Below are 72,089 nucleotides of genomic sequence, written 5' to 3' on the forward strand. Positions count from 1 at the left end.
CCCAAAACTGTCTTCTCCCAGAACAATTCATCTCATCTCTTAATTTACAAAGTCTTACAAACTTTATCCCCTTCCCAAGTTCTTTCCCTCCAGGTGGAATTAGTAGAAGATGCCACACTGACTTTCCAATGTTGTCCACCTTTTAATATCTCAAATCTCCTACTTCAACCTAACATTAATTATTCCTCATCTCACACCTGAAATGATTTTCAAAAGTATTATATTGCCCCAATTTTCTTTTTCTTTCTTTTTTTCTTTTTTTTTTTTAAAGTTTTATTTAAAAATCCTTCAGTGCAATATGAAAAAGCCATACAGCCAGGTGGAGCAACAATGGACAGACAGAAAGGGAAGGAGCCAGAGGACCCAAGGTCCCTTACCTCACCTGTTTTCCAGGGGCTAGAGGTCAGGGTGGGGGGCAGGGAACGGGTGGTGGAGCAGAACCCACCACCAGGACAGGCAGAACAGAACACTTATATAAGATAACATCTGGCTGAACTGTAGAGGGTTTGGGGGCCACAGGAAGCTCCCTTGATTTTTTGTTTTTCAAAAATGTCCTGGTTTGGGGAGAAAGGGTGGCCCCTGTGAATGGGCCAACCAAGTCCTCCTACCCCACACTCCATGGCTGTGGAGAGATGTACTAAGGTAGGGGTGTGAGAAAAGGGGGAAATGGAGGAGGGTACCCCCTCACTGGAATCTATTAGGAAGGTCGAGGGTGTCCCTATGTCCAGTTCCTGGACTGTCAGGGCACTGTGATACGATCTGGACTGACTGGGGTAGGGGCAAGGCTGGCACTCAGCCGAGGAAGCCATCAGGTTCATCCTCCTCAAAATGGCCTTGCTGGAGCACCTTGATGTGGTGCTCGTAGATCTTCAGGGCTGGGCCCAGGCGGATGGACAGGCCAGTCAGCACATCTGTCCATTGCATGAGCAACAAAGACTTGCCATCAATTTCCTGCTCCTGAAAAGCAGTGGCCTGCTCCAGGAAGCCTGCCTCAGTGAAGTACTCCACCACATCCATGACTGTCCACTCCACTGGGTCGGTTGGCTTCTCTTTGCGTCCAGGAGGACAGCCAAAAGGTGTCCCATCAGCCCCAGGTAGGGCTGGTTTTCCTGGGGGCAAAGGCACAGGAGATGGCGAATCTGGAGCAGCTGTAACACGAGCTGACCCCCCTTCTTTATTCATAGCTGTCATCGAGAACACCTGGCGTGTGCAGCTGCCAGGTGCTGGTCCCCGCCCTTCATCCTGGCCCTGGTAGGGTCCACAGGACGACCACTCCTTGACCCTTTCCTTCGCACTCTGAGGGGCCCGCTCTCCATTAATCTGGTGGTGCTGAGCACCTGCGGGGCGGTCACTCTCAGGCACTTCTGAGCCCTCTGATATATTGTCCTCCTCTTCCTCGTCGTCTTCATCATCGTCTTCCTCTTCTTTCTCAAACACCCGCTCTTCTCCACCTCTCTTGCTCCGCGCCGCCCGTGCGCTAGCGGCCGGCGGCGCCCGTCCCGGCCTGTCTCCGCGGGGCAGTGCGAGCGCTCCCAAGCGGGTGCGCTCCAGACGGCTCCGTGCCTCCTCCTCTTCCAGCAGCCCCTGCACGCGGCCGCGAGTAAGGCGGCCGCTGGGGCCGCCGCTGCCCCAGAGGTAGCGCACGACTTCCCGCAGGCTCACGGGCCGCGCCGGGACGCCCGCCCGCGCCGCGTCCCCCTCCGGCGGCGGCTGTGGCGGCGCCGGTGGCGGAGGCTCCCGTGCCCCAATTTTCTAATTCTGCTATCTGGAATGTTATTCAGTTTTGTGCTTTCTCTCTCTCTCTCTCTCTCTCTCTCTCTCTCTCTCTCTCTCTCTCTCTCTCTCTCTCCCTCTCTCGTGTGTGCCTATGTAGACTATGTAGCACCTATTTTGAAACTCACAATGATATTCTTTTCACTCTGTCTGGAGTACTGGTACTAAAAGAATTTTGGAAAAATAGTTTCTTTGGTGTATATCACTTGTCTTATGGTTTTGTTGTGATTACTTTTAAAAACTATTTTTACTCATTATTTCATATGTATGGGTGTTTTTCTAGTTTGCATGTCTTTGTGTCCCATTCATGTACGGTGTCTAAGAGGCCAGCAGATGCTGTAAGAACAGTTACAGAGAGTACTGAGCTTCAACATGTACTGGTAATGGAACCTGGTTACTCTGGAAGAATCTTCAGTCCGCTTAACTACTAAGGTATTTCCCACCTCAAGTTCTCTCTTCTTTTTTGTTTCCTGTCCAAGACAGCCTAAACACAGTCAGACTCCTGATACTGATTTAAAACAGTTTAATTCCCCTCTATGTGATAGAATAAGCCACCAGTAGGGCTGAAGTTCCTAATTGTTCATCAAATACAGTGTTGTCAGCCCCTAAACCACAAAACTACAACTAATAAAACAAACTCATCAGATTGTAATTTGATATTTCAGCGTATTTGTTCACACATACTTAGCAGGTGAGACACTGCAAGGGAAATATTTGGTAAGAGATGGAGGAAAGGCAAAATAGAGGAAAGTGATGTTATGTCTTTTAATTAATAATGTGCAGAGATAAATTTTAAATGAAAGAAGTGGGTCTTGAGAGATGACTCAGCAATTAAGAGCACTGGGTACTGTTACAGAAGACTGAAGTTCCATTCCATACCCCACATGGTAGGTAAGACTTGGCATAACTGTAGTCTCTGGATTATTGTCCCTTCTTCTGACCTCTGTAATTACTGTGCACATACACATGCAAACAATATATATATAACTATAATTTATAGTTTAGAAAAAGTAAAGAGTCAAATTCTCTAGAGTAATGCCACAACCCTGAGACAAGAAGCAGGCAGGGTTAGTTAAATAAACTAATTCTGGTCTTCCGTGGACGCAGCTATGGCCTTCTTCTGAGCCAGCCTGCACAGAGACTAAAGCAGCTGGTGCTCAGGTTAAAGACGATCACTAGAGCTGTTCCTCTAATAACAGATTACTGATAGGTGACTCTTCCTTGATGTTATCTGTGTTTGTGTTCTCTGTCCTTTGGATATGGGGAATTGTGTCATTGCCACATTTAACTTTTATATCTAACATCACAATTATGTTATCAAACATAACCAAAAGGCTCCAAGCATTCTGCTTCACAGTCTCTTATTTGATTCCCAACTAAGAAGTTTTAGTGTAAGATAAACTTGCCAGGGAATTTCTTTTCATTTTATAAAACTTTACATAGGTTCCTGCATGAATTTTAGATAAGAATGCCCCTAAATATCTCTCTTTTTACACTGTGATCATGTTGATCATGTTTAGAAGTGGATTTGTTGACGGACTATGCTTAGGAATTAGGCAGAATTCCACAGGAACATGTCCAGATTCTATAAGTAAACTCTCCTCCATGCTTTCCTTCTTTAGGAACAGCTTTGCTTTGGAAGTAATACCCATGTTCTCCTTGTCACCTGAGGTAAGTAAGCTGTCTCATTTCTTCAGTTTTGGCTGAAGTGTGTTCTAGGTACTCAATCTGTCTACCTATGAAGTTAATTAAAACTCAAAACATGGGTACACCTTTAGGGGTTTTTCTTATTTAAGGTTTCAAAATGGGAAGACTCACCTATAATTTGGATCTTTTTTTTTTTTACTCTTTCACAATGGAAATTTTATTGGTTGAGGAGTAAAGTACACAGACATTTCAATTCTTAAAACATGTACCCAAACTCTGAGGAGTCATACATTGTGTTCACGTACCCAAAAGAGCCATGTGTTGTTTCTCTTTGAACTTATTCCAAGTGATGTTCCATCCCCAAACTCGGCAAGTCTTCCCCAAGACCTCACATAACAATCAAATGCTCACAATCCTCAACTCCACTAACTCACCATTTTATGCCACGCACAGGCACACTCTAAAGTTCAATGTTTCCCAGCACATTGTTACACTTGTTAGGAAAACAGACTGCCATGGGCAGACAGTCCTGACAGGGCAAGGACATAGGAGTCGGTTTTTAGCCAACAGTTCTACAAAACACGACACCGGATATAACAGAAAATATTTCAGACACAAACGCACAACCGAGACTCCAAATTACCACTTAGTATATGCTTTGTGTTGTAGGATATAAAACTAGGCCCCTCTATGGAATGTTATGGTGACCCCTGAGACAGTCACAGCCTCTCTTGATTCATTATCCTATTTTCTGGTTGTACCAAAAAATAAACAACCAGCAAGTGATTTAACCTCTTAAAAAAATCATTTACACTTAAAAAATGGGATGAGGCAGGATTTCTCCCCACCTTTTAAAAATGTTTCTAGAGCTACTAAAATACTCGCATTTACAAAATAGTTGATAAAAATATTCATCTGGATTGATTGTACAAGAAGGGAGGCGGGGACACTGACAGACATGATGGATGGTTAGTCGGACTTGGCTTCTTTCTCTTCTTCAGAGGCTGGACTCTGGTTTTGGTCTCTCCGTTCTCTGCGGGCAGATCCGTGGTTTGCTGGTCGGCCACTTCAGCTCGTTTGCCCTTTGCTCCCCGCTTCCCTTTTGCTTGCCCTTTTTTTTTTTTTTTTTTTTTTTTTTTTTTTTTTTTTTTTTTTTTTTTTTTTATCCGATGATTTACCTTTCCCGCGGCCTTTTTTGGCTTCACGTCCACCTTGGCTGGGGTGGGCTTGGCCAACAGCCTCGTGGAGCAGCGCTTGGGCTCCACCTTCGCCGCTCCAACTGGGCTAACCTCCCTCTTGGGCATCATGGCTGCAGTGCGTGAGAGGCCGAACCTATCACGGAGCCACCGCCCTATAATTTGGATCTTTTGAGGTGAAAAGATCCAACTTTCCCAATTGGTGGTGGTGAGGATCTTTAATCCCAGCACTCGGGAAACTGAAGCAGTTGGATTTTCTGAATTTTTGAACAGCCTGGTTTAGAGAATGTGATCCAGGGCAACACAGATAAACAATGTCTAAAAAAAAAAAAAAAACAAATCAAGAAAATCGATCAAGCAAAAATATCCATTTATAATCTGGATCCCCTCCCCCCTTTCTGGTGCAGTTTACTTAATAGGAATATTGAAGAAAAAAGCACTGTCTCTATTTGTCTGCCATAACTCACTCTCTCTCTCTCTCTCTCTCTCTCTCTCTCTCTCTCTTTCTCTCTTTACCTGCTGGTTCCATATCTGGACAGGAAGTTTATTCCTTTAATAGATTTAGAGCCTTCATCGTTGGAATTCTCATGTATACTGCAAATCTGCTGAGTCATCTAGTTCATGGATTTTCATTCAGCTTTTTATTAGTAGGTAGCCATTGTTGGAATAGCTGGACCACAACCCGTGAGACATTCTGATAAATCCACCTTCTACATATATGAAGAGTTTCATTCTACCAGTCCTGTTCAAGTAAAGAACCCTGAATAATGCAAGGATTTTTTTCACCTGCTCACTGAGGAAGATGTGCTGACTCATGATACTGCCCATAAAGGCGTTCTTCTAGCCCTGGTCTCTCCAGGTGTTCAACTGCCATGAGACAACACTTATTATTATTATTCTTTTCTCAAGATTTGGACCTCAAAATCAGGAATTAAAATCCTGGATGTATCAACTAGTTTTCTTTCAGGAGAAAAATATAGTATGTTGTTGTTGATGTAGTTCCTGAATTGCTCTCATGGTTGTCAGAAGTATCTGTGACAACCAGATAAAAATTATCCTTAGTTCTGATGTCAGCCTGAAGCCACGGAACGAACTTCAACTTTTGTATTCTAAATGTGTAATTTTGTAATATTCAGGGCATCCTTCCATCTGTTGAACAGGAGAATCACTCCACTCCATAGTGTGTAATGGGCTGTGCAAGCCGGGCACATTGTGTCCAAGAGGAAGAAGGCCATGTGCCTATGGGCTGCAGGAAGATACCTCGGCCATCTACTGGAGACAAAGCTAATGATTTTGACATTCATATCTCTGCAGATCCATAAATTCTGGTTTTAGCATGGAGGCCAGAACCAAGGACTGCTGCGCTGTGCCTTTAAGAACACAGTGACGCTGAGATATTTGTTCTTGTCACTCAAGTCTCACTATCCAATCACAGCCTCCAAACTGACCTGTCAGTCAAAAGTCAGGTGGGACTTCCTGGCGCCCTTTTACAGGCTTGATTTTAAAGCGGACCACGCCTCAGTGGATTGCGCACTGTTTTGTGAGTGAGCCGGGAACTGTGAGGAGAGCATGGGTGAACATGGAAGCCAGGACATGGTAAGCAAGGGGCTGCTGTCCCGACATGGAGAGGAGAGGAAGGTGAGCTATGTGGGACAGTGTTGCTGATCTCTCACTGAGCCTGGGTGGGAGCTTAAGGCCACAGTCAGGGTTCTCTTAGGTCCCATGCAACTCTTCAGCCACAGTTTCCGGTCTCTGAAAAATTCCTCTGTGTGCTGCATCTGTAAAAAGCATTTCGAGGAGGGAGTTGTGTGTAGAAACTTCTTTGTAGTCAATATCAACGTGATTTTGATGCATATGGTAGCCAAGCAGTCAAACTTCTAGAGTTTTTTTACCTTCTCCCAGAAGTTCGGCATTTTGTGTTTAACATTTAGGAGTAAGAGCCATTTGGAGTTAATTTTGTGGAGTTTGTAAATGGCATTCTTGAGTTCGTTCCCACTCCACTACTAAGCTGTGATGCAGAAGAGTAGAATTGTTGATATAAAGGCTTCACCAATGCTTAGGAGATATTTACCTGAGGAAGCCTGCCTTTAAATTACCCAAAGATAAGTCGTATGCTAACTAGGCCTGTTAGAGATTAGGATGCCTGGAGACCTATTTATTCTCTAGGATTGCCCAAACATTTGGCTCTAATCCAGGATACAGTAGACACTCTGATTTACAAACAGCCACGTGGCCTATTCCCTTATCAAAGAACAGGCCTCTCACAAGCTGCTCAAGGGGCCATTACAGGGTCACAGGGAACTCGAGGGCCTGGTCTGCCATAAATACCCAGTTTTCTTCTATGGAAAATTAATGTTCTGCCAGATACACATGATGAGAGGAGGTTTCAGCTGTTTGAAAAGGAAAACACTGTTGTGCAGAGGACTGGGCTGATCAAGCAACACTTTTTATTTCAGTTCTCCCTCATGGAGATGGAACATAGCTCCTTCTCAAACCCTGGAACTTTTTGGTAGAGCCAGGAACAGCCTAGTGTATAGGTATTAGTAGTTTTTCCTAAGTTCCTGAGCTATGCAAAATAAGATAGAGCTCCTATATTGGAAGCAGGAATGTGCTTGGGAGAGGTGGTAATGGTCTGGAGCCTGTGTCTGGGTGGACAGTGTCTTCAAGTCCTAAGAACACTACTCTTTCCACCACGTGGAGCTACAGTTATCAGTCCCAAGAACACTGTGGGCTTAATCCATAATATTCTTGACATATTCTGTGATCCCCTTGTGCTGTAGTATTTGAATAACTGTCTCCTGAGTTTGTCCCATTGTATGGTAATAATTTCTGCTGACTTTGATTTTCCTCTGGAAGTAGTATACAAGAAGCTATTGCTTGCTTGGAATAAGACATATATGCAATACTCCTGCCTCAGCGTTTATCTTTTCTTTGTTTTACTTTTTTTTTTTTTTTTAATCTTTCTCATCTTCTGGCGCTCCACCTCAAAACCTATTACTAAAGTATGACCTGCTATTTCAGGTCTCTGGTATACTTATGTAAAATTATGGTAATATCTTTGCTTTGTAAGTCTCCCATTTGCCTAACTGGCTAGACTTAAATTTCCTGTTACTGTTTAAATTCTTCTGAGTGTAAGCAAGAGTCTGAACCTAAGAGAAAGTTAAGAATGGCGGCACATGTGGAATGCAGTGTTTGTTCTCGTCTCTCTCCTCTTTGAGCATTTACCAGAGAGGGGTGCATGCTATCATTACAAAGCTTTTTCTTTATTAATCTCTCAAGTGAATGGAATGATTTCTCCCTGGAAAGACTATTCTAGAACAGCTGCACTTCTAGCCTTTTAAAAAAATATTTCTGAGACAAGCTCTCCTATATTGACATAGGTGACCTTTATCCCAGTGTGTTGCTTTCTGGTCAATGACCTTGTTATCTTTTTGATTACACCTCCAAAATTCTTATTTTTTTAAATATTTATTTATTTATTATGTATACAATATTTTGTCTGTGTGTATGCCTGCAGGCCAGAAGAGGGCACCAGACCCCATTGCAGATGGTTGTGAGCCACCATGTGGTTGCTGGGAATTGAACTCAGGACCTTTGGAAGAGCAGGCAATGCTCTTAACCTCTGAGCCATCTCTCTAGCCCCAGCCATCTCTTCAGCCCCTACCTCCAAAATTCTTAAATTACTGTATATCCTCAGACTTTTAAAATTACCCACTTGAGTCATGTAATTGACTATCCATTACAGTCACAGGAGAAGGATTTGCATGTGGAACATGGTTTCTGCCTTCAGACCAGAGTAGAAAGAATAGTTTACTGAGAGCGCTGCAGGGAAAATGGTAGGAAATCAGCTGCCGGAGTCACAAGTACAAGAAAGGACTTGATTTTGGCAGTGTGGTAGTTTGAACGTAACTGGCCCCTATAATCTCACAAGGAGTGGTACTATTAGGAAGTATGGGTATATTTTTTAATGGGTATGGTCTTGTTGAAACCAGTGTGTCAATGTGGATGGGCTTGGAGACTTCCTGTGTTCTGGATACTGCCAAGCAACTTCCTGTGGTCTGCATTCCAAGTTGTAACCAGCACATCATCATGCCCCCACCATGATGATAATTCACTGAACTCTGAACTGGAAATGAGCAAACTTCATTAAGTATTTTCTTTATACAGGTTATGGTGGTCATGTTGTCTCTTCACATCAATAAAAATCATAATTAATACATTTTTAGTAATTTTTTAACGTGCCAGGATGTATTAATTTTGTCATGTGAATGAAGATAGACATGATTTGTGATTTTATAATTTGGGAAGGTTAGCTTGAGCCAGTGAATATTGAGTTTCCAGTTAGGTAACTGTCCTGTTACCTTGATATATTCTTGATAATATTCTTGACATATTCTGTGATCCCCTTGTGCTGTAGTATTTGAATAACTGTCTCCTGAGTTTGTCCCATTGTATGGTAATAATTTCTGCTGACTTTGATTTTCCTCTGGAAGTAGTATACAAGAAGCTATTGCTTGCTTGGAATAAGACATATATGCAATACTCCTGCCTCAGCGTTTATCTTTTCTTTGTTTTACTTTTTTTTTTTTTTTTTAATCTTTCTCATCTTCTGGCGCTCCACCTCAAAACCTATTACTAAAGTATGACCTGCTATTTCAGGTCTCTGGTATACTTATGTAAAATTATGGTAATATCTTTGCTTTGTAAGTCTCCCATTTGCCTAACTGGCTAGACTTAAATTTCCTGTTACTGTTTAAATTCTTCTGAGTGTAAGCAAGAGTCTGAACCTAAGAGAAAGTTAAGAATGGCGGCACATGTGGAATGCAGTGTTTGTTCTCGTCTCTCTCCTCTTTGAGCATTTACCAGAGAGGGGTGCATGCTATCATTACAAAGCTTTTTCTTTATTAATCTCTCAAGTGAATGGAATGATTTCTCCCTGGAAAGACTATTCTAGAACAGCTGCACTTCTAGCCTTTTAAAAAAATATTTCTGAGACAAGCTCTCCTATATTGACATAGGTGACCTTTATCCCAGTGTGTTGCTTTCTGGTCAATGACCTTGTTATCTTTTTGATTACACCTCCAAAATTCTTATTTTTTTAAATATTTATTTATTTATTATGTATACAATATTTTGTCTGTGTGTATGCCTGCAGGCCAGAAGAGGGCACCAGACCCCATTGCAGATGGTTGTGAGCCACCATGTGGTTGCTGGGAATTGAACTCAGGACCTTTGGAAGAGCAGGCAATGCTCTTAACCTCTGAGCCATCTCTCTAGCCCCAGCCATCTCTTCAGCCCCTACCTCCAAAATTCTTAAATTACTGTATATCCTCAGACTTTTAAAATTACCCACTTGAGTCATGTAATTGACTATCCATTACAGTCACAGGAGAAGGATTTGCATGTGGAACATGGTTTCTGCCTTCAGACCAGAGTAGAAAGAATAGTTTACTGAGAGCGCTGCAGGGAAAATGGTAGGAAATCAGCTGCCGGAGTCACAAGTACAAGAAAGGACTTGATTTTGGCAGTGTGGTAGTTTGAACGTAACTGGCCCCTATAATCTCACAAGGAGTGGTACTATTAGGAAGTATGGGTATATTTTTTAATGGGTATGGTCTTGTTGAAACCAGTGTGTCAATGTGGATGGGCTTGGAGACTTCCTGTGTTCTGGATACTGCCAAGCAACTTCCTGTGGTCTGCATTCCAAGTTGTAACCAGCACATCATCATGCCCCCACCATGATGATAATTCACTGAACTCTGAACTGGAAATGAGCAAACTTCATTAAGTATTTTCTTTATACAGGTTATGGTGGTCATGTTGTCTCTTCACATCAATAAAAATCATAATTAATACATTTTTAGTAATTTTTTAACGTGCCAGGATGTATTAATTTTGTCATGTGAATGAAGATAGACATGATTTGTGATTTTATAATTTGGGAAGGTTAGCTTGAGCCAGTGAATATTGAGTTTCCAGTTAGGTAACTGTCCTGTTACCTTGATATATTCTTGATAATATTCTTGACATATTCTGTGATCCCCTTGTGCTGTAGTATTTGAATAACTGTCTCCTGAGTTTGTCCCATTGTATGGTAATAATTTCTGCTGACTTTGATTTTCCTCTGGAAGTAGTATACAAGAAGCTATTGCTTGCTTGGAATAAGACATATATGCAATACTCCTGCCTCAGCGTTTATCTTTTCTTTGTTTTACTTTTTTTTTTTTTTTTTAATCTTTCTCATCTTCTGGTGCTCCACCTCAAAACCTATTACTAAAGTATGACCTGCTATTTCAGGTCTCTGGTATACTTATGTAAAATTATGGTAATATCTTTGCTTTGTAAGTCTCCCATTTGCCTAACTGGCTAGACTTAAATTTCCTGTTACTGTTTAAATTCTTCTGAGTGTAAGCAAGAGTCTGAACCTAAGAGAAAGTTAAGAATGGCGGCACATGTGGAATGCAGTGTTTGTTCTCGTCTCTCTCCTCTTTGAGCATTTACCAGAGAGGGGTGCATGCTATCATTACAAAGCTTTTTCTTTATTAATCTCTCAAGTGAATGGAATGATTTCTCCCTGGAAAGACTATTCTAGAACAGCTGCACTTCTAGCCTTTTAAAAAAATATTTCTGAGACAAGCTCTCCTATATTGACATAGGTGACCTTTATCCCAGTGTGTTGCTTTCTGGTCAATGACCTTGTTATCTTTTTGATTACACCTCCAAAATTCTTATTTTTTTAAATATTTATTTATTTATTATGTATACAATATTTTGTCTGTGTGTATGCCTGCAGGCCAGAAGAGGGCACCAGACCCCATTGCAGATGGTTGTGAGCCACCATGTGGTTGCTGGGAATTGAACTCAGGACCTTTGGAAGAGCAGGCAATGCTCTTAACCTCTGAGCCATCTCTCTAGCCCCAGCCATCTCTTCAGCCCCTACCTCCAAAATTCTTAAATTACTGTATATCCTCAGACTTTTAAAATTACCCACTTGAGTCATGTAATTGACTATCCATTACAGTCACAGGAGAAGGATTTGCATGTGGAACATGGTTTCTGCCTTCAGACCAGAGTAGAAAGAATAGTTTACTGAGAGCGCTGCAGGGAAAATGGTAGGAAATCAGCTGCCGGAGTCACAAGTACAAGAAAGGACTTGATTTTGGCAGTGTGGTAGTTTGAACGTAACTGGCCCCTATAATCTCACAAGGAGTGGTACTATTAGGAAGTATGGGTATATTTTTTAATGGGTATGGTCTTGTTGAAACCAGTGTGTCAATGTGGATGGGCTTGGAGACTTCCTGTGTTCTGGATACTGCCAAGCAACTTCCTGTGGTCTGCATTCCAAGTTGTAACCAGCACATCATCATGCCCCCACCATGATGATAATTCACTGAACTCTGAACTGGAAATGAGCAAACTTCATTAAGTATTTTCTTTATACAGGTTATGGTGGTCATGTTGTCTCTTCACATCAATAAAAATCATAATTAATACATTTTTAGTAATTTTTTAACGTGCCAGGATGTATTAATTTTGTCATGTGAATGAAGATAGACATGATTTGTGATTTTATAATTTGGGAAGGTTAGCTTGAGCCAGTGAATATTGAGTTTCCAGTTAGGTAACTGTCCTGTTACCTTGATATATTCTTGATAATATTCTTGACATATTCTGTGATCCCCTTGTGCTGTAGTATTTGAATAACTGTCTCCTGAGTTTGTCCCATTGTATGGTAATAATTTCTGCTGACTTTGATTTTCCTCTGGAAGTAGTATACAAGAAGCTATTGCTTGCTTGGAATAAGACATATATGCAATACTCCTGCCTCAGCGTTTATCTTTTCTTTGTTTTACTTTTTTTTTTTTTTTTAATCTTTCTCATCTTCTGGCGCTCCACCTCAAAACCTATTACTAAAGTATGACCTGCTATTTCAGGTCTCTGGTATACTTATGTAAAATTATGGTAATATCTTTGCTTTGTAAGTCTCCCATTTGCCTAACTGGCTAGACTTAAATTTCCTGTTACTGTTTAAATTCTTCTGAGTGTAAGCAAGAGTCTGAACCTAAGAGAAAGTTAAGAATGGCGGCACATGTGGAATGCAGTGTTTGTTCTCGTCTCTCTCCTCTTTGAGCATTTACCAGAGAGGGGTGCATGCTATCATTACAAAGCTTTTTCTTTATTAATCTCTCAAGTGAATGGAATGATTTCTCCCTGGAAAGACTATTCTAGAACAGCTGCACTTCTAGCCTTTTAAAAAAATATTTCTGAGACAAGCTCTCCTATATTGACATAGGTGACCTTTATCCCAGTGTGTTGCTTTCTGGTCAATGACCTTGTTATCTTTTTGATTACACCTCCAAAATTCTTATTTTTTTAAATATTTATTTATTTATTATGTATACAATATTTTGTCTGTGTGTATGCCTGCAGGCCAGAAGAGGGCACCAGACCCCATTGCAGATGGTTGTGAGCCACCATGTGGTTGCTGGGAATTGAACTCAGGACCTTTGGAAGAGCAGGCAATGCTCTTAACCTCTGAGCCATCTCTCTAGCCCCAGCCATCTCTTCAGCCCCTACCTCCAAAATTCTTAAATTACTGTATATCCTCAGACTTTTAAAATTACCCACTTGAGTCATGTAATTGACTATCCATTACAGTCACAGGAGAAGGATTTGCATGTGGAACATGGTTTCTGCCTTCAGACCAGAGTAGAAAGAATAGTTTACTGAGAGCGCTGCAGGGAAAATGGTAGGAAATCAGCTGCCGGAGTCACAAGTACAAGAAAGGACTTGATTTTGGCAGTGTGGTAGTTTGAACGTAACTGGCCCCTATAATCTCACAAGGAGTGGTACTATTAGGAAGTATGGGTATATTTTTTAATGGGTATGGTCTTGTTGAAACCAGTGTGTCAATGTGGATGGGCTTGGAGACTTCCTGTGTTCTGGATACTGCCAAGCAACTTCCTGTGGTCTGCATTCCAAGTTGTAACCAGCACATCATCATGCCCCCACCATGATGATAATTCACTGAACTCTGAACTGGAAATGAGCAAACTTCATTAAGTATTTTCTTTATACAGGTTATGGTGGTCATGTTGTCTCTTCACATCAATAAAAATCATAATTAATACATTTTTAGTAATTTTTTAACGTGCCAGGATGTATTAATTTTGTCATGTGAATGAAGATAGACATGATTTGTGATTTTATAATTTGGGAAGGTTAGCTTGAGCCAGTGAATATTGAGTTTCCAGTTAGGTAACTGTCCTGTGCAGATGTGTTCAATCCTGCTTGACTCCATAAAGTCAGCTGTGAGGATTGAGAAACAGTCATTGACTGTAACTCTGTATGTCGGGTTACAGAGCTCAGCAGTCTGTATGTGCATTTGAGTTATTCCAATTAATCTATTATTAGTGACATTTAGTCTGCAATGAAATGTCCTAATATTTTTCACAGTCAATATACCTGAGGTATTTCTTATTGTTTTTAAAATAAATTGTTTTTTTTTAAAAAGCACATAATTTGTATCTTTTTTCAAATTTCATTTCTTTAAATGCATTCCTGCATTATTTTCTGTTTAGTTCTGTTCCCCACTCTTACTTCGTTATTACAGATTTAATTTTTTATTTTTTCAAGCATTGTTGATTTATCTATTTCTCTTTAGAGCAAGGCATTTTTTCATTCAGGCTTGCCCCCACATGATGTAGTTGGAAATTTGAAATTGGACGCTAAAAAGAAATCCTACACTAGCTCAGAATTGAGGATAATACAGGGTTATTTATTTAGATCACAGTCCTCTGCTCGAACAGGGAACAGCAAACAAATCCTGCAGCCAGATGGAAGAGTGAGTGCATGCTTTACATCAGCATTTATAGTATAAGAGGCCATGAACAATTGAGTGGGTAACATAAAGGCTACTGACTGTAGGATTTCCTACAGTATTTCCTCCTTTTATTTAAGTGAATTCTAAGCCTAATACCAAATTATATACAATAAGAACAAATATCAGGTATAAAAATTAGAATTACAACAAGCATAAACAATATCAAGCAAGAAATGTGATAAAAAAAATGTTTCAAAAATTGTCCTATCCTAAGGAGTTTCAATCTTGTGTTATAAATAAATTGGAGAGGAATGTAACTGTAGCTATCTAGTCTTCAACCCCATTTAAGACCTGAGAAGGGAAATAATATTTCTTGAATAAGCAGGAAGTGCAATCAAGCAACTTCCAAAAGGTACAACAAATGACAGAGACAACTGGCTACCTGGGCAATCACCCAAAGTCTTATTTGCAACATTGGAGCACGCAACTTTGGCTAAGGCCTAGAGTAACTGACAGACTATTTTCAGAGGCAGGAAATTTTTCAAAACCATGTTATCCTGTCTTTGCAAGAGTTGACAGTCGTTTTTCTTGTGTCCTGCTTGTCCTGTCCGGACATCACGCATTTTGTGAGTGGTCGATGCCTGGGCAGTTCCTTGCCCAAAGGTCAGTTTCGCCAAGAAGATAACAAGCTCCAAGTGGAGTGTCTTCCATGTTCAACATTCTCTCGGGCATAGATTTGAGCAATCATGTCTCACGTTAACAAAGCTAAAAGTTATTTAAATGTTCTACAGCTCTTTGAAGTGGGTGGAGACTACCTATCTATGCAGAATAGTTTCTATGTATGTAAACAACCTGATTAGTCTAACAATAAGTATGACAAATATGGATGACTATTGACCTTTAATTCTTTTTTTTTTTTTTTTAGTTTTATTTTGGGTTCTTTTTTTTTTTTTTTTTTTCCATGAAAGGGTTTCTCCATGGCTTTGGAGCCTGTCCTGCAACCAGCTCTTGTAGACCAGGCTGGCCTGGAACTTACAGAGATCCTGGCCTTTAATTCTTTTTTTTGTTGTTTTTTTGTTTTTTCGAGACAGGGTTTCTTTGTGGCTTTGGAGCCAGTCCTGGAACTAGCTCTGTAGATCAGGCTGGTCTCGAACTCACAGAGATCCACCTGCCTCTGCCTCCCGAGTGCTGGGATTAAAGGCCTGCGCCACCATCGCCCGGCCTGGCCTTTAATTCTTAATACCTATATATAACTTATATGTGACTTCATATATAACTTCATATATGGTACCTATATATAACTTATACTTATATAAGACTTCATATTAGAATATTAAACAATCTTTAAACAATTGTCCAACAAATGAGGATAATGTTCTCAAAGTGTAAACAGTGTATAAGTATCTTAATCAGAGGTAGAAATGTATATGATAAATACATCCTAAAATTGTATTGATATCCAAAATGTCTTAAGCAGAGGTAGAAGCATGCATGCATACAATATGACAAAATAATTTTGCTTAGGATATAAATAGTATAGATGAAAATAAGAACATATTCAAATTTCATTTAAGTTTATATCAATAAATAAGATTCTATACCAATGGAAATTGCCTGTTGCTCACAAGTAAAAACCCAATTAAATGCTCCATAGCCAAAAGTCCCAGAGTCATTACTCCATTACTATAATCCTTGCTATAATCCCACAAAATCTAGTCTATTTAATCTTCCTGTTTGGAGCCATGAACCCCCTGCTACAGCCATCTTTGTCACTTCCCCATCTGGGTCTGTAAATTGTATTGTGATTAGTCTTTACTCAACAGCTAATATCCACTTACAATGAGTACACATCATGTTTGTCTATGTAGTTTGGGTTTACTTACTCATAAGCAAAGAACTCAAGAAGCAACACATTAAGAAATAAATTAATTGAATAAAAATGTGATACAGATTTAAACAAGGAGTTCTAAATAGATGAATCTAAACTGTCTTAGAAACACTTAGCTAGGGGGCTGGAAAGATGGCTCAGTGGTTAAGAGCATTGCCTGCTCTTCCAAAGGTCCTGAGTTCAATTCCCAGCAACCACATGGTGGCTCACAACCATCTGTAATGAGGTCTGGTGCCCTCTTCTGGCCAGCAGACATACACACAGACAGAATATTGTATACATAATAAATAAATAAATATAAAAAAAAGAAACACTTAGCTAAATGTTCAATATACTTAGCTATCAATAAAATGTACATCAAAAGAGCTTTTAGAATTCACCTTACACCTGTCAGAATAGCTGGGTCCAATAACACAACTCATGCTGGCAAGGATGTTGAGTAAGGAGAACATTTTTTCATTGCTGCTGGGAATGCAAACCTGTATAGCCACTCTGGTAACCAATATGGCAGTTCCTCAGATAATTGGAAATCTATCTACCTTAAGATTCAGATAAACCACTCTGGTAGTTTGAATGTAGTTAGACCCCTAATCTCCTAGGGAGTGGCACTATTAGGTGTGGCTTTATTGGGCTGGGTTATGGCCAAGTCAAGTCAATATCATGATTGTTATAACAGACTTCACACTGAAACACTTTAGAAACTGTTCTAGCCTATGACAATTATTGAAGTTAGACTAACTACATTTTTATCATGCGATGACTATGAATATTTATTGATCAGGGTCAGAATGTAGTTGATCGAAGGAAAAGGTCCCAGATTAGAAGAAGTGGTTGAACATTTGTCTCTCCGGGGTGCTCTTCTTTGTTTTATTTTCAAACATTTAGTAGGAAAAATCTTTTGGATTAAATTCCTACATCACGGATTCTATTTACATGTATATAGCCTCAACCCATTTCTAGTTATATGTGTCCTGTTGTTATGACTTCACCGCCATTATAAATGGTCATGCAGTTGAAGCAATTGTTATTCACTCTTAAGCCTTTGCTATCCTGATTTCTTTTTTGTTGTTGTTGTTAGTTTTTTTGTTTGTTTGTTTTTTTTTTCAAGACAGGGTTTCTCTGTGGTTTTGGAGCCTGTCCTGGAACTAGTTCTTGTAGACCAGGCTGGTCTCGAACTCACAGAGATCCGCCTGCCTCTGCCTCCCGAGTGCTGGGATTAAAGGCGTGCGCCACCACCGCCTGGCTGCTATTCTGATTTCTATTTTAATTTTTTGTTTTTACTTTTGTTTTTGAAAGACATGTTTTCCTGTGTAGCTCTGAGTCTTGAATGTATCTCCTTAGACAATGCTATCTTCAACTCAGAAATACAAATGATTCTTGCTTCTGCACAGAGGGAATTGCAAAGCAACATGCTTGGGTTTTTTTTTAATCATAGAATTTATATTTAATACAATCCAAGGTAAAAATAATAAATGTTAGTATGAACTTTGAAGTCATATGCAATGCTCCTACTAATACAAATTCATAACCATTTAATCCTTAGGTAGAATCACCAAGGTTACAGTATTTGTCTGTTGTACCTTCTCTAAGGCTATGTGCTTTGTTCAAAGCAATGGAAGCCTTTCTTAGCGTTGTGATTTGCACACATCCTATTAGTATGCTATCTTTACTTTTTCTTTCCTTTCATGCCATCATTTAGCATACACGGCAAGGCAACATGGCTGAGAAATGGTGACAAGCTTCCTTTTTCATTCCTGGTTCTGAGAATGCCATTTGCTCCTTTTTGTATTTGAGACAAGTTCTTTTTTTAAAATTTATTTATTTATTTATTAAAGATTTCTGCCTCCTCCCCGCCACCGCCTCCCATTTCCCTCCCCCTCCCCCAATTTAGTCCCCCCCCCTCAGCCCGAAGAGCAATCAGGGTTCCCTGCCCTGTGGGAAGTCCAAGGACCACCCACCTCCATCCAGGTCTAGTAAGGTGAGCATCCAAACTGCCTAGGCTCCCACAAAGCCAGTGCGTGCAGTAGGATCAAAAACCCATTGCCATTGTTCTTGAGTTCTCAGTAGTCCTCATTGTCCACTATGTTCAGCAAGTCCGGTTTTATCCCACGCTTTTTCAGACCCAGGCCAGCTGGCCTTAGTGGGTTCCTGATAGAACATCCCCATTGTCTCAGTGTGTGGGTGCACCCCTCGCAGTCCTGAGTTCCTTGCTCGTGCTCCCTCTCCTTCTGCTCATGATTTGGACCTTGAGATTTCTGTCCGGTGCTCCAATGTGGGTCTCTGTCTCTGTCTCCTTTCATCACTTGATGAAGGTTAATATTCAGGAGGAAGCGTATATGTTTGTCTTTGGATTCACCTTCTTATTTAGCTTCTCTAGGATCGCGAATTATAGGCTCAATGTCCTTTATTTATGGCTAGAAACCAAATATGAGTGAGAACATCCCATGTTCCTCTTTTTGGGTCTGGCTTACCTCACTCAGGATAGTGTTTTCTATTTCCATCCATTTGCATGCAAAATTCAAGAAGTCCTTGTTTTTTACTGCTGAGTAGTACTCTAATATGTATACCATACTTTCTTCATCCATTCTTCCATTGAAGGGCATCTAGGTTGTTTCCAGGTTCTGGCTATTACAAATAATGCTGCTATGAACATAGTTGAACAAATGCTTTTGTCATATGATAGGGCATCTCTTGGGTATATTCCCAAGAGTGGTATTGCTGGGTCCAGGGGTAGGCTGATCCCGAATTTCCTGAGAAACCGCCACACTGCTTTCCAGAGTGGTTGCACAAGTTTGCATTCTCACCAGCAATGGATGAGGGTACCCCTTTCTCCACAGCCTCTCCAGCAAAGGCTATCATTGGTGTTTTTTATTTTAGCCATTCTGACAGGTGTAAGATGGTATCTTAAAGTTGTCTTGATTTGCATTTCCCTGATCGCTAAGGAAGTTGAGCATGACCTTAAGTGTCTTTTGGCCATTTGAACTTCTTCCGTTGAGAATTCTCTCTTCAGCTCAGTGCCCCGTTTTATAATTGGGTTGATTAGCCTTTTACGGTCTAGTTTCTTGAGTTCTTTATATATTTTGGAAATCAGACCTTTCTCAGTTGCAGGGTTGGTGAAGATCTTCTCCCAGTAAGTGGGTTGCCTTTTTGTCTTAGTGACAGTGTCCTTTGCTTTACAGAAGCTTCTCAGTCTCAGGAGGTCCCATTTATTCAATGTTGCCCTTGATGTCTGTGCTGCTGGGGTTATACGTAGGAAGTGGTCTCCTGTGCCCATGTGTTGTAGAGTACTTCCCACTTTCTCTTCTATCAGGTTCAGTGTGTTCAGACTGATATTGAGGTCTTTAATCCATTTGGGCTTGAGTTTTGTGCATGATGATAGATATGGATCTATTTTCATTTTTCTACAGATTGACATCCAGTTTTGCCAGCACAGTTTGTTGAAGATGCTCTCTTTTTTCCGTTGTATACTTTTAGCTCCTTTATCGAAAATGAGGTGTTCATAGGTTTGTGGGTTAAAGTCAGGGTCTTCTATTCGATTCCATTGGTCGACTTCTCTGTTTTTATGCCAATACCAAACATTGAATCTATAGATTGCTTTTGGTAGAATTGCCATTTTTACTATGTTGATCCTCCCAATCCAAGAGCAAGCGAGGTCCTTCCATTTTCTGGTGTCCTCTTCAATTTCTTTCTTCAAAGACTTAAAGTTCTGGTCAAATAGATCTTTCACTTCCTTGGTCAGAGTTACCATGCTTGGGGTTTCTTTTTGTGTGTTTATTGTTTTATTGTCTGATGAGCCTAGAATGTAGGTTTTTGCACATATCAAGTGTAAGGTTTTTTTTTAAAATATTTATTTATTTATTTATTTATTTATTTATTTATTTATGTATACAGTATACAATATTCAGTCTGTGTGTGTCTGCAGACCAGAAGAGGGCAGCAGACCTCATTACAGATGGTTGTGAGCCACCATGCGATTGCCGGGAATTGAACTCATGACCTTTGGAAGAGCAGGCAATGCTCTTAACCACTGAGCCATCTCTCCAGCCCCAAGGATAAGTTGCTATGCTGAACTTCACCTACATCTTGAAATTTGAAGTTTGGTGGAGGCTATCATTCTCTTTCCCAGGAAAGTAGTATCCATTGCATTAATACCTCTGCCTTCTGAATCATTGCACTGCAGGGGTGTGACTTTCTACCTGCCTCTAATTTATTTTCTTTTGAATGCTTTCAATGAATATGAGGTTGTATCTATATTCAAGGGTATGTACCACACGCGTGTCTATTCCTCATGGTACTCACAAGAGGCCTCAGCACCTATGAAGTTGAAATAATGGATAATTACAAGCCCCCTTTTAGTACTGGCAATTGTGCCCACTTATCTGCAAGGACAGCAAGACTGCTTAATTGCTGACCCATCTCCCTTACTCTATGTTATTTATGATCATCATTTGCAGGGCTGATGTTTTCTTTGGTCCATTTGTAACTGTTTAACATGCACTCCCTTTTATTAAGATCTTATTATGAAACAGTTTAAACTGGGTCACTGTAGGTTCTGGAAGATGAATGTAGAACTTAAGTGAATACAAAACTTTGTGTAAGAACTTCAGTAAATCCTCTGACTTCTTTTTACACTTTTTATTTGATTGCTTTTTGGATGGATACTGGGTTTTATTAATTTGTAACTCTGGTTTACCTGTAACTCATTGCATAGGCTTTGACTGACATCCACTTCAATTTAATTCTTCTGCTTTTTCATTGATTGCTGGGATTAAAGGCAAGAGTCAATATATCAAAATTTCCCCATCACTTTTCTAGATAATCATTGTTCTTACGATTTCTCTAATGTTTTCTCAGTACTATTGATCTGCTTGATTGTCTGTCTCTGTATATCTGTTTATTGGCATTTCTTTCTCAAGGCTGTATCCTATTTAAAGGGCCAAGGAATGGCACACATGAACCTCCTCTTTAGTTTCCTTCTAAAGTTACTGGTGATTACATTAATTGTAATGTCATGGTAGAAGTGTGAGAAGCAGCAGCATTATAAAAAGATATCATTTTAAAAGAAGAATCCAATGTCAGGATCACACTTTGTTTTACTGTTGGTTGGATTATTCTAGAATTCAGTGACCTATGAAGATGTGCACATTGACTTCACTCAGGATGAGTGGATTTTGCTGAATCCTTCCCAAAAGAGTCTCTACAAAGATGTGATGCTGGAGACATACAGGAACCTCACGGCTATTGGTAAGATTGTGAACTTTCCTTCACGTTTTAAAATAAGGGGACAACTGTGTATTATTTATTGATACTTTTGTATACTTGTGTTGGAGAAAGAGTAAGAATGAGCCAAATAACTAAGGCATAGTTCACTTAAGATATTCTATTTTGCACAGTATTCATTAATATATTATCTTCTTTCTGTTACTATATATTAGGCTACAGTTGGGAAGACCATAATTTTGAAGATCATTGTCAAAGTGCTAGAAAACATGAAAGGTAAATTTTATTTGCAACTTGGTATATATTTGTCTCTGAAGAAATTTTAATTTGTCCTGGATGATTTAAAGAAAAACAATAGTATAAATAAACACAGCTTAAAGTATATTGATGATTATTGATTTCTCATAAAAATCATATGCCTCAATAAGACATAACTGGTCTATGTTTCCAAGGCATTCCTCTAAAGTCAGAAGAGAAACAAATGATTCCTTACCTGATCCCACCATTTGAGTCCTAGTCCCATGAGAACTATGCTGTAGAGCTGCCAATCCATTTAGTTTCATAGCACTCAGATATTGCATAGGGAACACCCATACACACATTGACTAGATAATAAGTCTATGTTTAGAACTGACCAAAAAATAAATACTCAGTAGGAAAGCCAGTTACTCATGTACTTGTGACTTTGCCAAACTTATTGATAGACTTAGTTTATGTGAGTCAAAAGGGCTCTTTTGGAGAAACATTAATTTCTACACCACATGTCTGTGAGGAACAGAAAGTCAAACTGTGTGAATTCAATGGACAACCATTTATTTCTTCTTCCTTTAATAAGAATGTCCTATGTCACAAGTAAGCTTCCCAAAATTGAAAGAGGGACTGTATTTCTTTCAGAATAATGAGAAGATAGGAAAGATGTTTAATATTTCAACACTGGGTAGATTTGTTGAATGTGCTATAAGATTATATTTAATTGGTTTTCAAACTTCCTTGGGAAGACATCAGCAAACTCACACTGAAGATAAGCCCTATGAGTGTTAGACTGTGTCCTTTTGTTTGTCCTAGTACACTTTATTGTGGTAGGTATTGTACTACAGGAAAACATAAGAATGCAAAAAGAATGTAAGGTTATTTAAAACTGAGTTCGTCTAGTTCCTTTCAAATATGTAAAAAAAAAATCTCATAGAAAACAATGCTATAAATGTGGGTCATTTAAAAAAAGACCCTTAACATCAAAAGATCTTCAAACACACAAAACATCCCATACTGAAGGAGAGCACCATGAATGTAAACTTAAAATCTGATTCCTCTTTACAATTAAAGAAAATCATAAAATTAATTCCTACAGATATTAAGATTCATCAGTGTAATGTTTGTGGTAAAACTTTTACATGTGTCAATTATTTTTGCAGTTATGAAAGAAACCATAATGGAGAGAAAGCCTCTGAATATACTCAATGTGATAAAGCCTTTGCATGTTACAGTCATCTTCAAAGGCATGAAAAAATTCATTCTGCAGAGAAGCCATATGATGGTGTTCAACATGTTGAAGCCTTTGGAGGTACCAGTTGTCTGCAAATACTTAAAGGAACACATGCTGGAGAGAAACCCTATGAATGTAATCAATGTGGTAAAGCTTTTTCAAAATATGCTAACCTCCAAATACACGAAAGAACACATACTAAAGATAAACCCTATGAATGTAATCACTGTGGTAAAGCCTTTGCACGTCAGTGTAGTCTCCAAATACATACAAGAACACATACTGGAGAGAAACCCTACACATGTAATCAATGTGGTAAAACCTTTTCACTGAACAGTAGTCTTCGAGTACATAAAAGGACACATACTGGAGAGAAACCTTTTCACTGTAATCAATGTGATAAAGCTTTTGGGAGTCGTGGTGAGCTTCGCAGACATAACAGAACACATACTGGAGAGAAGCCTTTTGAATGTGATCAATGTCATAAAGCTTTTTCACAGAGCTGTAAACTCCGTATACACAAAAGAACACATACTGGAGAGAAACCGTATGAATGTAATCAATGTGGTAAAGCCTTTTCATATATCAGTAGTCTACAACTTCACAAAAGAACACACACTGGAGAGAAACCATATGAATGTAGTCAATGTGGCAAAGCCTTTTCACAACTCAGTAGTCTAAAAACACATAAAAGACTTCATACAGGAGAGAAACCCTATGAATGTAATCAATGTGACAAAGCCTTTTCACGCCAAGGTAGTCTCCAGATACATAAAAGAACACATACTAGAGAGACCTTATTACTGTAATCAATGTAGTAAAGAATTTGCATGTCATAGAAGTGTACACATCCGTCAAAGAACACATGCTGAATAGAAACCCTACACTTTTAGATAATGTGTTAGAGCCTTTGTATATGTCATCAGGCTTCAAAATCTTGAGAAAAAAAATCATACTGCAAAGAAACTCTTTTCTTTTTCTTTTATGGTTTACCTAGATAGAGTTTTCTCTGTAGCATTGGAGTCTATTCTGGAACTCACTCGTAGATGAGGCTGACCTTTAACTCATAGAGATTTGTCTGTCTCTGTCTCCCAAGTGCTAGGATTAAAGGAGTATGCCACCACAGTCCAGCCTGACAACCCCTTTAGGTGCAATCAGGGTAATAAAGTTTTATTCTTCTTGGTAGTGTTTATACAAAAGTAAACTTTTAGTGGATTTAAAGTCTATTAAGGCCTTTGCATATCACAGTACTCTGAGGACCTCAGAACATTCATACTGAAGGGAATGTAACTATAAATGTTTTGAAAATATGTTCAGCCAACACACATTTACTTACATAAGACTGGGAGGAAAACAAGTCTACAAGTATCAAATCTGTTCATGCATTATGAAGACTATTTTGTTTGCACCTGCAAAATTATATGGACAGAAGTCCTATGAATTCAATGATAAGGTAACCCTTTTTGATTTGTCACTTTTCTTCAGTTATATAAATACAAATATTAATTTATATAAATATAAATTTGTAGAAGTTATCTCAATTCAGGAAATACTCAAGCTAGCTTAAAGATAAACAATTATATTTTTACTTATTATAAGGGGAAACTCATTCCACAAGAATGGAAAGTTCAAGTTTCACTGTGTCCCACGAGAATCACCCAGAGAGCAAGCACCTGGTCCATCTCAGTTTTTCTCCTGGGCTCCTGGAAGCCACAGCTTAACTAGGTTCCAGTTCTTAAAGATGATTGGTTAACAAAGCTCCCCCTATCACTTATCCAGTTGTAAAATTTTGTAGATGTGTATGATGCCTCTTCTGTGCCTGCGATAAAGCATAATGTCTAAGTCAATTTATAAAAGATTTTAATGTGACTCTGGATTCTAGATAGTTACGTGAGCCCCTTGATAGTTTTGTCACAAGAAGTGTCAGACACGACAGCTATATTGGGAGGCTAAGAACTCACATCCTCAGCCTGCAGCATGAATCAGGTGTAGGAACATGAAATGGTGTGTGAATGTATACTCTCAGGAACAAACTCGTGACATATTTCTTCCAGGATGACAATATTTTCTAAATTTTCCCAAATGATGCCATTAATTGAGAATGATTAATATCCGTAACTTCAAGTCTACATTCTTGCTTTCTATTGCATGATCCAAATCACGATCGAGAAAAACTCTGGAAGTAAGCCTTTAAAGGCCTCAACACCTGGGTTACAAGAATGAATGCTTACAGGAGAAAAACATTCATGCGTGAAAAAATTGTCTAGTCAAAGATTTTATTTAATTTTAATGTGCCTTTGTGTGGGTATGTGAATATTCATGCCTGCTCCCAGGAAGGGTAGACCCATGGGTCTACCTATTGCAGAACTATCGGAAGTTCTCAATAACTTGACCTTCATCCTGACAATGAACTTGTCCTAGCTGTTTATCCAATCCCTAGCTCTGTAAATATTTTGAAGAATTTTTTTTTATAATCTTAACATCAAATAATAGGGAAGAGCTCCTGCAAGAGAAAAATCTTCATGTAAATGATATGGTAAAGACTTTAGACATCACAGTGGTCTTTATTGTCAGAAATTCTTGTTTCATATCTTTTTCATTATGAACAAAGTTAATCATTTACTATCTTTAATGTGATGGTGGACATTTCTCCATTGCAGTTTCTGGTTAGTGAGAGATATTAAAGTGTTCTATACATTTAGCAAATCCTTTCAATGAAGTTTATTTTGTGCTCTTTGTATTCTTTCTGTGATATTTGTACATCTCCTACTCTACTATCACTTAGCATTAGATATTTTCCTGCTGAAATATATAAAATGAGATGTCCATCATCTAAGTAGAACATTATTTTAATATTAAGCAGTGTGTATTCATGCTTTTTAAGTAATGCTGTCTGTGAAGGAGGGGTGGTGAATTTTTTTTCCTGGATTTCTTTTTTTCCTATAGTCAAAAATTCCCTTGAGATGTCATTTGCTATCCAGTCTAGTTTTATGTCACTAATTAGTTATGAATACATCTGAACTCATAATCATCATGGGTCAGTCTCTTGAATATAAGTCCAAGGGTACATGTTAGACCCCAACATTTGCTGTTTTATCTACATATTTTATCAAAATTAAGGTTAAAATGCATAATAGGTTAGAGTATAAGAAATATTACCTCATATGTGTGTCCACAGCATCATTTTTTTTTTTTTTTTTTTTTTTTTTTTTTTTTTGGTTTTTCGAGACAGGGTTTCTCTGTGGCTTTGGAGCCTGTCCTGGAACTAGCTCTGTAGACCAGGCTGGTCTCGAACTCACAGAGATCCGCCTACCTCTGCCTCCCGAGTGCTGGGATTAAAGGCGTGCGCCACCATCGCCCGGCTCACAGCATCATTTTCATCAAACTGGTAGAGATGTAAAATGTAGGACAATCAGTAATCAACTGAATATTTCACAGTATAACTTGATGTCCTGTGGATATGTATACATTATTTGAAGTGTATGCATCTTCCTGTCCCCATTATTTATCCATTTGTCACTTCATCATGAAGTGCTTCCTTCTAAGGGAATTATCTAGAGAAGCCAGGTAATGTAACATCAGTGAGATTTATTTGAAAAATAGTTTCTGTTATATGTATGTGTGATATGATTATGGAATTTTAGCCCTGACAGATATGTGTTACACCATAAGACAAGTTTTTGTGGTAAACTCTTGGCTCTCTTCATTTGATGATCAAGATTAGGTTACCAGACTTGCACACCACACTCATTTCCCACTAAATCTGCACACTGATTAATTGAAACATTCTACCAGGAAAATGTTGCCTTTTTTCAGATTGTAAACATGTTTTCATTGATGGATAGAGGAAAAACAACAACTTAAATAATAAAACCTATTTTCAATTGAAAACGATAACCTGCTGTCTCTTTTGTTTTTCCCTTTTTGTAGATTATGTTATCCTTAGGACTAAACATTTTTCATAACATTTTCTCAAAAACCGCAAGGAATACCATAATATTTCTCAGTACATAAAGTTTGTTGCTGCTGTCTGATAACTTGAGTTTGTCATTGTGTATACCGAGTGCAAAAGTGGAGGCCATCAGAGGGTATCTGATCCTCTTTAACTGGAGTAAAAGAGAATTGTGAGCTGTTTTGTGGGTTCTGGGAAGCAAAGTCAGGCCCTGTGGATAATCAGCCAGTGTTGTCATCTGCTGAGCCATCTATTCGGTCTAGTGAACATGTCATTGGATTGTAGAGGGAGCCCAGAGTTCCAAGAAAGACTGTGATTAGCTCAGATGAGTGTTCAGAGTGCTCGCTGCAGGTCCAGAACTTCAGAGTCATTAATTACACCTGCAAGTATCTGATGAGGTATTTGCACCCAGGGTTTTCTAATTTTGATAATGTTTCCTACCCAAGGAATCCTAGGTCACTCTGGGGTCAGATCATTTTGTTCATTAATTACTGGAGATTTTCTTTAAGTGGGAGAATTTGACTCAGGCAGGGATGAGCTAACTAATTGAGTATCCAATGCAACATGTTCAGCCCTGGAACTAAATATACACAACCAACAGAAATGACCTCAGCAGGTTTTATACACGTATTTGCACACACTTAGTCACACATGCATATAAAGGAGAAAATTAAAAGGAAATAATTTATGAACATGTGAAGAGAACAAAGAAGGGTGAAAGTTATATAATATATAAAGTAAAATGTATGAAAATAAATTTTAAATTAAAAAGCAGCTGTAGAGACAGCTTATAAGTTAAGAGCACTGTCTGTTGTTAAAGAGGAAAAGGATCCATTGCAAGAAATCATGGTAGCTAACCATCTCCTGTAACTCCAGTCCCAAGGGTTCTGATGCCCTCTTCTGGCCTTTTAGGTACTGTGCACAGAAAATGGCAGGCAAACAGTACATACCAAAACCATAATGAAGCCCTAAGAGACAGGCAGAGGGCAGGTCTGGATAAACTGAACTCCGCAAGGAGGCAACTATAACTTTAAAATCTAGCTAGCCCTCTCAGAGGAAAAGGCAGCCTTATTCTAACATTTGAAGAGCTCAGCAAGGCTGTTCATTTAATAACAGCATTCACAGTGGGGATTGGGGACTTCCTCGATTTTCCCCATTTTCGTGTTATTTCGCTTTCATATGTGTGAGGATTGTGGCAATGGTACATCTTTGAAATGTCTTAGTGCTTCTCCTTGGTGCAGATCATAATGTATGATCTAAAAGATAGATTTGCTCTGTAAATTTTCATCTTCTTAAATGACTAGACTTGCAGGCTCCTGTCACTGTATTGTTCAATGTATAACTTGGGACATGAACTAGAAGAAGAAAAAGGATGACGGCATATGTGGAATGCGAAGTCTGTTCTAGACTGGTTCCTCTTCTAGCATTAGCCAGAGCTGAATGCATGCTGCTTAAAACCAGATTTTTGTCTGTCTTTGAAGTGTGTAATAAGCTTTATCCCTGGGAATGCAAATAAATTCTTATATTAAATGACTGTAACACCACTGAATTTAAATTCCCCATTTGAGTCACGTAGTCAACTGTCCATTGAAGTAACAGGAAAAGGATTTGCATATGGAGCCTGGTTTCTCCTTCAGAGCAGAACAGGAAGAACAGTTTACTGAGTACACTGCGGGGGGGGGGGGGGGGGGGGGGGGGGGGGCAGGGAAGGCAGTCTGTTTCTGGAGTGACCATTATGAAAAAAAATTACTGATTCTGGTAAGGGCAGTAAACAGTGGTGTCTTTTGGGGGTACCAGCCCCTCAGATCCCTTTAGGATTCAGCTAAAGCATTACAACTGGTAAAGGAAATCTTTAAGTTTAAAAAATGCATCTAGAGCCTGTGGCTAGGCCTTCAGGCAGACTACAGGAGAGAGCTGTCCTATTTTGGGATGAAGGTGGCTATTGTAGAGTCTGGAGGCTTCAAGACTGCTCTGAATGACAGGCATTCGTCAATTATCTAGATGCTGTGGGACCAGATCAGCTCAGTGGTCAAAGAGATCTATGGAGAGAAATTTTTGCAGTCCTACTTGCGAACAGTGACGTCATTGGTGGGAACATGCTCAGAGGACCTTACTTTGGTAACGGACTGCATGGAACATGCATTGACTTCCTGTCATCCTTGCACCCGGTACTCAACCAGCTGGGAAGCTAAGCTCTTGTACCTCCCCATGAGCTACCTGCCCACCTTCCTCTCAGATGCCTTCTACTGGAGCTCAGCAAAGCCTGCCCCGTCCCCGTGAAATCTGCCCTCGTGCAGAGTGGGGAAGTTAGGTGGATGGAGGGAGGGGATGGTACCAGGGGCCATTGTTCACCATGTTCATGAAAATCATTCTGCTTTCACACTGCTCTCGACCAGTGAAGTCTAAAGGAGCCAAAGAATTCACCAAGGAATAGGGATACAAAGGTGCTGGCAAGAACTTCTTAAATTAGGCAACTTCCCATGAGTCTGTGCATCATGGCTGATTGTGAGAATCCACAGAACTGGGGGAAGTTACAGCCCCTTTCCTCAGGATGTGCATGGGCCTGGCTTCTCAAACCATTACGTAGCATGGAAAGAACCCTGTCCTCAATCATCTTTGTCCATGCTGTCAAGTGGGAGGGCCACCGCCAACACCCCATGTCCTAATGCCACATTAGAACATAACACTCATGGTATGGAACCTGCTCAAGACTGAGAAACCAACTTTTGATTTGTACTGAAACGTGGCTTTCTTTGGATTCCTTTCATTTTACAATAAATGTTGGAAAGATTAAAAAAATGCATCCAGGCCGGGCGATGGTGGCGCACGCCTTTAATCCCAGCACTTGGGAGGCAGAGGCAGGCGGATCTCTGTGAGTTCGAGACCAGCCTGGTCTACAGAGCTAGTTCCAGGACAGGCTCCAAAGCCACAGAGAAACCCTGTCTCGAAAAACCAAAAAAAAAAAAAAAAAAAAAAAATGCATCCACTAACTGGTGATTTTTCCTGAGCATATATGTCTCCATATTGTTCTCTCTTTCTTGTTCTCTTGTGCTGCAAAGATTTCCAGTTGTTATACACTTACAATTCTCCAGCCCTAGTAGAATCCAGGATTGGAATTCTTTCATGGCCATAAAAGACAGAGAAGGATTTTTACACACAAAGCAGTAGCTGCCAGCTTACTTTATGTCTCTAGGTGGCTGTAGATAGTGAGTGGAGAGGTTTATTATGGGAGAGATTAAATCATCACTGAAATCTAGGGGGGGGCGGGATTTGTGTGCTACACTATATTCTTAAGTGATTAGATGAGAAGTTAATGGATTTATAATCAGTAAAAATTAGGAGCAAGGCAAGGCTGCCTTTTTACTGAACTGGTTTTCCCCCAGTAGGCATAGGGTATAGGGTAACAAGGCAAACTATGTAACAACCAGGGGGAACATCGGTCCCTTGGTTCAAGAGCACTTTTGCCAAAGATTAGCAGCCTCTAGGGGTTGTTTAGATCAGATGTTTACACCTTTTGCTCTAAGCAGTTGAAACAAGGAGAGGATGTTGGAGCCACAAACACTGCAGTGAATGAATGTACTGCTGCCAGGTCAGTAGACCTTAAGTGGAGTTCAGATCCCTGCCTGCCCTGAACAGATTTCTGTACTGTAACTTGCTAAAACCTAAATGATCAAACTTGTACTTTAAACCCTAAAACTGTCTTGTAGGCAGCCCAGATACCTATCCCTGGTGCTTCTCATTTAAATGACAAAGCAGGTTTCACTAACAGGCCCCCAGCATTAGGCTTTGTGGGGAGACCATTTTAGCTGCTTTAAAAACCCAAATGATGATTTCTCAACATTGCATAAATGATTCCTACAGCTTTTCTTCCTGTCACCTGTATAAAACCTCTCTTTCTTTCTGGGTGAGGCTATCCTTCTCCAGTTATGTTTACAAAAAAATAAGTGGCCAGGCACAGAGAGTTCCTGCTAGCCCACCCAGGACCAAGTCCCTGAGAGGATGCTCTCTCCGAGGACTTGTGAAAACGCTACAGGATTTTTCCACTTCGATTGGAGACATTCAAGATAATGAAATAAATCTTACTTTATATTGCACATTAACTCTGCATCAGTCTAATTGTGTGCACTCTCCCAGACAGCTGTTTCTGCCCCTCCCCCCTGCTCTTTCACTGTCTATCCCAGCTTGCTCAGGTATCAGCAAGCTGCCACTCTCCTACAGTCCTAGGCCATCCCACCCATCTAAGAACAAAAACAAAACAAAACAAAACAAAAAAACACATGCCGCTGTTCACTCTTTAAATTTTAAACCTGTACTTTTCATTTAACTCTAAACATTTTTTTTTAATTCTAATTCTAGGGACCTATTTCTTCAACTGTATAACTGTCATATTAATTGCTATTTACCTTACAGGTATAGATAAAATATAGCTGCAAAATAGCTGTCTCTTTGCTTCTTCCACAGTATGAATTTCAGTACAGACCACAAATAGTAATAACCTGATAGATATAACATTTTTGACTCTTAAAAATGATTCTTATGAGCTTCAAGAGATTGATTTAGATCCAGCAACATTGTCACAACTAAAAGTAAACTCAGCTAAGTATTATTTGTTTGTAATTTGTTTTTCCACCTGCCTAATTCTTTTGTACAGGAGAGGAACTTTCCCTGTCTCCCTTGCCTGGTTTGCCTTTTTCTAATCTGCCAAAACTGTGCACTTAAAAACTTCAAGTGTGCACCTAAGAGATGAAGATTCTTCTTTAAGATTCCTTAACCTCATATTCTTCTATTAACATGTATTTATTCCACCAGGTTTATAATTATTTAAGGAGTTAGAGATTGCTAGGCAGCTTCCTTGCCACAGCTGTGCACCTTGCCCTCCAGCTCTGTCTGCAGCTCTCACCCAAGGAATCCCTATTGCATTCTCCTGACACAGACTGCTCCAAGGCTGCCTACAGGCCTCCCAGAGTCTGATGCAGCCTGCTCTTCCCTGGTCTCCATGGGTTTCCACTATGCTCCAGCCTTCAAGACAAGACCTACAACTTCTCCCCTAATCAGCAGGAAGCAACTATGAGAGAACTTCACATCTTCTGTCACCTTTTATTGTGTTAAACTCTATGCCCCAGAGACTAGACTGCCTTTAAACATATTCTATCACTAATGCCTATATTCTGCCCATGAGACTGTAATGTATATGTTATCAGTCACTCTCCTCGTGTATTTCTGACAACTTCTGCTATGAACATCTAGCTATGTATGTTTTGAGAAAGTTGGTATTGTCCTATCCTGAATAAAATGGGTTACCTTTGCCTTGATCACAAATTTTACTTATCAGGTCTATTTCAACTGCAACCATGGTCCCACAGATGCATACCAGGTAATCTCTGCCTAACAATTCTTCATCAAAGTACATTCTAATAATCAATGACTAATAGACAAAACTAGCCTTCTAAACTTAAAATCCTTTATTTAAGAACTCAATTCTACCACTTTTAGATGGACTTAACTACATCATGTCGTAATAACTGTCAACTTTTATATTAGTGCTATGTTTTACCATAGATGAGAGATATTCTAAAATCCTGTAAAACTCATCTGTAGGATAGACAAACTAGTTCTCTGGTTGCCATCAATAGATTATTTGGCATTAATTTTAAAATTATTATTCATTTCCCAGAGAAATATGCACAGTCTGTTTTTATTAAACGAAGGAAGTGGAGAAGTTGCAGCCACAAGTATTACACAATGAATGCACAGCTGACAGACCTATAGGCCGATTCTCAGGAATATACACCCCATATGGAGAACCGGATTGAGAGCTTTGGGGACACTTGTGTTTTGGACAGTCACTGTCAATTCTGCAGAAATCTTGTGAAATCATGGCATTTCTCCCCTTCAAAAAGTTATTCACACCAAAGTACCCAAGCAGTATATGGGTACCAAATAACCTCTCATTCACAAATGCCACGCGACTTTTGAGCAATAACTTTCACTCTATGTTGAATAGTCAAGTCTACATTACATTAATACCCTATAATTTCCCTTGCTAATAGACCATGTAGAAATTCCAAAAAGATAGACAACATGCCCACCCTTACTGGCAAACAGGTCTGGGTATCATAAGCTGGTGATCACAGTTGAGATTGGGCTGAGGGGAGTGGGTGAGTCCAGGGTTTATGGAAGTCTACTGATCCTATCCAAAGGTTTGGAATGTCAGATATGTCCCCTTGGATACTGGCCCTTCTTATGTGGTGTCACTTTTCCTGCAGGGATGCTTTGCCAGGTCCTTCCTACTTATTTTTTATGATTCTGTAGTGCATGTAGAGATGACTGTTAATGTCTGTGTGGGTTATATAGGCTGGAAACCTCAAGCTAGGTGGGAATAGCAAGCACAGCATAACCACCAGGAACAGCAAAGAACTATGAACAGCATAGTTAATAGAGAGGCCATAGAAAGAATAAACAGGACATGATAAAAGGATGTATGTGAATTAATTTATTTTTTGTGCTCAGATCCTATTAGTCAGATTTCCCACTGCTATATCAAATCTTTCTAAACGCTGAATGGTTTAGTGGGGTTTACCCCCAAAATAAACCTCGATAGGAGGTACTGAAGCTCTAAATTATCAGATCTGGTTTTTGATGCCTCTCTGCCACTCTGGTCATTGGTAGTGTAAGTTTGGAGGCCCCAGAAAAAGATGGATTGTCTTCTTTGGGCTGTGGGCAAATATTTAATTCTTTTTCTTCCTATCTGGGGGAGTAAAACGTAAGTAGTAAATCTCATTCACTAAAGTCATCTATAAATTTAGGTGAAGGTGAGTATGAAGATTTAGGAGTCTTTCACAAAAAGGTTACTTTAGGCCAATCTCTTCTCTTATCTGTAAAAGAGATAAAACCAGAGAATACTTTTTTTTCTGTCTATTTGAGTGACTATCAATCTACAGTCTTATGAATATAGTATTTCTATGCCCTTGAAATCTATGAATGGTTTTAATGAAGTACTTTTGCCTGGACACTTAATCCTGGCCAAATGGCTGCCAATAAAGATAATCACAAGAAGTTATAGTTCTGTGTATACATTGGAAAAAAGAATGAAGATCGGGTAATGGGGAACAGGTTTTTTGTGATACTGTGCCTGCTTTTGCACATAGTTAGGGGAAATTGTGCCCAAAATGAGATCAAATCATGCTAAACTGTGGGCAATATATCCCAAAAAGGTAACAGATGAGAGTAAGCTATGGGAGAATTCTGTAGCCAGGAAACAATCCAGTTAATTTACAAGGCAATTATGCCGATATGCCTCATGTCTTGATTAAATCCATCACAACAGAATCATTGATTCTGATGGGTCAATCTCAAAAAATGATAACTGTATAATTACTGCATAATCCTGTGGCTCATAGTAGGGAGTGATTCTGTAATTTCCCAGCATGTATTAATGCATGTCATGTGAATGAAGACAGACCAGATTACTGGGTATACAATTGGGGGTATTCTCTTGAGCAAATGAATATTTAAGGAAAAGGTTTTTTTATAGATTTTAATTTTGTTTTGCAAATAGGTACTGTGGAATACTCATATATACCATGACAATGTGTTGATGTCATTATTAGTAACAAAGTATAGGAAGGAAAACCAAACTGAGGACTCTGGGAAGAGCAGAGTCAGAGAACTCACAAACCAAATGCAGACATATAAGGAGATGAATGTGTTATGCTAATAAATGTACCACCACATGTCTGAACATAGATAAGAAATATGGGTTAATTTTAAATGTTAGAGTTACCTAGTAATAAGCCTAAACTCTCTGCCAATCATTTATAATTAAAATTAAGTCTCCATGTCAGTTTTTGGAAACTGTCAGAAGAGGAAATCTCTGCCTACAAATGTGTATAGTCCTGATTGACAAAACTGGGTCATCCCAAGGTTTCAGACACAGGCCATTGACTGTAGCAGTGGTTTCATGTCACAGATCTAAATCAGCTCACATTACACAAGTTCACACTGCTGTGGGAAAATGCTTATGTATTCTTTGAATATGTATTCCTTTCATTGGTTAACAATATACCGGAATTGGCCTATAGTTGGGCAGAATAACGCTACGCAGGAGTGGGCAAAGGAGATACAGAGATCAGCAATTAGACTTTGATTGACAGCATATGTTCAAGTTAATGCAGCTGCCAAGAAGGTCTGGCATAGACTTTCGTCTTCTAAAGAACAGGCTGAGGAGTTGTCTAGTATGACAGGGACCAGATAAATTATTTCAAGACTTTGTCTCCAGACTGACACAGGCATCTAATAGGTTGATTGGAGGAACAGAAGCAGGGCAATCAATAGTTAAAGAGCTAGCATTTGAGAATCCTAATGCCGTGTGTAAAGCGGCTCTAAAACCTTTTAGAAAGCAAGGTGTCATTGTCTACAAATGGCAGCCCAATATGCCACAGTCAGTCAACAAATGGCACCTAAATGTGGGTCTGAGCAGTAAACCCCAAAACACACAGAAGTGTGGGCACGTGTACAAGGGAGCATGTGAGGGATCCCACAAGAAAACTGCACCACAGGTGGAGAGGTAAGTAATGAGTGCTCAGAAATAAGTAGTAGATACAAAAATGAAAGAGTAAAGCTGGGCATAAATTTGGGAGCAAAAATGCAAATATTTGTAAACATGGCACAAGAAAATAGTACTGAAGATCTGTACAGTTGCTTAAATGGATTTTGATAGCCAGAGGAGCTGAAAAGAAGCAGAGACAAAGGCAGAAATTTTTAGAGTTTTTAAATATTTTAGTCCTCCCAGAACACTGGCAGTGTATCCGCTGCCATCTTCAGGCAGCTCCAGGACTTGGAGAGACCAAAATAAGTTTTGCCTTCACCCTTGCAACCAGCAGTGCTGTGGTCACCAACCCACAGCCTCTCACACTTCTGTCTGGATGAAAAGAATGAAGAGGGTATGGTGTTTGCCCTAGAATTGGCCTAGGTTACTGCTGAAATTGGGGTAGTCCAAGCATACATGTTGTGGCCACCTGAGTCTGACCCATGCTGTGCTGTGGAGCCAGTCAATGGAAAGACCTATAGGATAATTGACACATTAGACAAAAAGCCTATAATAGATAAATCTATGGCTTTTAAAAGAGAAGAGGATTCGGAATTCGTCTAATTGTGTGATTACAAAAGATAAAATAATAAAGCAAGTATAGTAAAAATCGTTATGACTGTACCCACTTAAGCTTAAGAATGTGGCAGTCTCAAAGCCTCTGTAATGGTGGACACCTGAGAACCTGCGCTAAATTTGCCAGCTGGTCATAGTCTGTTATGGGACATAGTCTGTAGCTATCATGCAATCTTCTGGCAGGAGAAAAAGAAATCAGCTTAGTTGTCATTTGATGCTTGGGTTGCTCTCATGACTGTCAGAAGTGCCTGTGACTCCTGGTGTCAGCCTGAAGCCACAGAACAAACATCATCTTTGGTTTCCTAAAATCTGTACTCATTAGTATTCTGTGCACCCTTCCATCCTTTGAACAGGAGAATCAGTCTACTCCACATTGTGTAATGGGCAGTGTTAGCTGGCCATGCCATGTCCAGGAGGATGAAGGCAGTGTGGTTGTGGATTGCAGGAAGATAGCTGTGTCATCTATCTGATAGAGGCATAAGTGATATTGAAATTCATATGTCTGCAGATCTGTAAAAGTCTGGGTCTGGGGTGGAAGCCAGAGCCAAGGAATCCTGCGCTGTGTCTTTAAACACACTGTAAAGCTCAGGGAGGTGCTCTTGTCACTCAAGCCTCACTAGCCAATCAAGACTTCCAGGCCAACCTGTCAGTCAGAAATCAGGCAGGGCACTTCCTGGCAGCCATGCTGCTGGATTGATTTTAAAGCTGAGAAGGTGCCAGAAGATTGTATTCTGTGCTGTGAGTGCTACTGCAGCGAGCTCTGAGGAGAACATGGGTGAGCCTGGAAGCCAAGACATGGTGAGTAAGGGGTTGCTGTTCCAAGATGAGGAGAGGATGGTGAGCCATGGGAGACAGTGTGGCAGGCTCTCCTTGAGCGAGTGTAGGAACCCACTGCTACCATCAGTGTTTTCTGAGGTCCCATGTGGTCCTTGCAACTCCCCAGAACCAGGTCTTGGCCTCTGAATAACTTCCCTCTGTGGGCTGCATCTGTGAAAAGCATTTCCAGCAGGGAATTGTGTGTCGAAACATCTTTATGGTTCATATCAACGTGATTTTGATACGTATGGAAGGCAGGATCTCAAACTTGGAGATTCCTAGCTTTTCTATTATCGTTCAGAAGCTTTGCCCTTTGCAATTAACATTTAGGAGTACGATCCCTTTGGAGTTAATTTTGTGGAGTTTGTAAATGGCATTCTTGCGTTTCTTCCCACTCTACCACTAACCGGTGGTGCAGAAGAGTAGAAATTTGATATAAAGGCATCAACAATTCTTAGGAGATATTAGCTGAGGAAGGTTGCCTCTAAATTACCCAAAGATAGCAAAGTAGTGTGCTAACTAGGCCTGGTAGAGATTAAGATGCTAGGATACAAAATTGTTTACAAGGATTGTTTAAACATTTGCTCTAGACCATGACAGAGACACCACTGATTTATAAACAGCCACTACTCCTGTCCCAAATCAATGAAGAAACCTCTAACGTGCTGCTCAAGGTCATTATGGGATCATAATGAACATTAGGGTATGGTGTGAGTTAAAGTTCCAATTCTTTTTAGAGAAAATTATAGTTCTGTCAGATGTATATGCTGAGAGAAGTGACAGTCATTTGAAAAGGAAAATGCTGTTGTGTTGAGAGCTGGCCATATCAATGATGTCTTTCCATTTAGGGTCCAACTCATGGAGAAGGAACTAAGCTCCTCCTCAAAACCAGGGATACTCTTGACAGAGCCAGGAACAGCCTAGTGAGTGTCTAGGCCTTGGGGTTTTGCCTAAGGTCCTGAGTTATGGAGAATAAAATAGAACTCCTTCATTGTAACCAGGAATATGTTTGGGAGAGAGGTTAAGGATCTGGAACCAGTGCCTTTCTGGAGAGGTTCTTCAGATCCTGAGAATCCAACTCTTCCCACCACAGTGAGCTATGGTCCCAAGGCCACTTTGGGCATAGTCCATAATATTCTTGATATCGCCTTTGTTTTTCTTGTGTTGCATTTTTTTTTTTTGTGACAGGGTTTTTCTGTGGCTTTGGAGTCTGTCCTGGAACTAGCCCTTGGAGACAAAGCTGGCCTCGAAATTCCTGAGAGCCACCTGCCTTTGCCTTCCCAGTGCAGGGATTAAATGTGTGCTCCACCACCACCCTGCTATTGTGTTCCATTGCTTGATTAACCTTATTCTGAGTTTGTCCCATTGTGTGGTAGTTTCTGCTGATTTCCTAGAAATCTCCTATTTCCTCCCATTTCCCCTTACAAATGGTATACAAGAAGCTATTCATCTTCAGAAGCTTACTTGGAATAAGACATAGCTTATACAAGACTTCTCTGTCCCAGCTTTTATCATACCTTTGTTCCAGTTTTCCTGTCTTTCTCACCTGGCACTGCACGTAGGGCCCTGACAGTAAAGTATGACCTGCTGCTCAGGTCACTTACATACTTTTGACATAATTGTGGCAGTATCCTTGCTGAGATCTGGAACCTGACATACAGAGTTGTCAATGGCCTGTTTCTCAATCCTTGGAGCTGTATTAACTGGATAAAGCAGGATTGAACATATCTGCACAGGACAGTTACCTAATTTGAAATTCAATATTCACTTCCTCAAGCTAACCTTCCTATTATTTATTTATTTATTTATTTATTTGATATTCGAGACAGGGTTTCTCTGTAGTTTTTGGTGCCTCTCTTGGAACTAGCTCTTGTAGACAAGGCTGGTCTCGAACTCACAGAGATCCGCTTGCCTCTGCCTCCCGAGTGCTGGGATTAAAGGCATGAACCACCACCGCCCGGCTTGACTGTAACTCTGTATATCAGGTTCCAGATCTCAGCAGCAAACATGAGCATGTGAGCAATATCATTCTGTCTTTTATGAGAGGCACGCCATCTAAAAGGGAATGGCCTACTCCTTTTCAAAGTCAATATACCTGAGGTTTATCTTACTGATTTTTTAAAAATGATTTATTATGATTTATTTAACTTTATGAGCATTGGTGTGAAGTTGTCAGATCCCCTGGAACAGGAGTTACAGACAGTTGTGAGCTGCCATGTGGGTGCTGGGAAGTGAAGCTGGGTCCTCTGGAAGAACAGTCAGTGTTCTTACCTGCTGAGCCATCTCCGCAGCTCCTATCTTACTGATTTTAAAATACATTATTTTCATCTTTTTAAAAAGCCCATTATTTATATTCTCTTTCAAATTTTATTTCTTTAAATGCATTACTCTTCTAATGACTATTGAATTCTCTTCCCCACTTTTTTAAACATTATATTCCTGTTTTTCCTGAGTGTTACTGATTTTTTTTATTTCTTTTTATATCAGTGTGTTTTCTAGCTCAGGCTTGCCCCCACATTGTGTACCTGAGGATTGCTTTGAGCACAGATAATTCTGCCTCTGTTACCCAGTGCTGGGAAAACACCCTTGAAATTTTTTCCAGGCTAGGCTTGACTGGACACTGTGAAGGGAAAATAGACCAGTTAATGAGAGTCCTCTAATCCATCTGACTTTTCCTTGGGACTCACTATTGAAGAGGGATATGTGAAAGAATTGAGTCCATTTACCTACTGTAATTTACCAACTGTAGCTGTTGAAGGCAGAGTGCAGAAAGGGGACGGTAGGAAGCAACATGAGAGACTTACTGCTCCACAGGAGTATACAGTCAATGCACAGACCAATAGGCAGATCCACGGGAAGTGTATATGTACTCATCCACATGGAACAACCTAGTTAGCAGAGCTGTGGGAACACTTGTATTTTGGAAAGTCACCATCATATCTGTAAAAACCGTGTTAAGCCAAGATTCTTCCCTTTGAAATGGGCCACATTCCCAGAACACCACAGCAGAGCAACCTCTGCTTGATCAGTGGACTGACCTTTCTCCATTTCCCCACACAATGAGGCCTTGGAGCAATGGGTTCACTCTTTCTTCTAGCACTCAAATTTACATAGAGCCAATCCCACAAAGTTACCTGCTAAGAGACCACATAGAAATTTTTCTAGAAAACAGGCACTGAGAAGGAAGGCAGCTCACCTTTGCTAACAAACAACTCTGTGTGTTCCCAGAGGTGTGTAGCACAGCAGAGATTAGATGAGAACCATGGGTGAATCAAGGATTCAGGGATGTTCAATAATTTTATCTAAGGGCTTGGCATGTCAGAATCTTCCCTTTGAATGCTGGCTCTTTCGTAGGTCAAGTTACCTGTTCTGGAGTACTGCTTTGTCAGGTTCTACCTGTCACTTTCTGTGATTTTGAATGCTTATTATTTCCCTTGCCTACGGATTTTTCCAACCATGTCTGTAAAAACTAGAATTCTCATGGAGATCTGCCCTTGCTCTTACTCTTCTTCTTCACCTCTACTACTTTTCCTTACTCTCCTTTCTTCTCCTCATTCTTCCTCTTCTCCATGTCTTCTTTCCTTCATTTGTCCTCTAGCATGAAAAATAAAGAAGGTGCCGAGGTAATATACTTGAGTTAAATGTTTTACCCTGAGATCCTTGCTTGCCATAGATACCCAGTTCTGAAACCTGATGGGGTACTTGGGCTGGTACTCAAGGCTTCCAATAAAAATTAGTACTACAGAGTTTATAATCAGTTTTAAATGATTGATAAATGGCATGACTAGCCATTTTTGGGGGTCCACAGAAAAAAGCAATGAAAATATCTGGATAAAGTATTGACTTTATCATGAAGCCCAATTGCTGTAGTTTTACTACTTCAACCAAAATACAAGATCTCTGTAAACTGTGATGTCATTGCCTAACAGGACTGTTGTCCCTATTTACTCTGGAGATCTTGTCTATTTCCCCTGTCCAGGTGGATCCATATATGTTTCTGTTATGTTCTCCTTGTTACCTAGCTTCTCTGTGGTTGTGGACTATAGACTTGTTATCCTTTGCTTTATAAGTAGTATCTACTTTGGAGTGAGTAATACTGTTTTCTTGATTTTGAGTCTGGGTTACCGCAAACAGGATGGCATTTTCTAGTTCCATCCATTTCCATTGCAAGATGTCATTTTTTTTTTTTACCACTCAGAAGTACTCCATTGTATAAATGTACCACATTTTCTTTATCCATTCTTTGGTTGAGGGGCATCTATGTTTCCAGGTTCTGGCTATTACAAATAATGCAGGTATGGACATAGTTGAGCAAATGCCCCTGTGGTATGATTGACATCCTTTGGTACATGGCGAAGTGTGGTATTGCTGGTTCTTGAGGTAAGATGATTCACAATTTTCTGACAAACTGAAATACTGATTTCCAACATGGTTGTACAAGTTTGCAAACCCACAGGCAGTGGAGGAGTGTTCTCCATACTCCACATCCCCTCCAGCATAAATCAGTTTTTGTATTCAGAAAATTTAGTATATTATTCTGACTTCCTTGAGGTTTTGTTGGTTTGGGTGCTGTCTGTGGCCAGACAGTTTTAGGTTTTTTTTTTTCTTGAATTTAGAGGCTTGCTATATTTCTATGGAGATCTGTGTTTTCTAATTGTTGCTATCTCTGTAATGTTTTTCTTCTCCTTAAGTGATTGATATGGTGAATGCACTGGTTTTGATTTTTACAACTTTTTCATATACTACAGTCTCTTTGAATTAGATTCACCTGTCAACATGATGTAGCCTAGAGTCTTCTGAGGAAACATCAGTTGAGGGCATGCCCACTCTGAATCACTAGTTACTATGTCTGTGAGAAATTGTGTTGATTGATGTAGGAAGACTCTTCCCTTGATTCTGGCAATACTCAAAAGCAAGTAAAACTTGACTGGACAAGAGGGCTAGCTGAACTTGAGATAGTGAAAAACTGAGAGAAAAAGCTTATAAATCTTTCACCATTATTTTTTTTACTTCAGTTGCTATCTTGAATTTCGATTCTAAGATTCCATGATGATGGCTTTGTGATCTTGCAGTATCAGTTAAGTAAACATGGAGATGCTTTTTTTTTGTTTGTTTGTTTGTTTGTTTTTTTATTTTTTTTTCTTTTTCGAGACAGGGTTTCTCTGTGGCTTTGGAGCCTGTCCTGGAACTAGCTCTGTAGACCAGGCTGGTCTCGAACTCACAGAGATCCGCCTGCCTCTGCCTCCCGAGTGCTGGGATTAAAGGTGTGCGCCACCATCGCCCGGCATGGAGATGCTTTTGATTAGAATTAAGTCACAGCAAATAACAAGGAAGTTATAAGAAAATGCGGTACAACAGAGTGATATTGTTACCGCAAAGAACTTGGAATTGATGACTTTTAGAGGATTGTTGAGAATATTAAGATTGAGATGGCAAAATCCCTAGAAACGAATACACAGAGCTTCACCAGTCACTGTTATGGGACTGAAACGATGGGAGCTTTGAGAGGAAAGCAGACAGTGAAGGTGGAAATAGATTCCATGAAAAATTAATCTAGAGGTCATTGGATTATATTTTTGTTCCAAACAATTCTTACTTTCTCCATTACATGAAAATTGTGTAAGCTGAAATTAAAAAGCAGAGGCTGATTTCTTAAAAGTATTGATTCAGTTGGGTAGTTTTTATACATGACTGATTTGGGTTTACAATAGAAAATTAAACAAGTGGGACAGAAAGAAATGAAAAAGTCTTTTTGGTAATGAAAAAAACTCTGGGTAGTATTAGGTGGCAGAAACTTTCAAGTAGATTGTCATCATTAAAAAATCCGTTGCTCTAGAGAAAAAGCCTAGCAAGGTGCTTTAAGGGTAAGATTCCATCTTGCGAGGAATTGGGAATGGACATGTCAGTGCACAAGAGGCCTACATGGCCTTCCCACAGCTGGTGTGTCTTGTTCAAACAGAACATCTCCACCTCTTTTGGGGTCTAGGACACAGTGACAAGAAGTCAGGTAGAATGGGAATAATATTTGGGGGAGGTATTCAAAGAGTGGAGGAGATCCATGGGTTGACAGGCTTCCTGGATTTCAAATGATTGTTGTGAACTCTGCTTTATCAGGAATTTTTGCCTGAGTTCAACTACCTGTTCTTCTTGCTGGTCTGGCCTACTCTTGGGGGCTGGGAATATGTCTCAGGGATGATGGCTGGAGAGTTGTTTGCGGATTGTGACTGTGGAAACTAAAGGAATGAAGAAGTTTTATGAACTGGTGGCATACCTGTTCTTTGCCTGACATGATCTGTATGTGAGTATGGGATTTCTGCCTGAATTCAGGACTGGAACACAGACAGACATATTCCTCTCTTTCTAAATGGAATATATCCAGTGTCATTTTGTGTCTGAAAAGTTTACTTTTTTTAATTGATTTTAAAAGATGTCACAAGACAGTATTTTATCTAGAATATCAGAAGAGATTTTGGATATTTGAAGAACATTTTGGCTGTTAAAGATTGTGAAGATTATGAAGTTAGATTCAAAGCATTTTCATTTCTTTTGGTTTATTCTCTTTATTCTTCTCTCATACAGTACAATCTGACTACAGCCTCAACCCTGTCTAAACTCCCTAGTCCCCAACATTCCCACTGGCCCAGATCCTCTTTTCCTCTGTTTCCCTTCAGAAAGAGCAGGCCTCCTAGGAATGTCAACAAACATCATGATTAGATACAATAAGACTAAACACAAACCTTCATGTCCATGCATGATTACACAACCCCGTAGAAGGTAAATAGTTCCAAGAGCAATCAAAAGAGTCAGAAACACTCTTACAGTTAGCAGTCCCAGAAAAACACTAAGCAAAGCAACCTCTATAGAGAGAATAGAACTCAGACACTGCAAGCTCATAATTGCTCTCTCAGGCTCTCTAGGCCCTTATGATCCCTGCCTAGTTGATTCTGTAAATTGTGGTCTTTTCCATGTCCTTGACACATCTGGCTTCTAAAAAACCCTCACCCAAATTTCTGCTTGCTTCCACATGCTTTAGCTAGTGTTTAGTAAAGTTCTTTGCATCTGCCATAATCAATTTTCAGAGGAAGGCCATCTGTTGACAGGCTAGGAAACAATCTATGATTTTATTAGAGTAGAGCTAGGAATCATTATATTGATTATTATTTTCTCTTTTGTTACTTGTATTTTGTTCTACTCTAAATTCTGAACCATTGAACTTCTCATTCCTTGCCATCCAGGCAGGGTTGACCATGGATTGCCTCTTTTAACTTAGGCCTCAAGTTAGTCCCATCATTGGTTTGCCACTACACCAGTTTAAGCCACCAATTTCCTGGTATATCTTCAGGACAACACACTGTGTGTCAGATATTTTGTGGCTGGCTTTCTTTTCTATTCCCGCCACAGGGAGCTATATGTCATTGGAGAAGATGACAGGTTCAGGCTCCATATTCTTAGTTACTGGGAATCCTCACTACGGTTGCCCTCTTAGCTAGCCAAAATTTTCTATTATATTAGGTTTCCATATCAACTTTAAAATTTTTCCTATTCCAGTCATCTCTCCCTGTATATTCTCCCTCCATCCCTCTATTATCCCATGATTGTTACTCTTGCTATTTTCTGTTCATTCATAAAATCTAGTCTATTTTCTTCTTTCATATGGGATCCATGCATCCCCTGCTACAGCCATTCTTGTAATTTACCCTTTCTGAGTCTATGAATTGTACCAAGATTATTTTTACTCAACTGCTAATATCTACATATATATGAGTACATATCATGTTTGTCTATGTGGTTCTGCTTTTACTTGCTCAGAATAAAAAAAAAACCTGAGGAAACTAGATGTTAAAATCAAATAATCAAATAAAAATATGGTACAGATGAAAATAAAGAATTCTAAATAGATGAATTTAAAACTGGCTGTAAAACAGATGAATAAATGTTCAACAACCTTAGCTATCAAGGAAATATAAATCAAAAGTACTTTAATGATTAATCTTATACCTGTCAGATTGGCTAGGATCAATAACACAAGTGACATAACATACTGGCAAAAATACAGACAAAAAGGAACACTCCCCCATTGTTGCTGAGATTGTAAACCTGTATAGCCAGTATGGAAATCAATATGACAGTTCCTCAGATAATTGGGAACCTATCTTCCTCAAGACTGAGCTATACCACTGTGGTAGTTTGAATATAATTGGCCCCCATAATCTCTTATGGAGTGGAAGTAGTGGGAGGTGTGGCTGTTCTGGAGTTGGCATGGTCTAGTTGGAGGAAGTATGTTACTGTGGGTTTTTGAGGTCTCTTATTCTCAGGATACTTCCCAGTGTGTCAGACTATGTCCTGTTTCCTCTTAGTCAAGAACAAAGGACTCTCAGTTCCAGTATCACATCTGGCTGCCAGCTTACAGGCTTCAAGCCATGATGATTATTAACTCAATCTCTGAAATTATATGTGAGCCTCCTCAATTAAATACTTTTGTTATAAGAGTTTCTCTGGAGCCGGGCGATGGTGGCGCACACCTTTAATCCCAGCACTCGGTAGGCAGAGGCAGGTGGATATCGGTGAGTTCGACGCCAGCCTGTTCTAGAAGAGCTAGTTCCAGGACAGGAACTAAAAAGCTACAGAGAAACCCTGTCTCGAAAATAAAAAAAAAAAAAAAAAAAGAGTTTCTCTGATCATGGTGTCTCTTTATAAAAAAAAAAAAAAAAAAAAACTAAAACAGAAGTTGGTCCCAGGGACTAGAGTATTGCTGTGATAGTCCTAACCATGCTTTTGTTTCGAATCATAAGGTCTTTGATTCTTTGGCTTACAAAAAGGAAAGAATGCATTTGGCACTGCATATAGGGTCATACTAGGAGGAGCAAAGGAGACAGTCAGTGACCTTGATGACGACGAAATGAAATATCAGGAGCCAGCTCAAGAGGTTTCAGAGAAGAATTTTAATGTTTCTTACAAATGATTCTTGTCATATTTTGGTGAAGGAAGTGCCTTGGTTCAAAAAATCTGCCTGAGGCTAAAGTAAGGAGATTTTGATTAATTCCCTGGGAAGAAGAATCCTCAACGCAGCGCAAGATAGACTTTGCCAAGTGGATGTTAGTGATAACTCTACTGAAGATACTTAATAAAAGGGATTCGTGGCCCGAGGGGGTGGTGGCACATTGACTTTAATCCTAGTACTCTGAACACAGAGGCCTGCACACCTCTGTTAGTTCAAGGACAGCTTAGTTTACACATCAAGTTTCAGGACAGCCAAGGTTATACAGCCAAAAGCAGAAAGCTGGTAAAGATAGAATTAAACAAGGTGCCATGTTCCAACCCCAGTAAGCAGCAGAACCTGACAGCTGGGGCCACATGGTTCTGGCTTAAAATTTAAGGATAAAAGAAAGGCATTATATTCTCTGTTTCTTGTTAGCTGGGGCTGAAGAATCAGCTGTGATGAGCAAGTTATCAGAAGTATTTAAGCAAAATATGGTTCTGCTGGATACTTAATGCTGGACAGCTAGAGCTAAAAATTTAGTGATGATTACGAGACCAGCATCACTGATGTGAAAATGTCTGGGAAGTGTTTTCTAAGAGCACAGAGCAACTGTCTTCCAGGGGTAGCCACAGTTGTACCTCAACAGGTAGGTGGAGTTTCTAATGTGTTTCACCAGGTGGTAATATTTTGAAGGTATTGATGGATGTAAGGCTTGGCACTGTGAGAGGTCAGGAAAGGACATCACTGAAGGTGCAGTGTCATTGGCAGTTGAATGCCCGGGACTGTAAAGGTCAGGCCAAGAGGTGTGGCACCCTGAGGAGATTCTATGAGAAACACTGGTGAAGGTGAAACCCATTTACAACAGAAGACCCCAGTGTCTGGAGAGGCCAGCAGTGTGAGATGACCACCAAAACAGCAGTAGCAGTGGAATTGAGCCAGCCAGAGTCTAGAAGACCAGATGTGTGTACTGCAGAGGGCAGAGTCAGTGTATTGACCCAAAGCTATGGAAGGGTCCTGAAGATCTTGAGTGGGACTTAATATTGGAAAGTTGGAATTCTTTAATTATCCAAGATGTTAGAGATCCCAGGGTCATAGGTTACCTGCCAAGGAAAGCTACTAATGTGCAATGGAACCCGCCAAAGAAAAAGAAGTGTGGTTTTCTCAACAAAGCTGAACAGGATTGGAAACCTGGAGAGCTATTGGACATGGAATTAGGTATCATTACATTGACTTTTTTCTTTATTGTTACTTGTATTTCTTTCTACCCTAGTTCTTTGAGCCATTTAACTTCTGGATCCTGCCCATCTAGGCGCTCTTCCTAGCCATGTTGGGCCTCAATTTGGGCCAGTCATTGGTTAGCCACTACACAAATCTTGAGCACCATTTTCCTGATATATCTTCCATACACCACAAGTGTGGTCAAATATTATGTGGACGGCTTGGTTTTTTAGTCCCACTACTGGGAACCATATGTGATTACAGAAGATGGCCAGTACAGGCTCCATATTTCTGACTTATAGGGAATCCTCACTATAATGACCCTCAAAGATTGCAGAAAGTTGTTACTGCACTGTTTGACCATCAACCATTGAAAGCTTTCTTATTCTATTAATTTCTTGCTGTGTTTTTCCCCTACATACCTACATTTACTCTTATGATCCTTCCTGTTCTTGCTCTGTGTACTCCCACAAAATCTAGTCTATTTAATAGAATCTTTGGGATCCATGCACCCCCTGCTACAGCCATCTTTGTCTCTTATCCTATCTGGGTCTGTGGATTGTACAGTAATAAGTCTTTATTCAACCGCAACCATCCACTTACAGTGAATACACATCATGTTTGTCTATGTGGTTTTGATTTACTTTTTCAGAAGCAAAAGACCTCAGGCAACACATCTAGAAAAAAATTAATTGAATGAAAATGTGGTACAGATTTAAACAAGGAGTTCTAAATAGATGAATCTAAACTGTCTTAGAAATACTTAACTAAATGTTCAATATACTTAGCCATCAACCAAATGTACATCAAAAGAGCTTTTAGAATTCACCTTATACCTGTCAGAATAAGCTAGCTTCAATAACATAATAGAAAACTCATGCTGGAAAAGATGTTGAATTAGTAGAACGTTGATTTGCTAGGATCAATAACACAATTGACATATCATACTGGCAAAGATATGGACAAAAAGAAACACTTCCCCATTGTTGCTGAGAATGTAAACCTGTATAGCCACTATGGTAACCAATATGGCAGTACCTCAGATAATTGGGAATCTATCTATCTTAAGACTCAGATAAACCACTCTGATAGTTTGAATGTAGTGAGATCCAATAATCTCCTAGGGAGTGAGTGGCACTATTAGGTGTGGCTTTATTGGGCTGGGTTATGGCCAAGTCAAGTCAATATCATGATTGTTATAAGAGACTTCACATTGAAACACTTCAGGAACTGTTCCAGCCTATGACAATCTTTGAAGTTAGACTAAATACATTTTTATCATGGGATGACTATGAATATTTATGCATCAGGGTCAGAATGTAGTTGATCGAAGGAAAAGGTCCCAGATTAGAAGAAGTGGTTGAACACTTGTCTCTCCGGGGTGCTCTTCTTTGTTGTATTTGTAGAACATTGAGTAGGAGAAATCTTTTGGATGAAATTCCTATATTGGGGATTGGATTTACATGTTCATAGCCTGAACCCATTTCTGGTTATGTGTGTCCTGATGTAATGACTTCACCGCCATTATAGATGGTGTCACTCAATGACAAAACATGCAGTTGAAGCAATTTCTGTTCACTCTTAAGCCTTTTGCTATCCTGATTTCTATTTTAATTTTTGGTTTTTACTTTTGTTTTTGAGAGACAATGTTTTTCTGTGTAGCTCTTGGTCTTCAGTGTAGCTCCTTAGACCATGCTGTTCTCAACTCAGAAATACAAATGATGCTGGCTACTGCACAGAAGGATTAATGGAGGAGCAACATGCTTGTTATTTTTCTGTATTCTTTTACTGTCTGATGAGCCTGGAATATAGGTTTTGTGCATTTCAAGAATAAGTTCCGATGCTGGACTTCTTGAAATTTGAAGTTTGGTGGAGGGTATCATTCCCTTTCCCAGGAGAGTAACATCCATGACATCAATACCTCTGCTATCTGAATCATTGCACTGCAGGGGTGTGACTTTCTACCTGCCTCTATTTTTTTTGTTTTGTTTTGAATGCTCTCAATGAATATGAGGTTGTATCTGTATACAAGGGTATGTACCACAGGCGTGCCTGTTTCTCACGGTTGTCACAAGAGGCGTCAGAACCTATGAAGTTGAAGTAATGGATACAAGTCCCTATTAGTACTGGTAATTGTGCCCACTTATCTGCAAGGACAGCAAGACCGCTTAATTGCTGACCCATCTCCCTTACTCTATGTTGTTTATGATCATTTGCAGGGCTGGAGTTTTCTTTGGTCCATTTGTAAGTGTTAAACATGCACTCCCTTTTAAGATCTTATTATGAAACAGTTTAAACTGGGCCACTGCAAGTTCTGGAAGATGAATGTAGAACTAAAGTAAATACAAAAGTTTGTGTAAGAACTTCATTTAAAACCTCTGATTTCCTTTTATGTTTTTAATTTAAATGATTATGGATGGATACTGGGTTTTATTGATTTGTAACTCTGGCTTACCTGCAAGTCATTGCATAGGCTTTGAACGACATCCAACTCAATTTATTTCATCTGCTTTTACATTGATCACTGGGATTAAAGTCACAAATGAATATATCCAATTTTGCCATCCTTTTTCTAGATAATCATTGGTATTATTATTTCTGTAATGTTTTCTCAGTAGTGTTGATCTGCTTGCTTGTATGTCTCTGTATGTCTGTTTATTAGCATTTCTTTCTCAAGGCTGTATCCTATTTAAAGGGCCAACAAATGGCACATATGAGCCTCTTCTTCAGTTTCCTTCTACAGTGACTTTTGTTTATATTATAATGCAATGGCAAGGCAGAAGTGTGGGAAGCAGCAGCAATATACAAATATATCATTGTAAAAGAAGTATCCAATGTCAGGATCACACTTTGTTTTATTGTTGATTGGATTCTTCTAGAATTCAGTGACCTATGAGGATGTTCACATTGACTTCACTGAGGATGAATGGATTTTGCTGAATCCTTCCCAAAAGAGTCTCTACAAAGATGTGATGCAGGAGACATACAGGAACCTCACCGCTCTTGGTAAGATTGTGAAATTTCCTTCACATTTTAAAATAAAGAGACAACTGTGTATTATTTATTGATACTTTTGTATACTTGTGTTTGAGAAAGAGTAAGAATGAGCCAAATAACTAAGGCATAGTTCACTTAAGATATTCAATTTTGTACATATGATTAATATATTATTTACTTTTTGTTACTGTATTAGGCTACAGTTGGGAAGACCATAATTTTGAAGAGTATTGTCAAAGTGCTAGAAAACATGGAAGGTAACTTTTATTTGCAACTTGGTGTATATTTGTCTCTGAAGAAATTTTAATTTGTCCCGGAAGATTTAAAGAAAAAAATAGTATAAATAAGCACACCAAAAATTATATGGTTGATTATTAATTTCTCATAAAATCATATGCCTCAATATGAGGTAAATGGTGTGTACATTCCTCTAAACAGAAGAGAAGGAAACAATGTCTTAACTGATGCTACCGTGAGAATTATACCGTAGAGCTACTAATCCATTTAGTTTCATACCACTCAGATAACACATAGACACATTGAATAGATAATAAGGATATGTTTAAAACTGTGCCAAAAATACTCTGTAATAAAGCGCATGTTACTCATGTACTTGTGACTTTGCCAAACTTGTTGAAAGAGTTGGGTCATGAGAGTCAAAAAGTCTCTTGTGGAGAAACATTAATTCCTACACCACATGTCTGCCAATTACAAAAAGTCAAACTGTGAGAATTCAAGGGACAATTCTTCTTCCTTTAATAAGAATGTCATATGTCACAAGTGAGCTTCCCAAAATTGAAAGAGGGACTGTATATCTTTCAGAATAATGAAAAGATAGGAAAGATATTTAATATTTCAACACTGGGTAGATTTGTTGAATGTGCTATAAGATTATATTTAATTGGTTTTCAAATATCCTTCAGAAGTCATCAGCAAACTCACACTGAAGATAGCCCTATGAGTGTTGGACTTATGTCCTTACTTTTGTTTGTACTAGTACACTTTCTTGTGGTGGGTATTGCACTACACGAAAACAGAAGATTCCAAATGTAAGGCTATTTAAAACTGAGTTTGTCTAGTTCCTTTCAAATATGTAAAAAATATTCATATAACACGATGCTATAAATGTGGGTCATTTAAAAATAGACCCATAGTATCAAATGTTCTTCAAAGACACAAAACATCCCATACTGAAAGAGAGCACCATGAATGTAAAACTTAAAATCTGATTCCTCTTTACAATTAAACGAAATCATAAAATTAGTCCATACAGATATTAAGATTCATCAATGTAATAAATATGGTAAAACTTTTACATGTGCCAATTATCTTTGCAGGGATGAGAGAAACCATAATGGACAAAAGCCTTCTGAATATACTCAATGTGATAAAGTCTTTGCATGTTACAGTCACCTTCAAAGGCTTGAAAATTTTCATTCTGCAGAGAAACCCTATGATGGTATTCAATATGGTGAAGCCGTTGCAGGTACCAGTTCTCTCCAATTACTTCAGAGTACACATGCTGAAGAGAATCTCTATGAAAGTAATCAATGCAGTAAAGACTTTTCATATGTCAGAAGTCTTCAAGTTCACAGAAGACAACATTCTGGAGAGAAAACTGATGAATGTAATCAATGTGATAAAGCTTTTTCAAAATGCTCTAAACTCCAGATACATGAAAGAACACATACTAAAGAGAAACGCTACGAATGTAATGAGTGTGGTAAAGTATTTCTACTTCAATATAATCTCCAAGTACATAAAAGAACACATACTGGAGAGAAACCCTACACATGTAATCAATGTGGTAAAGCCTTTTCACAGAACAGTAAAGTTCGAGTACATCAGAGGATACATACTGGAGAGAAACCTTATCAGTGTAATCAATGTGGTAAAGCTTTTTCACAGAACAGTAGTCTCCAAATACATAAAAGAACACATACTGGAGAGAAACCTTATCAATGTAATCTATGTGGTCAAGCCTTTTCAAGGAACAGTAGTCTCCAAATACATAAAAGAACACATACTGGAGAGAAGCCCTTTGAATGTAAGCAATGTAATAAATCTTTTTCAGAGTGTTCCAAACTCCAAAGACACAAAAGAACACATACTGGAGAGAAACCCTATGAATGTAATCAATGTGGTAAAGCCTTTTCATATACCAGTACTCTCAAACTTCACAAAAGAACACATACTGGAGAGAAGCCATATGAATGTAATCAATGTAATAAAGCATTTTCACAACTCCGTAGTCTAAAAACACATAAAAGAACACATACTGGAGAGAAACCTTATGAATGTACTCAATGTAGTAAAGCCTTTGCATGTTGTAGAAGTGTACACATCCATCAAGGAACACATGCTGAATAGAAACCCTACAATTTTAGCCAATGTAGTAGAGCCTTTGTATGTGTCATCAGGCTTTAAAATCTTGAGAAAAAAAATCATACTGCAAAGAAACTCTTTTTTTTTTCTTTTTTTTGGTTTATTGCGGTAGGGTTTTGATGGAGGTGGGTCTTGTATCTAATCTGTTGCGTTCATTGGTTAATTAATAAAGAAACTGCCTAGGCCCATTTGATGGGCCAACGCTTAGGTGGGTGGAGTAAACAGAACAGAAGGCTGGGAGAAAGAAGCTGAGTCAGGCAGCCGCCATGATTCTCCCACTCCAGACAGATGCAGGTTAAGATCTTCCCAGGTAAGCCACCTCGTGGGCTACACAGATTATTAGAAATGGGTTAGATCAATATGTAAGAGCTATCCAGTAAGAGGCTGGAACTAATGGGCCGGACAGTGTTTAAAAGAATACAGTTTCCGTGTAATTATTTCGGGTAAAGCTAGCTGGGTGGTGGGACGTAGACCGCCGTTCATATTACAACAGGATTTCTCTGTAGCATTGGAGTCTGTTCTGGAACTCACTCATAGACAAGGCTGGCCTTTAACTCACAGAGATTTGTCTGTCTCTGTCTCACAAGTGCTGGATTAAAGGGGTGTGACACCACAGTTAGCCTGTCAAACACTTTAGGTGCAATCAGTGTGGTAAAGTTTTCCTCTTCTTGGTAGTCTTTATATGAGAGTAAACTTTTAGTAGATAAGGAGTCTATTAAGGCCTTTGCAAATCACAGTACTCTGATGACCTGAGAAGATTCATACTGAAGGGAATGTGACTATAAATATTTTGGAAATATCTTCAGGCAACACACATTCGCTTACATAAGACTGGGAAGAAAACACGTCTACAAGTGTCAAATCTATTCAAGCGTTATGAAGTCTCTATTTTTTTTGCACATGCAATATTATATGGACAGAAGTCTTGTGCATTTAGTGATAATAACCCTTTTTGATTTCTCACCTTTCTTCATTTATATAAATACACTCATCTGGAGAAGTTAGCTTGATTCGGGAAATAACCAGGCTAGCTTACAGATAAACAATTATATTTTTACATATTATAGGGGGAAACTCATGCCACAAGAAGGGAAAGTCCAAGTTCTTCTGTTTCCTGTGGAAATCACCCAGAGCTCAAGCACCTTTTTCCTAAAGATGACCTTGTTCCTAGGAATTCCTTGTCTCCAATCCTCTTTCAGATGTCTCATTCTACCACAATTTTTTTTTAAAAAAATGACATTTTAGTGTCTCCTTATACCATTGGAAATTGCTTCTCCTACCCAAGTTTCAGTAGTATATTCACATGTCTCAACATTCACTGTTTGCAAGATCCATGTATCTATTGGTGTTAATCTGACTTTTAAAGGCCCAAGGATCCTTTTTCATTTTAAGTTGGCATTTGCTTGTTTCTTATTTTTTTTTTCGAGACAGGGTTTCTCTGTAGCTTTGGAGCCTATCCTGGAACTAGTACTTTTTAGACCAGGCTGGCCTCAAACTCACAGAGATCTGCCTGCCTCTGCCTCCCAAGTGATGAGATTTAAGGTGTGCTCCACCACCACCCAGATCTAAATTGGCATTTTCAAAAGCCAAAGATTTAATAAGTACACATGTAGCTTCTGGGTCTGTACTCCTTAGTTAATCTTTGTAAACAGTAACTAAAGAGTTCTGACAGTGTTTAACCCTAATAAATAATTCAATTCTCTTTTCTAGTTCCTGAATTGTGTCCCAAGTATTTAATGCTGCTGTGCTACACTGGGACTAGGTGTATTTGTTATAGAGAGCCTGGTCCTGAGATTCAAAATAATGTCTCTCACCAAGAATTTGATCTTGGAAAAATCCTTTTGCTTTTCTCTGTTGTAAAATTTTAATCTCTTCTCTCTATTAACACTTCAGAAGCATCTGAGGTCCATCTTCTAGGACCTCTGAGATTAACTGAAGCCACCTGTGTGGGGTGACATTATTGCCTTAAGCCCATGTTTTTACAATTTTCCTTACAAAAGGTGAATGCAGTCCATAAGCCAGTATTGCTTGTGTAGTGTCTTTTAGATCACACACACACATATATATATATATAGGCACTCTTGTTTATTCTTTGACTACTTTAGGGTACTTGTTGCCAGATGGTCTTTCTGAGAAAATCACTGTATAGGTAGTTATAACTCTGGAAAAGTCGTCCCAGAATCTGATATGTACTGATGAGGCTAAATCCTGTCTTTGTACCTTTTGTCCCTGCTCATCAGTTTCAGTAAATTCTCAGTTTTTTCAAATCTTTTAACCACTGCCTTTTGTAAAGTCTGGATCTCCTGTTCAGTGTTCTATTTTAATGGATCACTGAGAATTCCAACATAAATAATTATTCCAGTAAAGATAACATCTCATCCTTGGACATAACTTTGATGGCTGCATATGACCTTTCTTTAGAGACACTCTATCTGCCATCCTATCATAACTGTTCAACAGATTCTAATTATTAAATTCAACAACATGAATTCTCTCAAGCAATATCTCAGCACCTTCCATCACTGACTGAATTTTGCCCATCAAATTGGTCATATTCTTCTCCAAAGTGCTGATTTTCCCTTTTTGCTGTTCATTATTAGTCTGTAAAGACTGTATCATGTCTAAAATGCCTTATTATTTGCTCTATTACCAAACCATTTTTAATGAGATAATTGAAAGCAAAGTTAATACCTATAATCAAATGAAGGGGTATAGAAGGAAAATTAAATAAGCATTGCTGAATACTATCCATAGCATAAGTAAAAACTTACTGAATTTATGGATTGTTACATTATTGACCCATTTTTCTAGTTTACCCAGTTATAGTCAATTGGAGCATGTGCAATAACCAATACCAGCAAGCAGGTGTCACCATTGCAGCCACGTGACTGAGAGATGCAAGCAGCAGAAAATCCCAAATTGGTTTTCATGCATTAGATACTGGAAAATATGATTTATTTAACAAATTAAGTGTAGCTTTTACAGTGATCAAGGCAATTCAGAGATTTGGTGACCAGGATAAAGAAAAAACACAAAACCTTCTGTCAGTGTGAATCATGGACTGTGTGCTCCCTGGGGATCACTGGCTGGAGAGGCAGTGGGAAGTGGAGAGCCTCACTGCATTCCCAGGGCACACAGAGCCCATCAGTGGTTGTGAAACATGAGCCACCAGCTAGTGACATGTGCCGGGAGAGTCAGTACCCACTGCACTATGTGGCTTGCAAAACGGGAGTGCCTCAGGGGTCCTCAAAATAGAGTTGATCAGTCCCCCCAACCCATGATGGGGCACCAGATGTAACTGAGTGTGTAAACAGGGGAAAACACAGAGTCAAATGATTCCAAGCTAGCTTCAAAAGTTGCTAATATTATTCTGTATTGCAAGGGGAAACTTGTGGAACAGGAATGGGAAGGCCAACCTCAAGGTGTGCAGCATTGGAATGAGACAGAGAGAGAGAGAGAGAGAGAGAGAGAGAGAGAGAGAGAGAATACAATATATGGTCTCTAAGTCTCACTCTATGTACCTTAAATAAATTATCTAGTCCTTCATAACTTGTCAGACCTTTCTGGTTTCTTAATTCTGGTCCCATCAAGTTATTATTAATTTCATAGATTTAAGATCTTTTTTTACTAAGGACAATTCTATATTTAGATTCCTCTAACAATTTCTTTTATGTACTAGTTACTTTCTTTATTGAGATACATAGACTTTTGTTTGAGGTAGAAAACATATCTACTTCTCTATTCCTGAAGTATATGTTCTGGCTATTAGTTACACCTGTTGACAATAACCTTGAGAGAGCAGAACTCTCTGATCTCAATCTAGGTGGCACCATTGTTTGAGGCAGAAACATAATAACTTTGAAGGAACTAGAGGTAAGATCTAACTCGCTGACCTTCTGTCAACTTGGAAATAGGCTCACAATTTTTGGCCTCCACAGTTCCTCTCTGTTAAGTTGGGAGCATAGCCTCTAGCCCCTGGCATTTATCCCAGCCAACCTGGCCTGGGAGTTGCATTGCTCTGGACTCCAAATCCCAGCATGCCACAGGGTATTTAAGTTGCCACCCAAAGGAGAAACATGTGGTTTTCGGGTCGACATCTACTCCCTGCTTTTCTGTATCCCAGCCATGCATTCAGTCACCTGAGAACGTCGTACTTAATAAAACGATGGCATTTTGATCTGGTTTGATTTGACCTAATTGGATTTCTTGCGCCAGTGGATCTGTCCTTTTCTTCTTATTTTTCCTTAACACTGCCTTCTTATTAACTTTAATAAAGCCTATACTTCTGCAACAGTACAGATGTTTGCATCTGCCTCATGTGAACACATTTCCATTTCCCAGACTTACCCATCTTCAGAACATGTATTCCAACTATGCAAGTCCTTGTGTTTGGCACTTGGGTGGAAAAAGGATTAAACCCATCAGTGACTGCTGACCTTTGTAATCACAGGGTTAAAAGATAAAGCACCGAGCTCTGTGTCTTTGAGCCACGTTCCTTTCAAGAGAGCTCATCAGCAGTTAATACTTTGTGCTATGCATACTTTTATGTTCATAAATCTCCTAATTAAAGGAGTGGAGGATCACCAGAGTTGGGAATGCCCACTTTGAATTGGTCTATAGTGTGTCTTGTTAGTATTCAGTTGTATCAAAATCTAAATTTGTCTTATCAAACATGTCAAATTCAACAATTCATTGGAAATTTCAAATGTTTCTTGGACAAGTTATAACAATTTTCTAATCACTAACATCTTATAATAAACTAAAACATTAACAGGTCAATACCATAACACAATTTAACAGGACAATACCATAATACAATTTGTCAAATCATGATTCTCTTAAATCCATTCTAAACAAAAGACAAGAGAATATTTTTACAATACGTGAGAGTCCAAATACAACTCCTCTTTTAAGCATTTGTCACAGTATCTGAGTAGCAGCAAAACCCTTAGGCTACTCTCCTCATATCTGATGAGGGGCTCTCGTCACTACTTGTAATATGACTTTATCCCCCCAGGGGAAAATTGAGGTCTCAGTTCTCAGGTTCTTTCAACATTTCAACCACAGACTTAGTACCTCATTGGCAATCTGAGTTCATCATCCAGAAGTAAAAATAGTCAAGTGCTCACTCTGTGTTTCTGGTCTGGTTCCAAAGTAAACAGGACTCACTACTTCTGGAAGTTTGTGTAGCGATTTTATCAAAAATCTAGGAATCACCAGTCATCACCATGATCTTCTTTCCCTTGTCAGACTGCAGCATGGTATTGTGAGTCAGGAACACTGGTTCAGGTATCCGTTTCCTTGACCTGCAGCATGGTGGTATGAGGAAATCATGACCCATGACTATGGGTTCAGGAATCTCTTCCTGCTTCTCTTATGGAGTCATCAGAAGCTGTGAAATCATCAGGCTGGTACTCCTGTGCTGGAGGCATCGAACTAAATGTTCTGGAAGCAATCTTGCTTGAACCTTATCCTGTGAAAAAACACAGACATACCCTCAACCCTATATTAACACAAAGATTGGTCCCTTTCATAATCCAGTGCAAGAGTTTCTCCACCTTTCTTTAGCAATGGTTGCCTTTGTGCCATCATGCCAAAATCTGTCCACAGTAGACTGCTCATGGGCATCCATATTCAAGAAGTTTAGTGTAAAAAGTGCATGATTCAAGCCATTATGTGGCATTTGAGGATATAATTCTCCTGCTTTTATTTTTTCAAGTGCTTTCAAGGAGCCATGGGCACGCTCCACAATTCCTTATTTTTGAGGATTATAAGGAATACCTGTCTTATATTCGATATTCCATTGGGAACAAAATTGCTGAACTGCTTTACTAACTTATTCAGTCACATTATTTGTCTTTATGATTTGTGGGGTTTCCATACATGAGAAGCCTTTTAAGCAATGAATTATTACATGCTTAGTGGCTTCTTCAGTTTGTGTAGTGTCCATCAAGAATCCTGAATATGTATCAATTGTCACATGCACATCTCTTAATTTTCCAAACTCTGCAATGTTAGTAACAACCATTTGCTATGAATGATTAGGTAGTCGTCCTTAGCGATTTATTCCCAAATGAGGTACAAGTAAATACTGTTAGCATATATCACATTGCTTAATAATTTGGCAAACAGCTTTCCTTGTTAATATAAATTGTTTTCTTTAATTTTTACTTTTTGGATGATGCAGAGCATGTGCTTCCTGAGCAAGCTCAACCTGAGATACAGCAATTATTTTTGTAAGTTTATCAACTGAAGCATTACCTTCTGCTAATGAACCAGGAATATTTGAATGCATTCTGCTATGCCCCACAACGCATGGCAATCTACCATTGTTGTATGGCATTTTGAATTTGCTGGACTAGCATCTTAACTTGTTTATTGCTAGTCCCAATATATGGAACAGTCCCTAGGACATGGACAGCATTAAATATATATATATATATATATATATATATATATATATATATATATATATCAGCAGTCAGTATATTGATTAAATGCCTTTGTTGCAAAAAGTTGAAACACTACAGACACAGCTCACAGCTCACTATTTGAGTTGAGGTCAGTTGTGTCTGTTCTACATGTTCTTCACCATTAAGCACAGATGCAGCTCTTTCATTGGCAGAACCATCTGCAAAAATTAGTGTAGCATCCTTTAATGGATCTTTTACTACAACTTTAGGGAAAATAAAGGAATGCAGTTGAATGAACTGCAGCAATGTATCAGCTGGGAAAAGATTATTAACCTGGCCTTCAAACCGAGCAAATGCAATTATCCAAAAATCACTATTTTGAAATAACCAGTCAGTCTGTTCCTTAGTATAAGGAACATTGATCATAGCCAGTTCCTTGCCAAAATATCTCCCAGATTCCATCCTGCTCTTCTGGGCTAAGCAAGATACTGCTTCAAAATAAGGGTTTAATACCTTAACTGAAGAAACAGGAAGGTGCAACCATAGAAACAGACAATTTTGCCATAACACTGTTGTAGGGGTAAGTTTTGTAGGCAATATACGTATTTGCCAAGGCTGATCATAATTAATATAATGTACTTGTTGTTTCTGTATACCTTACTCTACCTGGGAAAGTACCTGTCTGGCAGCTTTTGTAAGTTGTCTAGTGGAATTTGGATCACTGTTCCCTTTAAGAATTTCACTTAGTATTTCAACGTCTCCCATAGAATATTTTAAATAAACTTTTTACCGTTGGATTTTTATTTAAAGTTTTAAGCTCTCTTTGTAATCCAAACTGCAAGTCTGCCTCGCTGACAGGTTTAACTTGTTCATTTACATTTTCACAGACATTTGACTGGCCTGAAGCTGCAGTTTCCTGAGATTACTGTTTTGCAAGAATGTCAGGTTTGGAAGTGGGATTTGGTCTTAAAGTTGGGCCATATTGTGGGGCACAAGTCATGCTCCCTCCACTCCTTGGCCTGGGTACTTGGGACCAGGCAGCCGGTCACACATTGCCTGCTCTGCCTGGGCACAGGCCTCACTTTTTATTGTACTGCCCAAGTCGCAGGGACCCTAAGAAGACCACCAGAGACACAGACTCACAGAAATGCAAAAGCAAGGTTTAATCCTGTAGTACAAATCGTGATAGGGACCTTGTCTGGGACAATGATGCAGCAGTGGTCAGAGGAGGTGTCTCATCGTTCTTAGGCAGGGCTTAGTTGATAAAGGCAAAAAAACTCACAAATCTATTGTTATGGGTATAAGTGGTACAGGTGACTCTGATTGGCTCCAGTCTAGGGGATTTTCTACTCTCCTGAGAGCAGCTGGGCCCAAGCCTATGGAAAGCCCCACTCTTCTGACAGCCACCTTGGGACCTAGCATAAAATAGAGTTGGTTTTGTCCCTTCATTTATGCTCAGCAGTCCCATTAGAGGCTAATGTTAGAGGCGGACTGACAAATTTACAGGCTCGCAGGTGGCCACCATTACAGTTGCTCTGAGACCTCCATGTGAGAACACAAGTTTAGGCAGGCATAGCCATGCCATTTTAGCTCTAGCTTTCAATATACATCCAAGCGACAGTAAAGATAATGAATCCTATTTTTTGTTCCATATTTACAAATATTTACAGTTTTACTCCTGATTTTATGCCCTGCCTTTCTTTTTCCTTTTTTATGTCTAGTATGTATTTCTGAGTGCTCAGTCTTTACCTCTCCACTTGTGCAATTTTCTTGTAGGGATCCCTCACATACTCCCTTGTACTCCTGGCCACACTTCTGTGCATTTGAGGGTTCACCAATTAGTCCCACTTTCATCGGGGACCATTTTTTTTGCAGGTCAACAGTATTTTAAGCAGTGGGAAATTAAATGCAGGTAAATTTTCAGTACTCATAAAAATTCCCTCCTGATACTACCATGTATGTTTCTCCATTTTATTATTTTCATTCATGTCTTCATATTCTTTACTATATTTCTAATCCCCATGCCTTTTCCCTGGGGAGAAATATTTTTGTTGAGACTGGTCCCTGACACCTAGGCAACTGAAAAGTTGTAAAAATAAAAGTTTTCTGAGTACAGGTTATTGGATGCAAAGTTATTTATCACTGCCTTCTTGCCAGCCTCCAACAGCAGGGTTCAAGGGGAAATCCAAAGAGTTGGCATGTACTTGACTTTTTTATCTGAGCAATATTAGGGAAAAAGACACTCACACTTTCTCTTGATGGCTTCTTTATTTTCTATTCTCTGTTTCTCCACATTCTTCCAACTGTATACTTTTCTCTACAGTTTATATAATCCAGCAAAGTTTTTCAAGAAATATAGAATTGAAACGTGGTTATACTGTATTCTTCAAATGAATGGTTATAATGAATACAGGTAAAAACATGTTTTCCATATCCCTTATGTGGTTAAACATTTTACATATTACAGGTGAAAAAAAATTATCCCCAAAACCATCATACATCTATTCCCAAACAACTTGTTATAGTTTTACCCTATAGGCAAGCAATATATTTTTCTCCATCAGGTCTTTCACTGGCAGGCTGCATTTTGCACTTAGAAAGAAAGGGCCAATTACTTTCTTACTTTTATTGAAAGATAATCTTATGAGGAATCTCAAAAAAGTTAAAAGTCTAAACTTGTATATTTGAAAAAGAATCAGTCAGCTCTACGTTAAATGTTTAGTGTGCATACCTCTATTCATCAATAAAATTTTCTATCAGGAAATTGAAGGTAAAGTGGGCATAAGGAATTAATCATCACCTTGACTAGTTAACCAATCCTAACAAGATAGGCATGTCAGTTAATATTAATTGTATTGCTTTCTTCTTGCTCCCTGACTTTCAGAGTTTCTCATTAAGCTCTGTGCCTTTGTAAACTTCAGATTGGATCTTGGGCATTTCATCTTAAAGCTACTCAAGAAAACATCTCAGTCTCACCTAAAGTTATTTTAAAGCTTTCTTTCAACTACGTTACACCCCAAAACTTGTGAACATATCTCCTGATATTAATATCAAAAGAATTTAAACTAGTTGGGCTACTGGGACCCGATATTGTTTTTCTTAAGTATTGATGTGGGAGTAATTTCTTATTAATAAAGAAACTGCCTAGACCCATTTGATAGGCCAACCCTTAGGTAGGCGGAGTAAACAGAACGGAATGCTGGGAGAAAGAAGCTGAGTCAGGGAGTCGCCATGATTCTCCCACTCCAGACAGATGCAGGTTAAGATCATTCCTGGTAAGCCAGCTCGTGGGCTACACAGATTAATAGAAATGGGTTAGATCAATATGTAAAAGCTAGCCAATAAGAAACTGAAACTAATGGGTCAGGCAGTGTTTAAAAGAATACAGTTTCCGTGTAATTATTTCGGGTAAAGCTAGCTGGGTGGCGGGACACAGCCCGCCGATCTGTATTTCAACAGAGTGGCGCCCGACGTGATGGACTAAACCCACTTTAAAAACCTGAGAAGGCTTAAAAATAAGGGAGAGAGAGTTTAACACAGATTTTTGCTGTTTGTTGGTGGCGTGCTGTAGAGAGATTTCCTGATTCGGCAACAGCAGCAGAAAAAAAAAGCTGCGTCATTTTAAAGTGCGGTTTCCTAGGACTGGGCTGCTAGTGCAAACTCTGGCTTTAAAGCATTTCAAAGGCTTTTATGGTACTGGATGTTTGTGTTCCCGCTTGGGATCGGAAGGAGAGTGCTCTCAGCGCTCCCCGCCTGCACCTGGGCAGATGGCAGAATCAGGCTTAGGCAGGCGGAAGAGCATGGTGGAAGAGACGTGTTTTCAGACTGCGCACTGCTCTGCGTGTCAGATTTGGTTGTAACTTGGATAAAAAGAGTTTCTGTGCTGCATGCTCAGTCTCAAAATTAAACTGCTGAGTGCGGCTCCAATGAGGACTTGCTGTGTGCCTGAAACTGTGCACAGCTCAGGGGCACCAAATGGATCTGAGGCAGGAGCGGCTGCTCCTTGCTGAACTGTGCTGGTTGGCAGGAACTACCGTAATTACCATAATAACAGCACAGTTAAGGTTTAGACTGGGCAGGACACAGGTGGTACCGTATTACCTGTACATGGTGCAACTTAAGTTTTTAAGAAGTGCTTAACATTTTAAGAAATGCTCCTGGATAGTAAAAATATTACAGATTCACAATAAAACAGATTCAGACATAACAGACCTCAGTGGATCACAGTGTTGGATGAATGTACATAGGCTTGAGAGAGAGAAGAATAAGAATATAGAGAATAAAGTAAATGTCTTAAAAAAAAAGGGTAAAGTCTTTAAAGAGACAGAGTACAGATAGTTAAGAGATTAAAATAAATAAAGAAAAATAAGCCACGTAAAAATGGAAAATTCACAGAGAGTCTGGATTATGTACATTGTGTTTTCTTTAAAATTTTTGACTGTAAAGGAGCTAAGTACAGACAGACATTTCATTACATGGGCTGCCAAGCTAAACCAGAATGGATATAAAGGTATTACGATTTCAAAATTTGGGTTTAAGAATATGATGCTTTGGAGAGGGTCTTCTTTTGTTTTCACAGAGGACCAGACCCTGTGGATTTCTTCTATTACAATTTGGTATGATAGACCACGCCCTCCTGAAAGGTTGTTGTGAACATCTTCAGAAAATTGCTTCGCTCAACTGCAGACTGAGATGAAACTAGCACACAGGTTATACCATGAAAGACCTAATTAACGACGCCCCCATTCAGCAGGAAGCAGTTTGGAGAGAAAAAACTGCGCCCATGTTCCCAAAATATTGTTTGTAAATGTTCTTTTACATTTAAAGTGGGAAATGATATAGGTATGAGTAATTTGCATTGGTGTGGATTTTACAGTCAATTTTGTTATATGTATATGTATTTCTGATCTTGATTAAGGTATTGTGATTGTGTAGTTCATTTAAAAATGTAATGTATAATTAAGAAATATAGGTTAATGGTTAATCATCAATAATAGTCAAGCTTGTAGTCATGTTAGTTAGATTTTCTAAATATATAGAGATACATTTCAGTTAGAGAGACATTCTTCATATCTTTCAAAGACTGCAGGATATGGCATTTAATGTTTTAATAACTTAGGACTTTTCATGACAATGAGACATATCTGCTCCTGGTGGCACCAATCTACTTCGAGAGGAAGATGGGCATCGAAGAGGATCCTTATGGAGTTGGATAGCCATTTGGGCAAGAAACTGCTCTTGCCTGGACTGTTGCATAAAATGGACACAGAGAACCCGCAGAGAGAGGACTGCTAAACTTGCCTAAAGGTGAGACGGTCTTTTGGGGTTCATGACTCATGAAAGAGTCTGCGAGACATTCTGCAGGACACAGCAGATAGTGACTGAACTGTCTTTGGAATTTCCTGCTTCGTGGAAATGTCTGCTGGATACTTTGGGCCTGAAGGCTGAAGATGGATGCCCCAAAGGTACAAAAGAACTTTGGGTGACTGTCCAGGCAGCAAGATGTCTCTGTCATTTCTAGAGTTTTCTTATTTCTTGTTTACTTAGGTAGTATTATATCCTTCTGGAGTCTTTGATGGAGTTGAAGAATAAATAGATAGTTATAGTTTTCCTTAGTTATGATAAAAGACAAAATAGGTATAAATATTGTAACTGTAATTCTTGCTTGATAACTGTTTTGCTATATGTAATTTTACTATGTTAAAGTTAAAGCCTTTCTTTTTTGTTTAAACAGAAAAAGGGGAAATGATGTGGGAGTAATTTCTTATTAATAAAGAAACTGCCTAGACCCATTTGATAGGCCAACCCTTAGGTAGGCGGAGTAAACAGAACGGAATGCTGGGAGAAAGAAGCTGAGTCAGGGAGTCGCCATGATTCTCCCACTCCAGACAGATGCAGGTTAAGATCATTCCTGGTAAGCCAGCTCGTGGGCTACACAGATTAATAGAAATGGGTTAGATCAATATGTAAAAGCTAGCCAATAAGAAACTGAAACTAATGGGTCAGGCAGTGTTTAAAAGAATACAGTTTCCGTGTAATTATTTCGGGTAAAGCTAGCTGGGTGGCGGGACACAGCCCGCCGATCCGTATTTCAACAAAGTATTACTCTAAATCACAGTCTATACACATCATCAATAGAAACTCATGTTTTCTAGCTGTGTGACACTTGTTTATATCTTTATCATCAATACTCTATTTAAACTAACAGTATTGTTAATTAGACAGTACGACATAAGAAGAAATGATCTTCATAGTAATTCACATGTAGAAATTCAAATAAAATGGAATGATTCCATGAGCCAAACTCACTACATTATAGGCAGTGGGGCTCTCCCCACACTCAGCCACACCACGCCAGATCCCAGAGAAAGAGAGCAAGAGCAAACCCATAAAGACACAGAAGAAGAGAAAGACATTCTGGGGTCCTCGATTCTAGGGACCTCATTTGTACAAGATTAATCCATCAGAAATTTGCCTTCAGGTTGATTGACAACTCAACCTTCAATGCCCATGTGCTGCTTCTCTAACATGGCTACTGGAAGCTATTAAAACAGGCAACTCAAAAAAGCATAACTTGTCTGTGGTTCTACACATCTTTAGTTCCAGTACATGGGAGACAGAGGATGGAGGTTCTCTGTAATTTCAAGGCCAGCCTAATCTACAAAGTGAGTTCCAAGAGAGTAAGAATTGTTACACCATGAAACCCTCTCTTGAAAAACAAAACAAAATTTAAAAAGCCCCACAAAATAAATCATGTATTAAAAAACATGTCTCACCTGCCTCCTTGTCCAATTGGAGGACAAGGAGCAACCTTGCCATTATTCTACATTGGATAAATGTAGGTTGAGCCGGGCGGTGGTGGCGCACACCTTTAATCCCAGCACTCAGGAGGCAGAGGCAGGCGGATCTCTGGGCGTTCGAGGCCAGCCTGGTCTACAAGAGCTAGTTCCGGGACAGGCACCAAAGCTACAGAGAAACCCTGTCTCGAAAAAACCAAAAATAAAAAGAAAATGTAGGTTGAATATTTCACATAATCCATCCTGGGGCCTCAAGGGGAACCCCATTGAAAAGGTTCTTCAAGATTTGATATTTTTCTTCTGGATTTTATTCTCACTTTGGTCTGATCAATCCGTATTATGTTTAGATTCATTCTTTGTGAACTAGGAATGTTCCTTCTTTGTCATTGACTGTAGGAAACAATAGTCTCCCTTAAGCATAAGGTAGAGTGTAGTCAGATAAAAAGCACTTGTCAGTATCTATGAGTTGGAGAAGCATGTAGGTTAGAAGAGAATGGCAACCATTGCCCCACATTTTTGAATTCTTGTTTCCCCAGTTGGTAGACTATTTTAGGCAGGAGTAGAGTTGTGAATTTCTGAAAGAATTGTGCTCGAGTGGGCTTTGAGGCATCACTTGCCTTGGATAATACACAGTGTGCTCTCTACCTCCTTTGGAGGTTCACTATGTGGGCCCTCAGCTCTTTCTTCTTTGTGTTTAGGCCATCTAGCTTTCTAGCTGTAAGCCCAATTTAATGCTTTATTGTATAAATTGCCTTGGCCATGGTGCATTTTCTACAAGTGTTCTGTGGAAGGCCAGAACACAGAAAAATCTCCACTTCATAGTATAGAAACTAGGGAGCAACTCTTTATAACATTAGTTCTAGAGCAGATAGCACAAATCTCATGCCTTTGAAGGTAGAAGTGATCCCAAGATTGGCAAGAGTTCTATAGAGAAACAATGCTCTTAAGAACATTCTAATTTATTTCTAACCAGATGAGTACCAAATTATTTGGAAAATCTCTCTCCTCTAGAAAAGTGCCATCCTAAGAATGATGATCCAAAAGCATAGCATTAAATGTGAATGAGTATTTATTAAACACTCAATATGTATGATACAATATAGTATCATACTTAATAAGTCAACATCAACTCAGGTATCAAATGAGTCCCTGGCTCAAACTAAGAAAATGAAGCAGAATTAAATACACATTTTAAAAAAAGTCTTAGGTCTTTTTGAGATGGACCTCACTTGAAGTGACTATGTTAATCAGCATTGCCTCAGATTTGCAATCATCAGCCTGAATTTGCCGCTGAATGGCTGGGATTAATAGCCTGTGTTACCATGTTTGCAAATTTTAGTGTTGAAAATGATTCTATGGCACCAGTGGCATGCACCTGAAATGACTTACAAAGGTATCTGATCCCCTGTAACTGGAGTTAAAGAGAGTTGTGAGCTGTCATGTGGGTGTTGGGAAGAAAGTCAGACCCTGGGTTGAGCAACCAATATTCTCTGCTGTTGAGCCATCTATTCAGTTAAATGATCACGCCATTTTAGAAGTAAGGTAGAGGGCTGGAGAGATGGCTCAGTGGAGCATTGCCTGCTCCTCCAAAGGTCCTGAGTTCAATTCCCAGGAACCACATGGTGGCTCACAATCACTTGTAATGAGACCTGGTGGCCTCTTCAGGCATACGTATAGACAGAATATTGTATACATAATAAATAAATTTAAAAAAAAGAAGTAAGGTAGAATAGATTATCCCGAGTTCATCTTTAACTCACCTCTTCTGACCTAAAAGAAATACAAGATGGATAGCGTCAGAAAATAACTTAGATATGGTGCATAAAGAATCTTTAAAATGTGACTGACCCTTGATGAAACCACAAGCCTCAATTTAGCTCAAATGTGGTAAGTAATTAGTAATGATAGATCACAAGGACAAAGGGCAGGTGTAACTCCACTGGAGGTTATGCCTCCTGTAAGGAGAGAAAGGGAACTTGCAGGCATGAAGAATGACTTTTCTGAATGTGGTTAGTCTGCTTTGCTGATGGCTGTAAAGCTTTCAAGTAGGAGCCTTGAACGGTGGTGACTCCAAATGACATGCAGATTTTTAAGAATTCCTGGGACTTATGAAGAAGTTCCTCTAAGGTTTGGACAACAGGCATTTACAGAGAGCTGTGGAGTATTGAATTGCTAGGGAGGAAGCTTTACAAATGGAAGCCAGATTAAATTTCCGGAGCTGATCTATTGGGAGCTCACCAAGGCCAGTTGGATTGTGACTGAAAAAGCATGGGATAAAACTGGACTATCTGAACATGGCGAACAATGAGGACTGATGAGAAGCCAAGGACAATGGCACGAGGTTTTGATCCTATTTCATGTACTGGCTTTGTGGGAGCCTAGCCAGTTTGGATGTTCACCTTCCTAGACATGGACGGAGGGGGGCGGACCTTGGACTTTCCACAGGCAGGGAACCCTGACTGCTCTTTGGACTGGAGAGCGAGGGGAAGAGGAGTTTGTGGGGAGGGGGAGAAGGGTGGGAGGAGGGGGAGGGAAATGGGAGGCTGGGAGGAGGCGGATACTTTTTTTTTCCTTTTCTCAATAAAAAAAAAATACTTTTCATTGTACAAAAACATCTGTCACAGTCATTCTTACATAAATATGCTGCTGTTTATACAATGTATGTGTCTAAAATTTATGTTTTACAAACTCAAAGAATTCTTGTGAGTTCCAGGGAGCTGAATTGAAGGATTCACCTTAAACAGGTCAGATACACCCCTTTCAATTTCCTGATCCTTAAAAAAAAAAAAAAAAATCTTACTGCATTGAAATTTATTCTCTGCTCTGCCAACACCTTGCCAGGCCAAGAGACACTGGAAAGTTCCACATCACAAATCCTGAACAGAAGTAAAGCTAACCAGCTACTCCAAGATGTGACGAGCACCCAGCATTCACAGGCTCCCCAAGAAGGGCTTTGATGCCCACAAATAAGCAGGAATCAGTTTTGAGAACTTCTTGTCCCAATCTCTTCAACCTGTCATGCATAACTCCCCATCTTTCTATTACAGAAGAAAGGCAAGAATATTGGAAAAGTAAATCTGCTGGCCTGGCCTGTCATCTTGGTACCCTGTCCCTATAAGAGATAAGCCCCACCTACTCCCAATCTCCCCCTTCCTGCCTCCTCTCCCACCTGCTCGCTCTATCTATCTATCTATCTATCTATCTATCTATCTATCTATCTATCTATCTGCTCTTCTACTGGAGATGTAGTTTCTGCCTCTCTCCCTACTCCCCCCTCTTTTCCACTTTCACCCTCCCCTCCATAAACAGCTACTGCTTTTGAAAGAAATAAATGCTTTGTTAAGATGAGTGAATTTCTCCCCCAATCCTCTTTACATGTTCTCTTTACAATTGTACTTTGTATTTTAGATTATTCATAACTATACATTCAAAAAAACCACCTGAGAACATGAATGAAGATAAAGGATAGCAGCAATTCATTTGTATTTTAATGAATAAAAGTTGCCTAGGATCTGAAAAATAAACCAGCCACACTGGCCAGCTTTATAGACCAGGTAACAATAGCACAGATCTTTAATCTCAGTAACCATATCTGCTTTCTATAGAAACCAGGCAGTAGTGGTCTATGCCTTTAATACCAGAACTAGAGAGGATAATAAAACAGGAAGAAAATTCTCTCAGGAAAACCTCATTCTGATATTCCTGGAGGAAGAGTAGACATTTTGGATTAAGGTTGAGGTAAGAGCTCAGAAAAAGCTGATTTGGTAATCATATATTTACTAGAAGTTATGGCCATCATAGGTATATTCGCACAAATAAAGATAGACAATGGCTCAGCATATGTCTCTAAGAGAACAAAATGGACATTTGCTTATTATTATATTAAGCATATTACAGGTATACCACACAATACTACAGATCAGGCATTTATAAAAAAGAACAAATCAAACTAAAAAAATACGTTAAATAGAAAGAAATTATAAAAAGCTCAAAAACAGACTGCATAGTGCTTTATTAATCTTGAATCTTCTTAATGCTAATGGGAATTGAATAACAGCTGCAGAGGGACATTGTATAACAGAGAAAAATCTTCTGAATTAAATCAGCCTGTATATTTCAAGTATGTATTCTCCTCAGTGTAAATCAGGAAATGTGTTACATTAAGAGACAGGTTTTGCTTTAGTTTCCACAGGAGGAAAGCTATGGATACCATCAAAATTAATCAAGATTTGGTTTGAAAAGGAGAAAAACTTTGATTAAGAAAAATGACATCTCAACCACAAAGGTGACAGTCCTATAGATTGTAAGAAAACCGACACTGTTTGTTCATTTCTAGCTGCCCAGACCTGAAATAACCACACAGAAATAGTATTAATTTAAAAACTGCTTGGACTATTGGCTCAGGCTTCTTATTAACTAGCTTTTACATCTTAAATTAACCAATTCCTCTTATTTTGTATTTTACCACAAGGCTCATTGTTTACTGGTAAAGTTCTGTGGCTTTTGTCTCCTTCAGCATCTACACGGTTTCTCCCTGACTGTGCCTCCCCACCCCTTTCTCTGCTTGGAATTCCCACCTTGCTCTGTTCTGCCCTGCCACAGGAACAAAGTATTTTCTTTATTAACCAATGGTAATAAAACATTCACAGCACACAAAGGGGAATCCCACATCACGTCTGCTTTCTGTCTAAATAAAAAGACATGTTTAAACTTTAACATAGTATAATTAAATATAATAAAACAGGTATCAAGCCAGAATTACAGTTATAATATCTATCTTATCTTTTATTGTAACTAAGAAAAGCTATAGTTATAACTATCTATTCTTCAACTCCATAAAAGACTCCAGAAGGATAAAATATTACCTAAGTAAGTGGAAAGTACATTGTAAGCAACTTACAAAACTCTAGAAATGACAAAAATGTCTTGCTGCCTGGACAGTCACCCAAAGTTCTTCCTTCTATAACATTGAGGCATCGAACTTCAGCCTATAGGTCCATAGTACCAGGCAAACTTTTCCATGAAGCAGGAAATTTCAAAGACAGTTTTGCCTATATTGACCATGTGTCAGTCACATTCTTCTGTGTCCTGCAGAATATCTGGCAGACTCTTTCATAAAACAGTAACCCTGAAAAACTGTCTCACTTTTTTAGGCAACTTCAGCAGTCAATTTTCTGTGGGCCCTGCATGTCCAGCTTATACAACATACCATCAAGGAGTCCAGGTAAGAAGAGTTTCTTGTCCATATAGCTAACAAACTCAATAAGGAGAATCTTCAATTCCCTTAATTCTCTAGAGGTAGAGTGCTGCTGCCAGGAGCAGATATTTCTCATTGTCAGGAAAAAAAAAAAAGAAAAGTTCTAAGATTTTAAACATTTACATGCCATATTCTTTAAGTCTTTGAAAGGTTTGAAAACTACCTATCCATCTGAAATATATATCTGTGCATCTAGAAAACCTAAGTAACATGACTATAAGCTTGACTATTATAGATGATTATCTATTAACCTGTATTTCTTAACTATACATTACATTTTTAAATGAGGTGCACAAGCACAATCCCTTAATCAAGACCAGACATATGCATATAGTAAAATTAACCTTAAATTTGGATCAATAAACCAAGATCCATACAAATGCAGAGTATTCATCTTTATATCATATCCCCCTTTAAATGCAAACAAACATTTATAAACAATTATTTAGAGAATTTAGGTGTTAGTCTTTAGACTACTTCCTAGTGATTGGGGGCGCTGATAGTCAGGTCTTTCGTGGGGTATCGTGTGTGGTAGTTCCCTCTTAGCCAGCAGTCCTGCCATGAATGTAGGACCATCTGGGCCATTGCTTTAGGGAGCCTTGTTTCATGAAACCATATTAGCTGGTGAGGAATCCATAGCTTTCTATCCTCTGTGGAAACAAAAGGAGAACCCTTTTCAAAGCAACATATACTTAGATGCAAATTTTGAAGTAAAGATACCTTTAAAACTTATATGTTGGTTTAGCTTAGCAGCCAGTACAATGGAATATCTCTCTATAATTAGCTCCTTCACAGTCAAAAAATTCAAAGAAAACACAATAATGTACTTAATCCTTACTCTGTGTATGTTTTCATTCTTTACGATGCTTAATTTTCTTTACTCCTTTCATCTATGAGTGTCTGTACTCTGTCTTTTTAAAGACTTTTGCTTCATTCTTTAAAACCATTTATTTATTTTTATAACTGTATATACTCATTTTTTCTCTCTTCCAAGCCTATGTACATTTTTCCAACACTGTGACCCATTTAGAGGTCTTCTTATCTCAAATTGTCTTTCCTGTGTACATATCTGTAATTATTT

At 39.1% G+C, this 72,089-nt stretch overlaps 2 protein-coding genes and 1 pseudogene across 2 annotated transcripts; 1 reads left to right on the top strand and 2 right to left on the bottom strand.

Annotated features, from left to right (window-relative positions):
* Positions 1–792: 792 nt before the first annotated feature.
* LOC121464642 (atherin-like) lies at positions 793–3,425 on the bottom strand. The gene is made up of 2 exons (XM_041677675.1): positions 3,270–3,425; positions 793–1,734 (listed from the first exon to the last, which is right to left on the bottom strand). Exons 1-2 carry the CDS (start codon positions 3,423–3,425, stop codon positions 793–795), a joined length of 1,098 nt encoding a protein of 365 aa, XP_041533609.1.
* A 964-nt stretch (positions 3,426–4,389) lies between these two features.
* On the bottom strand, positions 4,390–4,724 carry LOC121464733 (annotated as a pseudogene).
* Positions 4,725–6,185: 1,461 nt separating this feature from the next.
* Positions 6,186–52,526, top strand: LOC121464643 (zinc finger protein 431-like). Its single transcript, XM_041677676.1, has 5 exons — positions 6,186–6,254; positions 21,445–21,571; positions 21,763–21,823; positions 22,960–23,813; positions 51,760–52,526. Exons 1-5 carry the CDS (start codon positions 6,186–6,188, stop codon positions 52,524–52,526), a joined length of 1,878 nt encoding a protein of 625 aa, XP_041533610.1.
* The last annotated feature ends 19,563 nt before the right edge of the window (positions 52,527–72,089 follow it).

Source organism: Microtus oregoni, unplaced genomic scaffold, assembly GCF_018167655.1.
Source record: "Microtus oregoni isolate MIOR12 unplaced genomic scaffold, Mior012 000029F_ref0000214, whole genome shotgun sequence".
Taxonomy (NCBI): Eukaryota; Metazoa; Chordata; class Mammalia; order Rodentia; family Cricetidae; genus Microtus; species Microtus oregoni.

Coding starts and splice junctions, on each gene's coding strand:
- LOC121464642 (XM_041677675.1), bottom strand. CDS start 3,425: ATGGGTATTACTTCCAAAGCAAAGCTGTTCCTAAAGAAGGAAAGCATG. Junction 1,735..3,269: donor ACATGATCAACATGATCACA/GTGTAAAAAGAG, acceptor GGGGCACGGGAG/CCTCCGCCACCGGCGCCGCC.
- LOC121464643 (XM_041677676.1), top strand. CDS start 6,186: ATGGGTGAACATGGAAGCCAGGACATGGTAAGCAAGGGGCTGCTGTCC. Junction 21,572..21,762: donor CAGGAACCTCACGGCTATTG/GTAAGATTGTGA, acceptor ACTATATATTAG/GCTACAGTTGGGAAGACCAT. Junction 23,814..51,759: donor CCAGATACATAAAAGAACAC/ATACTAGAGAGA, acceptor ACAGAAGACAAC/ATTCTGGAGAGAAAACTGAT.